This window comes from Phalangium opilio, unplaced genomic scaffold (assembly GCF_054372755.1).
Source record: "Phalangium opilio isolate 3A_F unplaced genomic scaffold, DU_Popi_V2 ptg000043l_1, whole genome shotgun sequence".
Lineage (NCBI taxonomy): Eukaryota > Metazoa > Arthropoda > Arachnida > Opiliones > Phalangiidae > Phalangium > Phalangium opilio.
Window position 1 is genome coordinate 1,627,940 of NW_028324167.1, and position 72,089 is coordinate 1,700,028.

At 39.7% G+C, this 72,089-nt stretch overlaps 1 protein-coding gene and 3 long non-coding RNA genes across 11 annotated transcripts; 3 read left to right on the plus strand and 1 right to left on the minus strand.

The window, feature by feature from the left end:
* Positions 1-19,839: 19,839 nt before the first annotated feature.
* On the minus strand, positions 19,840-21,528 carry LOC149677305 (uncharacterized). The gene is made up of 3 exons (XR_016366409.1): positions 21,413-21,528; positions 20,757-20,902; positions 19,840-20,144 (listed from the first exon to the last, which is right to left on the minus strand). It is a non-coding gene; the product is annotated as an uncharacterized LOC149677305 (long non-coding RNA).
* Positions 21,529-22,936: 1,408 nt separating this feature from the next.
* Positions 22,937-35,260, plus strand: LOC149677306 (uncharacterized). 6 transcript variants are annotated; one of them, XR_016366365.1, is made up of 5 exons: positions 22,937-23,254; positions 27,391-30,006; positions 30,076-34,722; positions 34,801-34,882; positions 34,936-35,260. It is a non-coding gene; the product is annotated as an uncharacterized LOC149677306 (long non-coding RNA). The 6 variants fall into 6 exon arrangements; XR_016366366.1 differs by having other exon boundaries at positions 34,960-35,260; XR_016366361.1 differs by having other exon boundaries at positions 30,076-34,882.
* Positions 35,261-37,802: 2,542 nt separating this feature from the next.
* Positions 37,803-43,195, plus strand: LOC149677307 (uncharacterized). 2 transcript variants are annotated; one of them, XR_016366411.1, is made up of 4 exons: positions 37,803-38,444; positions 38,557-38,730; positions 42,859-42,980; positions 43,094-43,195. It is a non-coding gene; the product is annotated as an uncharacterized LOC149677307 (long non-coding RNA). The 2 variants fall into 2 exon arrangements; XR_016366410.1 differs by having other exon boundaries at positions 42,859-43,167.
* Positions 43,196-46,245: 3,050 nt separating this feature from the next.
* Positions 46,246-50,617, plus strand: LOC149677308 (uncharacterized). Of its 2 annotated transcripts, XR_016366412.1 has the most exons (5): positions 46,246-48,388; positions 48,463-48,632; positions 48,698-48,750; positions 49,103-49,934; positions 50,008-50,617. XR_016366412.1 is itself a non-coding variant. In XM_089837442.1 (4 exons), the coding sequence occupies exons 1-3, from the start codon at positions 48,196-48,198 to the stop codon at positions 48,704-48,706; spliced, it is 372 nt and encodes a 123-aa protein (XP_089693568.1). In that variant the 5' UTR covers positions 46,246-48,195; the 3' UTR covers positions 48,707-48,750; positions 49,103-50,617. The 2 variants fall into 2 exon arrangements, 1 of the variants encoding a protein (XP_089693568.1); XM_089837442.1 differs by having other exon boundaries at positions 49,103-50,617.
* Positions 50,618-72,089: the final 21,472 nt, after the last annotated feature.

Sequence of the window (72,089 nt, forward strand, 5' to 3'; positions counted from 1 at the left end):
GTAGTGTAAGTATGGAAACGTCATACCCTTCTATCTCTTAGCTCAGTGTCATCCCCCTACTGGGCGTGTACAGTATCACGTCTTACAATAGAGCACCTATAGAGAGATACACCGTCTACACCCCTTTCTAAAGGCGCAAGTCTATTGCTTATCTGAGGCGTCATCGAGAATGAGATTGTGTAAAGTGTGTAACCGATTATACGTATATACCCCCCACCCCGCCCTTTACCTCTTGCAGTATCATTTTAAGGCGTATTGATAAAAGCCGTGGATGGTTGCAAAACTAATTAGCTAAAGGATAATGGATTACTTTTGGTATTATCCAATGGAAAAACGTACAAAACGAAATCACAATATTTTCAAACCATTGCACAATTTTTACCTCTCCGTGTGACGTAGTCCAGGAGAGGTTCTGTAACGGCCGTGTCTGTCTGTCTGTTGTTACACCCACGTGACCGCGTTCGCAGTTTGCGTATCGGAGCAAACGTGTTCGCCATTTCCGAACTGCTTTCACAGTCACGGAAATAGCTCCTCTATTTGAGTTCTCACACCGCCATCTTCTGGTCTTTGTCCATCCCACACGGACACCAGTCTGTTCTTACTGGCTTCTAATCACCACCATGTTCTGGTCTTCGTCCATTCGACTTGGACACCAGTCTGTATATACTGGCTTCCAATCACCACCATCTTCTGTTCTTTGTCAATCCCACATTGACACCAGTCTGCACTTACACTGGCTTCTAACACCACCATCCACTCTACTTCCGTCTATTCCACATAGACACCAATCTGTATCATTGGCTTCTACTCCATTATCATCGTTTGGTTTTAGGATATACGCGGCGATCAGCTAGGGTTACGAGAAACGTCTAGCCTCCCTAAGGTGGGATCGCCACCAAAGGTTTTCGCAATTGCGCTTTTTCCTTACTATTATAATGGAAACGAATCGTATATATACCCCAAAATTTGAAGAAAGCGGGCAAGAGGGGTACCCTTCACTTTAAACGTCAATATTAGCAAAGTTTGAGATGATAATAGGTATAACTTTATTTTAAACGATTTAACTATTATTAATGTTAATTATTGAAGATTAAAATAATTATAAATAACTGTATTTATTTAAATATTAAAGATAAACCTTTCGTGCAAAGAGAGAGATTATCATTGCCTCCTATATCTACCAAGGCCCGTGCATGTGATATAATTCATTCATTGCCTCCTATATCTATCAAGGCCCGTGCATTGCGATATATTTTTCAAAACAACAACAAAAATGGGAAGCTCCTCTCAGAAACATAATAATTTCTTTTCTCTGTATATGAAATGAAAATATGGATAATATTGCGCTCCTTTTTTAATGCTATGAATCCTTGCCTGTCTATTAATATTTTACGTAGGAGTAATACGTTTTTAGCGAAGTCTAGAGAGGTTAAACATAAGCGAGATTGTTTCGGAAAAAAATACTGCTTCCACTAATGGGTTTATACTCCTTGTTACTGTTGTATAGAGTAATCATGATAAAAGCTTAAACAATTACGAGAGGACAGACCTTTTTTATCCTCTCGTTTTATTCTTAATAAGAATATAAAACATTTATTTTGTATCAAAAAATATTTTTTGGTGCTAAGATTGCTTTAAAAATATCCAAACGGCTAGGCATTGGTAAAAAAGACAAATGATATTTTTCAAATCTAATGAGATAACGCCCACCTAGTTGAAAATTGCCCTTTTTTATCCGCGGGAGCCATTCTTTATGAGAATTTCGATGCTAGTAGGTTGTCAATTAAACTACCGGTATATTATTGTTTTTGGAAATTGGATATTAAGTCAAATTAAGTGGTTGTAAAGAGCCAGCAGGTTTTTGCCGCTTCTTTTTGTGAGTATTTGATTTTTGTATGTAAAATGGAGGAAGATAATGTTGAGAGTAAGGTGAAATGCGGAAGCGCAAAGCGCGGGAAAGGATGAGGGCAAAAAGGTCGACGTTTTCATTGGATACTTAAGGTTATATAATCTTCTCGACACGGAGAGGTAATATTTTGGTTTTCCCAACTTGTTATTTTCTGTTGTATCCTTGGTATATAGAATGCCTGCTATGTGTTTTAACGAAAAGCAGCTTCTTCTGGCGCGCATTAAAAAACCTTCAATTGAGAACATACGTTCCACATCAGCAGAGGTTGTCGGCACCGCCAAGAATCTTCTTGCCAGAATTGCTAGAGTTGGAAACTCCTCCTCTTGGCCTCTCCAATAATCCAAGGCAATGACAGCCGGTACCCGGTCATATTGGCGAATACCACGTTGGCGAATTTTTTTATTTCCTCTTTGGCGAATTTTTTTGAACGAAAAATCCATATTGGCGAATTAGTTTTTTACCGTAATCTACGTTGGCGAATTTTATGAAGACATTTTTTTTAACATTGATTATATATAAGGCACAATGAAGATTACTTCGTCACTTTCGTTATGGATAGTTGTCAGAACTACACAAAATATTTAAGTTGGTCCAAAGGGAAAAGAACGTATAAACTAGCTCATCATGGATATACATATACTAAACGGAGCACGTATCAATATCCATTCGAGGAGTTACAAAACCTCACAGTCAGCCCTGAATTCATAATAATGGATTTCGAGAAAACAGCTGCAGCGTACCCTCGCAGCAAGGTTCGGGGGTGCTTTTTTCATTTAAACCAAAGCGCATGGAGAAAAGCCCAAGAACTTGGGTTTTAATCCCGTTACCAAACTGACAAACAATTTGCTAAATGTATAAAATTATTAACATGTTTAGCTTTGTGCCTGTGGAGCAAGTGGTGGATTACTTATATAGGAACTAGGTGCCGTGGGCCGTTGTTTCCTATATAATTTTGGAATATACACGAACGTGTTAAAGGCAATATTCCGCGGTCCTCTAATCACATCGAAGGGTGACATTCGCCTCACAATTGGGAATGCGCAGACCTCCTTTGTGGCGTTTTCCTCTAGCTGTCCGGCGTGAGCAACAGAGAACCGAAAACTCAGTTTCCAAAATAAATCAAGCAGGTGGATATCCAATCAAGCAGGTGGATATCCAAAACTTCAACAAAAATAATATTAAAGACTGAACGCTAAAATCACAGTCATTTGTACGGCATACCGGGAAAAAATCCAATTTGAATGGTTTAAAAAATGGATTTGGCCTATGTTTTTTTAATAAATTTCAACTATTTAAAAAACATCGCCAAAATGGTTTTTAATAAATTTCGTTATTCGCCAAAATGATTTTCGTTATTTTTCTTATGTAAAAGTTGGCGAATTTAAATATTCGCCAACGTCGTTTTCGCCAATTTGACCCCAAATCTGACAGCCTGTAGACATCTCGGTTGTAAAAGGTATTTTTCCAATTCTCTCATAGGGCTCCGTTCATTACCTGGCACGGTGGCATCAAGGTCCAACCTATTAAACGGCGAGTATGCCTTTGGTTCTGTGTCAAACCTTTGGGGGATCCTGCGCAGCTTCGAGTAACACACTCTCTCTAATGACAACATGTGTGCGTGTCTTTGCCACGCACTTGAAGTTGGACTACAAATTTATCCATACTGGTTGTGTAGAAGAACCTTAAGATTTGAAATATTAGTATAAACATGACTTACATCCATGTCGTAAATTTACTTTATTAATGTTAATTATGAATATGGAATTGTATTATTGACGTGTTTATAATCAATGTGAATCAAATTGAATATTATTTTTAGAAAAATTTAATTCTTCAAAGTTAGAAAAGCAACAAATCAAAATTTTACCATAATAGGAACTGATCTCTGCCTAATGATGTTCGATATTCATAATAAACATGTTCATACATAATGATAATTACTCTCAAAAAGTATGTTTTTCTGGGTTGGATCGAGGAGAGAGGCCATTATGTAAAATGGTTCCTCCAACGTTGAAGAAAACCGTTTTTGGAGGTTTTCCAGGACTCCGATCTTTAAATCTTCGAATTTTTTCGTTTCCACCCTGAAAACGTCTTGGAAAACGGTCAAATGAGCCCCTATGACGCTCGAGGATAGTGGACCACTCTTCTGAAAGAAGTCTGTTGAGACCTTTAAAGGTCTCAGAATCTCGAGGAGTTCCTTCGCGTTCTCGACGTCCTCTTCCGTTGACAACGGAAAATCTATTTCGGCTGGACATTTGGGGTCTTTTTTAGCTTTATTTTATAAAAGATTTAAAAACTTTTTTTTAGCTTTATTTTATAAAAGATTTAAAAACTTTAAAAAGGAAAATGTTTCTAAAAAATTTTTTTTTCATAAGATTGAAAAATGATATGTAAATGATTCTCTAAAAATTTCAAAAAATGTAGGATTTTATAGAAACATTTTTCAAATAAAAATTAAAACTTGAAAAAAGTGAGTTTCCCTAATAAAATATTTCAGTAAATAAAATTTAATAGTGATAAAAATAAAGTTCCTGTGAAAAATATTTTTAATGTAAAATCCAAAAGCGTAAAAATATTTTTTAATATCAAGTTAAAAAAAATTGTACTGAAAAATATTTTTTAAATAAATTTTAAAAATTTAAAATAGTAACAATTCTTGGTATTCTAGAGTGATGAGAGCGAATGTATCAGGAATCGGTACGAGTCTTTTTACACTCAGCTGTAGTACAGTATAGTTGTGATAATCCGCGAACAATGTTTTCAAAGATAAAAATAAGACTTGAAATAAAAAACGCATTGGTAAAGGTTTTTGTAAGGTTTATTAAACGTTATGTTCTACGGAAAAATTCTAGGAGAGCGGTCGCTCTCTTAGATAAGACTTGATTTATAAATGAGACATTATACATAAATTGATGGGTATTTAAATTTTGAAACGTCTTTGATTCAAAACCATAACAAAATAGTTTCCAAGTGGCTTGGACAACACCAAAATAAAAATAGAAAAACCAGATTTTCTATGGATATTTCGGTGCTTTCCAAGCCTTTCAAAGTAACAATATTATTAAGAAATCTTATATTTTCCATTTAGAAAATTGTTTGATAAGTTTTCGCTTCAATTGAGCTACAATTTATAGGTTCACTATGTCAAAGACAACGTTGTTTATTTAAAATTGACATATAAGATTTATTCAAAATATTTTTTAGAACGCATACTAGTTATGTTCATGAATGTTCAATTTGCAAACTTCACCACGACCAAAATCTCTAAAAACAATTGAAAGAAATTAAGAGCAACAATGTTCAAAATTATTTTACTTAGGTATTGAATTTCGTTAAGAAAACGGTTTTATAAACGTTTCATTTCGACAAAAATTTAATAACATTATGAAAATGTTTTCTAAAGTGCAGAATTTAGTTAACAAAAAGTTTCATAGTAAATCAACCTAAAGTAATTATGTTAATGTTTTATTTCGGTTCTAACTCGCGTTAAGGTTCAATTTCGAAACTTCATTATGAAAAATCGATCTTTATAGTAATTGAATTAAATAAACACTACCAACGTTAAACATGGCTTTATTTTGCTAAAATAATCTACAAATCGGATTTAAAAGACCAACTTAGGTTGTGTCAAGTGTAGAGTAAAATTTAGTAAAAGGCACGCTACCGAAATATAGATTACATAAAGTGGCATTCTGAATTAGGTAGAAAAGAGTTACAAAAAGTACAATAAAATTATCAAGACTGTTAGAGATGTGAGAAAAATTAATCGGCGAGCTTTGCAAGTCCTTCGGTTGAAGCGCAGATGAGGCATAATGGCCAACGCGACGGGTGGTCCGTAGATCAAACCACCGAAGTGTGCCAAGTTGTTGACGAAAGGTAGAAGTCCACTTATGACCAGCAACAGCATGAGTAGAATGACGAGCAACAGAGGGATCCGCGTTGTAGCTCTAGAATGCACTCGACGAGGGATTTGGTTAGGATTGTAAATAGACCACCACCGCTACCGACTTGAGGGAGATAAGGAAAGAAGAAACTGGCGACCTTTTAAAGAGAAAAATGATCAGTTTCGAAAATTCGTACATGGTTCTATAAATTCAAAGACTTACCATGTTCCATCCAATCGTTCCGGAGATGAAGGCAAGAGCCATTCGGATTTTCACGGTGGCTTCTATGGGTCCTCCAACGAACCAATGAACTACAAAGACCATTGCAAAGTGTAGGATTCCAGCGTGGTAGAATACGGACGAGATGTATCGCCACCTTTGGTTAATCGTTTCTGGCCAAAAGCTACGTTCTTTATCAGCTTCGAGTCCAAGACTTCCGCAAAAATGTGTAAGGCAAAGAACCTGAAAGAGAAGAGTTTGCTTAGTTTTGCAATTAGGGGAATAGTAAGAGTAAAGGGGTTTTACCTCGCTGCAATGGTCTTTGTCTTCGTGAAAATGCTGTCCTCTAAGCGCATGGCAGTCTTCTTTCGTTGTCATCTTGTAACTGCCCAAGTATCCGATGCAACATGGTCTTAAAATTGTTACGCCCAATTTTTCGAGTGTTGGTTCCGTTATTTGCGAACACTTTTGGTGCCGCCACCAACCTTTGCCTTTGAAGTAAAAAAAAGAAAAGGTTAAAAGTTCATATCTTCTACAATTGTTATCATAATGAGAACTCTTACCCTTTGTCAAACGGCTGCATTCTTGGGCGGTTGCCGTTACAGCCAAGCGTGGTGTCTTGTGCCTGCAACAGCCCAAAGGCAAGGGGGTCTTGGCAAGTGGCACTTGGCTGCAGTGCTCTTTCTCTTTGGCAAAACTGTGTCTTTTGAGAGCTTGACACTCTTCTTCGGTTGTTAATTGGCATGTGTCAGAATATCCATCGAACATGGTCTCAAAACCTTCTTCCCCACTTTTTCGGGTGTGGATGGCAATTTGGAGCATTTTGTGTCGTAGAAATTAGGCTCACCTTTGAAAGAAAAAGAAAATTAATAATTACGATAGAATTTATTCCATGGTGAAAGAAGGAATATTTTACCGCATCACTTCTGGAATTTGGGAGATGGAGTTTCCGGCTATTGCCACGCTTTGTAATAGATGATGCGGTGTATGAAAAGTAAGTTTGTCCAGGATGGCGCAGAATTTTAAATAGGTGAACCAGATCTAGGTAGAGACGACGATCTTTTAGGGAGTATAACCATCTTGTTTCGAAAATTAAATTATATTTTCAATTAACCTTTAAATTAATAACGAAATACCTTAAATTAACACTATATAGATAATACTAGCCCTTTAAACTTAAACCTTTCCCTTTAAAATAAACTGAAAAGAAATTCTTCCGTACAATAGAAAAGGAACTAGCCCATCAATGTTGACACAGAACTTTCTAGAACTATCCTATACCCCTATATATCCACATTGCAAAATGAAATACCTAGCAACGAAAGCATTTTCCAAGAACCCAGAGAAATGTCACGCTTATTTAGACCCCAAGCAACAAGACCTTGAGTCACTATCCTGGTACCTGGCCCTAGAAACTTCTTAAACATTTTTTTTAACCCTTAAACTGACCAATCCGTATTTGGTCATGTTAACATGAATCCGCCCGGCTACGTCATAAATAATGTCCACTATTCGCCAAACCAAAGTCAATCAACAAACGTCATTGTCCCAGAGATCCTCGCGAAAACAAGAAGTTATATATATGAAGTCCCACCTGTCCCACCCTCAGTCGATTCCTGAACTGCTTAACGAAACTCTTGTCGGCTCATCTTTAAGAAATCTTTAGAAGTCCGGAGTATTATTTTTTTTTCGGAGATTTTTTTTATTCATTTTGATACCTTTATTTTTCGTCAATTTGAATAGATATTTTTTTTAATTCCTAAAAAGAAGAGAAGGAACGCGAGTGCGCGAAATATTAAAAGAAGAAAAAAAACACATAATTAACCCTTAAATCGCGTAAATCCAGAAAGAAAAAAAAGATCCTGAACCCCTAAGAAGAATATGGAAGAAAAACTACTTGGCGTAAGAGATTAAAAACTTGATATTATTTTGATTAACTGGCTTGAAACTATGCTTAAAGAACTTAGATTATGGTTGACGGATTGATACAATTTTAAAAAAAATCTTAATTTTCTATTTTTGACTATTTTGAGCAATATATTTTAGTGCATAACTATAAAATTTTACCCATTAAATTTACATTTAAAACTTAAAGGCTGTAGGAGGTACTCCAATTGAGGAGCCATTTCAAAGAGGTTATAAATTGCAAACCTCCCTTAGATGCAAGTTTAAAATTTGCTTAAATTCTTATTTTGACCCTTAAAAGTTTGTGAAAATTTGTGAACAAGATTGAATATTATGTTGAATATTAAAAATTGGATTAGAATCTATTTTGACTCTCAATTGACACATACCATCAAACGCGGTCACTTTTGATTCAGAAATTTTATGAGCCTCTCGTTCTCGTTAAAAGGCCTTAACTCTCCACAACTGACTGCATTCTAACATCTTGTCTAGCGTTAGCGAGGTTGAATCATAAGTGAAAAGAGGTAGGTGTTTGTCTTGCTTCTTCACCCCTCTAGTAAGATGTCGAACGGCTCTCGAAGTTGGGGACGCAAGCTAGATGGGGTGTATCTTTTCCCCCCCTTGCTTTGGCTTCCCGCTCGCGTTTTTAACTTCACACACGCTAGCTTGGGTCCTCATCGATGCGGAGTATCACACCTCCTCGGTGGTGAGAGCTGGTTAACCACTACGTTGTGTGGGCTAAGCGGATACGCGCCCTTCCCAAGCCAAGGTGTTGAGGCATCGTGCCGAGGGCTGCATGGTACTGGGGAAGTAAAACTACGGTATCGCTAACGATCCCCTCGGGGCACCGGGCGACACCCCGTTGTATCTAGCCTTCCACCCGGGTGGGGGACTACCGGGTGGTGACCTTTTACTTGCCCCCTTACTCGTGGGATTCCCATGGATAAATCTAATAAAAACAACTCTAACACTACCAAACCTACGGTGCAGGGGTCTGCTCAAGGCAGAACCCACACTGATACCACTTTACAAGGGCTTGTATCCAACGATACTCGTGCCGATTTATCGGTGCGTGTGTCTGGCAAGCCCTCGAAACGTACCGTGCGTCGTCGTCTCAAACGACGGATTGCTCGGCAAAAGGTCAAATCGGGGTCTGAAACGGTCTCCACCCCCGCTGGGGGTGCGATGGCTCGTGACAACCCAACGAAGAGGCCCAGAGCGGAGGATTCGACTCCCTCACCAAGTACCTCGCAGGCGGCGTCGAAAAAGGCTAAGTCCTATAGTGACGCCGCCAGCTCAGAAAAGATGGCCATTGTCAAAAAAGGCTATCCGACGGCGGTCATCACGGAGGAAGACGTGGGCCCAATTCAGAAGGCGATTCTAAGGGCGCTGGATGGGATACCTTCGGGGAGCCCTCTACCGCGCCTTGCGAACTTTAGCCTGACGACCGGGGCCCTAGTATACTCCTGTGAGGATTCGTTCACTGGGCAATGGTTGAAGGAGAACTTAGCCTACTCGGTGGTGGGGGATGCGGTGCTCTCAGTAATGAGAGCTAGCGAACTCCCTAAGCCGTTTAAGGTAATGTTCCGCACCAAGGACCAGATCACCAAGGAGCCGGCGGTGCTGTTTCGGCGCCTAAAGGCCCTTAATGCTGGTTTTGCCACTGAACGCTGGAAATGTATCCGGACGTACGTGGACAGGGCCGTACGGTACTGGGTACTGCTAATTGATGGCTCCTCATTGGAAGCCATTAAGAATGCTGGTTTCGTGGGCTATACTGGAGTGGACAAGGGTTCCTTCAAACTCCTTCAGAACACGGAAACCACTAAAACCACTGTAGCCGAGTCTGCGGCGGGGGGTGGGACTAGCGAGATGGGGGATCTCGCGGAGGAGCTCTCTGGTGTCGCTCTAGGCACAGAGGGGGAGGGGGGGTGGCTCATTCGGAAGTCTGTTCTTCCATGGATGAGTCCACCCTACTGGAAGAATCCAATGGGACCCTTCGGGGTTCAGCCGATGAGCGTTCTAGTGGTCCTGGTGAGGGGGAGGATCTTGGGACTGGGAGTTCGCCTGTCGGGGAGGGAGGTGCCATTAGCCCTCTCGGGACCGATGAGGTGTAGCTAGGTCCCTTCTGAACCCCTCTCTTAGGGACCATGGGGACGCTACGTGCAATTCAAATCAATTTGCACCATAGTAAGGAGGCCTCTGCGGTACTCTGCAGGAGGTTTGCTATAGAGGGTCTTGATCTGGCCCTCATACAAGAACCGTGGATTTGCCATGGCAAAATCCTCGGTCTTGACGCGGCGGGGTCACTATTTTATGACCAAACTGCTGCTAGACCTAGGGCGTGTATTTTGGTTCGGAGGGATCTTTGTTGTATCTCTCTACCGCTGTACACGTCCCAGGACACGGCGGCCGTGAATCTAGTCCTGGCCACTGGGCATGCCAAGTTGACTATCACGGCTGCCTCCGCATACTTTGCCCACGACGCGGACTCTCTCCCGACAAATGAGGTGATCAATTTGGTCAATCAATGTGAAAAGAAAGGGGACAAACTAATCATTGGCTGCGATGCCAATGCTCATCACATCACGTGGGGCAGCTCTGACTGCAACAAGAGAGGTGATGATTTACTAGAATATTTAGTTGGTTGTAAACTCTATATTCTTAATCAAAACAATGAACCTACTTTTGTTACTTCTAATAGAAGGGAGGTCATTGACCTCACGCTAGCCACGGAAAACCTCGTGTCTTCCGTGTCTAACTGGCATGTGTCAAATGAACCGTCTCTGTCGGATCATAGGCACATCTGCTTTACTGTCGCGATTACTTCTGTCCCGGCGGGGACGGAGATACGCAACCCAAAACGGACTAATTGGGCCGGCTATAGGGAAGACCTAATCCTACGCTACGGAGGGGGTCACACTCTTAAACTTACTTCACCTAAGGATCTTGATCGGGCTGCTGGTGATTTACAGTGCTCCATCATGGAGTCGTTCCACCGGAACTGCCCACTTAAGACCGTCAACCGCTCGAGGCTTGTCCCTTGGTGGAACGCGGATCTCAGCCGGCTTCGTAAATACACGCGCAGGCTCTTTAGCCAAGCGCACGGGTGACTGGGCTGGATACAGGCAGTCCCTTAACACCTACAACAGGGCCATTAGAGCTGCTAAGAAGGACTCCTGGCGGACCTTCTGTGAGCAAGTCTCCAATGTCCCTGCCACGGCTAGGGTCATGAAGATTCTAGCGCACGACAGCACACATCGACTTAATGCTATTAAGCTACGGGAGGGTGTGTACACTAAATCTGGGGCTGAGACTCTCAAGCACATGCTGGAGGTCCATTTTCCTGATTCTACTTTTATCAATCCAACAAACCCTGACTCTCTCTACCCTGTCCTGCACAGGGCTAAGAGGGAAGACTGGCTTGTAGCCAGACAGGTTGTCACGATTCCCAAGCTTCGGTGGGCTGTCAACTGTTTTGAGCCCTACAAGTCTCCGGGACCCGATGGGGTTTTCCCTCTGCTTTTGCAGGAGGGCTTAGACCACATCGCCTCTCCGCTATGCAAGATCTACAGACTTTGCATTGCTCTCGGTCACATACCTCGTGACTGGAAACGCTCTAGGGTCATCTTTATTCCCAAGCCCGGGAAGGCTTCCTATCTCGAGGCGAAAGCATTTAGACCCATATGCCTGACCTCCTTCTTCCTCAAAATTCTGGAGAAGTTGGTGGACAGGTACATCAGAGACGAGGTACTTTCGGTAACTCCTCTCTCTTCTTCACAATTTGCCTACCAAAAAGGCAAATCCACTGAGACGGCTCTTCACGGCCTTACGAATTGCCTGGATAGGGCATTCGAGTTTCAGGAAATTTCACTGGCTGTCTTCCTCGATATCGAGGGGGCCTTTGACAAGGTCTCTAGCTCGGTTATTACTGAAGCTGTTGAGAGATTTGGCATCAGCGCCACTCTTGGCCGCTGGATCAAGTCCATGCTTACCGACCGCGAGGTGTCGGCGTCCCTCCTTGGGGACTTTCTAGGGGTGACTACCAGCAGGGGCTGCCCTCAGGGTGGAGTGCTCTCCCCCCTGTTGTGGTGCCTGGTGGTGGACGAACTCCTGGGGAGGCTCGGGGGTGCTGGGGGCTGTTGCTGCTTCGGGTATGCGGACGATGTAGCGATAGTCTTTACGGGGAAGTTCCCGGATACTGTCACCGCGCTTATGAGATCTTCTCTCTCTAGCGTGGAGCAATGGTGTCAGGCGGTTAACCTCACCGTTAATCCTGATAAAACTGTCCTTGTTCCTTTTACGAGGAAGAATACTAAGGATCTGTTCAATGATATCTCTTTCTTTGGCCAGGTCCTGACAAAGTCCTCCGAGGTGAAATACCTGGGGGTGACTTTTGATTGTAGACTCACATGGAAGCCGCATCTTGATCGGTGTATTAAGAAGGCCAAGATGCTCTTCTGGTGGACCAGGAGCTCTGTCGGCCAGACTTGGGGCCTCAACCCCAAGGCTGTACACTGGCTCTATACTGGGATTATCAGACCCATACTATCTTACGGGGCACTTGTCTGGTGGACAAGGGTCCGGCTTAAGACGGTGCAGGCTGCCCTGCGCAAGCTTCAAAGGCTTGCCTGCATTGGTGTTACGGGGGCCATGAGATCGACCCCAACTGCTTCCCTGGAGGTGCTCCTTGACATGCTTCCTCTTCATCTCTTCATTGAGGAGGAGGCTGTCATGGGAGCCTACAGGCTCAACATTAGTGGCTGTTGGGTTCCAAGACTTTGGGATTACAGCCATACGAAGCTCTTTCGGGAGTACGATGCACTTGAGCCGTCGCTTACGATGTGCTCTGACAAAACCGTTACCAGTTTTGATTTCACTAAGCCATTCAGCATCCACTTCCCCAGTCGGGCAGAGTGGACTAACCTGCTGCCTCTTGGCACTGGGGGTGAAACCATTTGGTTCACCGATGGCTCCAAGACTGATTCCGGCGCTGGCGCCGGCTATTACTGTCAAACCACAAGGGTCGGCTTTTCTGTTTGCCTGGGCACCTTCGCTAGTGTGTTCCAGGCTGAAATTGCCGCGATCTGTTATTGCGCAGATTACTGTATTAACAAAGGGTATACCGGACGGACTGTGAGAATTTATTCTGACAGTCAGGCTGCCCTGAACGCTCTGAACCAGTGTCAGATTACTTCTCAACTGGTGCGTAGCTGCCTCGACCTGCTAGCGCGACTGGCATCCTGCAACAGGGTTCTGCTGTACTGGGTGCCAGGGCATAGCGGATATTATGGCAATGAGCAAGCCGATAGATTTGCGAAAAGGGGTGCGGAGGCCAAGCTCTTGGGACCGGAGCCGGCCGTCCCCATCCCCTACAGGCACGTCAAACGGTGTCTGCATGACAGGTTGACTGTCATACAAAACCAGCTCTGGGACAGCATGGAGGGCCAGAGACAGACAAAGCTGTTTGTCGATGGTCCCTGCAGGTCTCGTGCTAGGGACCTAATTTCGCTCGGCAGATGGGATATTAGGCTGGCCACCGGTCTTTTGACCGGGCATTGTCGGCTTAATAGGCACCTCCATCTGATGGGTTTTGCCGACGACCCTCTCTGTAGGTCGTGTCAGGAGAAGGAAGAAACATCCGCTCACGTACTTTGCGAGTGCGACTACTTCGCCTCGCTTAGATTAGAATATTTTGATTCACACACCCTGGAACCCTCGAGGGTCTCCTCTCTCACGGTGGAGCGAATTCTTCAAGGCCTGATCACGAGGATGCACAATATGCCTTTGGCATCGGTGCTAGGGCGCGTACCCTCCTCAACAACAATAATAATAATACTTCTAAAACTCTACTTGATATTTTATGGGCTATCGGATCCACGTAGGAAGAAAATAACACTCCAGGCTGGAATGGATATATGCAAAAGTCGTTTTCAACAAATGAAACACCTTACCAGATATCGAAGGTCATTCCTGTACCATTCATTACGATGGATCCTAGCAATCCAACGACCATTTACACTGCTCTAATGTTTGCTGCTAAAGAAGCGCGAAGTCGTGGTCAAACGTGTTGTCTCGTCACATTCGATCAGCCATTACACATGAAATCAGTAGAGATCGTTATGGCAGCGGAAAAAGAGAGTCCACTCTCCGTGATTATTCCACGACTGGGAGGATTTCATTTGCTGATGTCTTTCATGGGAGCTGTAGGAAACATCATGGCCGGTAGTGGCTTACTAGAACTATGGTCCATAATTTATTCCAAGTCCTCCGTGGAACGTATGATTACAGGACACGCTTATGCTCGGGCCCTTCGAGCACACTACCTCACATAACTTGCACTCACATCGATCCTTTTAGAGGATATTGAAAATAGTGAAGATGAGCTTAAAAACGTTTGTGAACTATACAGAAAGGTTCTTGAAAATGATGAGTTAGTTGTGAATGTTGAAAATTCAACCTCACTTTGCCACATTCAAGATCAGCTAGCGAACTTGATTACGGCGCTTAAAAAAAAGCGAAACGTCTATGCTCTGGCTTCAGTATCACGAACAAGTTGCATTGATGAATCGCTTTTGGAGTGGTGTTTGGACAGATATGACCATAGAGCCGGTTTTAATGCGATCCATGAAAGTCACGGGTGGCCTTACTCAAGGAAGAGGTTTAACAGAAAGTACATTAGCAACATGGGTACAGGCCATGCCAGCTTGTATTCAAATTAATGATGCGGTTGAAGATTTAAGTGTGGTTTCAAGTAACACCTCTGAGCAACACGTCGAGCTTCGTGACAGTAGACAGTCACGTGACAAAGCTGACACCAAAAGGCTTGTGAATTGGCTAAAAGTTCACGATCCTTTCAAACAGTCTAAAAATCTTGTGTCTTTATTCAGTGGAATGGTGGCTGATGAAACTATAAACTGCCATCATGCTAAGCAGGTTGGAATGAGAGTAATGACTTCCATGGTTGGAGTTAACTTTGCGGAGCTAAAGTTGAAACGCACCAACAAAGTAAAAACTACAGCTTCTATGATGAATGGAGTTAAAATAAGGGACGAGATTGTGGATGTAAATTCTCAACTGCTTTTTAATAGAATTACGTGTGTGATTGACTCAAGTGATAAAATCAAAGATTATTTGACTTATGAGCTCGCTCCTCGAGAACCGTCTCTGTTTGACGATGTTTCTATGAGGAAAGGAAACAAGGCTTCTCTGGAAAAGCTTTTGTTGGATGTTGCGAATAAAGATTCTCCTGCAAGAAATGAAGGGATTCTTTACAAAGTTGATGGTGGCCACCTACTGCATAAGGTGGTTTAACCAAAGCCAGCCACATACAAGGATGTCCTTGACATATACAAATCTTACTTGCTTTCTCACTACGGCTCCCAAGTTGTAGTAGTTATTGATGGTTTTAGTAGCAGTAATTCTACCAAAGAAGTAGAACAGATGAGAAGAACTTCCAAAAATATTTCAGCAAACTTAGAAGTAAAAGAAACAACTTTTGTTTCCACTACGCAAGCCGCTTTTTTAAGCAATTCGCACAATAAAGGTCAATTGTTGCGTGGAAAACTATCTAAATCAGGAATTAAAAGCTATCAAGCAGAAGCGGACGCTGATAGACTAATTATCACAACTGCAATTACAGAAGCACAAACACTTAGTATTCCAATCACCGTTGCTGCAGAAGATCCTGATGTGCTTGTACTTCTAATATCACTCGTTACTACAGATTTGAATATGTTTTTCTTGAAGTCGGGATCTAAAAACACTTCCTCTACATTGGTTAAACTGTCTTGCCTTCAGAACCGATTGGGAGAACTTAAAGATCATATTCTTTTTGCTCACGCCGTAACTGTTTGTGATACCACATCAGCACTTTATGGAAAGGGCAAGAAAGCTGCGATGAAACTTCTGGAAGTAAATGCAGAGTTAAGAAATCTTATGTCTGTATTTAATCATGCTAGTCAGTCACACGAAGAAGTAGCAAAAGCCTTAGAAAGATTTTTGGTTACATTTTACGGCGGTAAAAAGTCAGACACGCTCGACCAGTGCCGATATTACATGTATAATCGGTTTGTGGCACGTCTATCAGTCAAATCAGCGTTCGAGTTTGCAAAATAACCCCCAACATGTGCGGCAGCAAGACAGCATTCCTACAGGGTGTACTTACAAGTACAGCAATGGTTAGGAATTGATTTGAATCCCGAAGAATGGGGGTGGCAACGAAACTCAAATGGTGGTTTAAGACCAATTGTATCAACACTTCCACCAGCTCCAGATAATCTCTTAAAACTGGTAACGTGTGCGTGCAAAGTATCTTGCAAAAGGAAATGCGAATGCAAAAAGGCGGGAATTGTGTGCTCAGCCATGTGCGCACACTGTCGGGGAAACAGTTGTGATAACGGTGATTCAATCACTTTAAATGAAGAGGATGAAGAGATGGTTTAAAAGTTTTTAGGAGGAATTGTTTCATTTTATATCTATATCTATATAAATCAAAGTCCTGACTGACTGACTGACTGACAGACTGACTGACTGATAATCAACGCCCAGCCCAAACCGCTAGCCCTAGAAGGCTGAAAATTTGCAGGAACGTTACTCATGAGTAGTAGGCGCGTACTAAGAAAGATTTTTCCAATCCGCCGCCATCTTAAAAAATGGCGCCCAGAAATGTAAAAACTCTTCTCTATGCAACAAAGTCCGCGCGTTTCAACCGATTTCAAAAATATTTAGTACACGGGTTTCCTATAACCTATAGACGGACTGAATGGTCTTTTGGGTTCGATTTGTTGTCATCTTTTTAAATGGCGGCCAAAAACTTAAAACCATTCTTTATGGAATAATGTCCGCGTGAAAAGTAATAAAAAATGTTCCGACGGGCTGATGGGCAACGCCGAGTGCCTAGGGTGCTACAAAAATATTAGGCATCACGTAAAATCTACCCATTCTTTGTATCATTTTGATGGAAATTCTTATTACACGCGAGCGACGCCGCGGGTAACAGCTAGTACTGTATATGTAAGCAAATTTATAGTACTTAAAATTTTCTGTAAATCATTTTCACAAAATTTTACTTAAATGTCTATTAAACCTTATTTTGATATGCTTTATATAGCTGTTATGTATTTTAAATTCTAAACCGATGATAAGAATAGTTGTAAGACTTTTTGTGAATTGCCAGCCATATTTCAAGATGGTGCCCTATATTTGTTTTTCGTTCATAATATTTTAGACGTCGAAATCATTAATAAATTTGCCTCTGGAAATTTATTTTCAGGAACTTTCGTTTTAAAAATAATTTTTTTTTAATTTTTGGGTTTTTTTCTTTTTGGCGGCCATTTTAGAAAATGGCGACGACGCAAGCATCCTAGAGGTGGGGACTTTTAATATATTTTTTGTTACGTCAAATACTACTTGTGTGTCAAATTTCAGCTTGTACCTAAAATTGTTGGGATTAATCTCTAAAGTGCCTGTACTATAAGACCATTCAACACGGGGGGACTAGAATGGAGATACGGCCGGGAGGCGCGTGGTGCTTTTAGGGCAGCGCCTCTCTAGCGCCGCCACCCCGCGACCAAATGACCAATATTGAAACTTGTTCTATTTTGTCAATTTTATGTTGATGAGCGCACCTAAGACCATAGAGCTATCTCAGAAGCATTAGTGTGACGTCACTCATTGAACCAAAGCGGTAAAAAAACATGGCCGCCGCTCACTGAAGAAACTAATCCCTGGACGTTTCACCTAGGCACTGACGTCACAACTGAGACAGGAGGCGTGGTTCATTCAGGGCAGCTCCTTTCAAGCGTCACGCCCCGACCAATATTGAAATTTTTTCGACTCAAACCACACAGCCATAAGGCTTACGAGTCGAATTAAGTTTCGGGACTGTCCGTCTCTCCCGCTAGGGGCGACGACAGGCCATGCCAATAGAAGAACTGGGTCCGTTTTAGCTTATAATTTGTTCAGTTCATCCGTGTTCAATGGCCATAGATATAAACAACCGAAACATATCAACTTACTTCGTGTTGTAGATCATTGTTCTTCGAAGTAAGGCCTGTTAAAAAAATAGAGGCAGTTACGCTAAATAATTTATAACCTTGAGTAATTAAGAATCTCCGTTTTTGACTTACTTTGGATTGATTTGTCCTTATCTCCGTTTTGCTTACGCAGCTTTGTGACTACATTTTCAAGCCTGACAAAGTACATAAATACTATTAAGGCGCCAAAAAAAACCCATGCTAATTTAACATCAGTTTTTTAGAAGCATTTCTACGCATGACACTTTATCATTGCGTGTTACTAATTTTAACCATAAGTTCGTAAGATACGTTACAAACTGGAGTTTGTCATGAAGTGACGCGGGTCATAGATTCTCGTAAAGCGACGCCTGCTGAGGCGCTGCTATCATAGGCTTAGTAATGCTGACTAAAGCTAGATTCCCACTCGACGGAAAACCCGGCAGAAAGGGGTTCGACCAAAAAATCTTTACGCCCGACGAAATTGCCGTTTGGCCGGGTGTAAGTGGTGTTCTATTTTTTTCGGTGTCGCAGCCAATAAAATTATTCCACAGACTACGCCATAAATTTCAAGAGCGCACGCGTACGCGAGATAGATTTATAGCCGCCATTTTTTTGTGGTAGACTAAGGCTTATCGGAAACATGCATCTAAGAAAGAAAAATGAAACTAATGGAAATAAAAAGAGATTAGAGGTTAATAACGAAGACTTTATTGAGGAAGTTAGAAAATATCGCTTCTGGTACGTTCTACGCGACAAGGGGGAGAAAGATACCAATTCAGAGTGCAAAATAGAAACCACTCAAATCTGTCACGTGACCCAAAACTATCTTCCGCCAAACTCAAAATTCAGTCGTAGTGTGAACGCCTGAACGGTCTAACGCCGGAAGTTAAATTTATACCGTCGACAGCGTGATTTCTGCCGGCTTTTTTCGGTTGAGTGGGAATCTAGCTTAAATTGGAAGATGGACTGCAAAACCGCGTGTTGTCTGCAATTCTCGAACCTAGCTCTCGGTAAAGCATGGTTTTCACTTGGCGTATATCACGACTTTTCGCCCGACGTCAAGCGACAACCGAAAAAAGAAAACATAGTTACGCTGGACAGAAATTACGTTGAGTTAGCTCTCTATTTTTTCGGCCGCGTTCACCGTTAACGCTCTGCGCGAGCCAATCAGCAATAAGCTTGAGTCGGGACGTCATTTTCGACCACGCAAGAGGACGTCCGCAGTCCGCCATGTTTTTATTTATTTCGTTCCTAATCGAGTCAGTTACTATCGCTGAGAATGCCGAAAGTTTTATTGAAGAGGTTCGGAACCTTCCATATCTTTAAGATGTGGGAAACAAATATTACAAAGACCCAAAAAGAAAGGCAATAGATGGGCCGCAATTAGTGCGATATTCAGTTTTTGTCTGGTAAGCCTTGGTTCCGTTATGCGCGGGAACTGTGTACGCTAAGTGAAAACGCTATAACGCTGCCGCTGCCGCTGGGCGGCAACGTAAAAAACTTATCTGACATTTGACGTCCAGCTGCAAAGCAGTTTTTTTATCGGTCAAGTGAAAACCATGCTTTAGTCTCTAGCATTACGAAGTATAGGAAGTGTCATACTTAATCTTATAAACTTATGTTTTAAACCATTATTTCACTTTTCAGGTGTTTAAAAGCTAATTACTTTCTAACTATAAAAAAGCTGCTTCTTTTTAGGCCCAATTTTTGTGCTTAAATAGCCGGGGACACTATTTAGGCCCAAAATTTTGGGCTTAAATAGTGTACATGATTTGGTGAGCTATTTAAGGCCAAATTTTGGGCCTAAATAGCCTATTACTTTATCAGTACTATTTTCAGGGATAAGGGAGTTGAGATGGATTGGAAATCATGATGGGCGACCTGCGGCACCGTATCTCTCCCAGTGTACCTCGCTCGCACACGCCCCTACCCTTCGGTTCGGTAGGCGATTGCTAAGTGCTGCCGCGTAGCGCCATTTTATTTGTACGAGAACTAGCTTTTATTTTTAAGATAGAGCCGGGAGCGTCCTTTACAATTTTGCCCGGTACGACCCTACCTAACCGCTGAGGATGCTGGGAGGACTACGGTGCCGTATGAATTCCGATTCAAATTAAGCGCACTTACCCAGCAATTTTAGTTTCGTAGCCTAAAATGCGTTCTTTATTATCTGAATCCAATTTCTTGCATTGGGCCTTTAATTCCTCCAATCTTTATTTAATTAAAGAAATACTTGAATTAACGTTTAACGCTTAGATGAAACTAGAAGCTAATATCATTTGAATTCCCGTGAAGTACCAAGATTATTAAACACAGAAGGACTGGAAAAATTATAAGCTAAAACACCTGTTCTTCTAAAGGCATCGGCTGTCAGCAGCTCCCTTAGCGGGAGAGTCCCGTAACCTAATTCGACTCATAAGTCTTTTGTTATGGCCATGGTTTTAATCGACGAAAAAGTTTAAATATCGGTCGCGGCGCGGCGCGGCGCTAGAGAGACGCTGCCCTAAAAGAATCACGCGCCACCCGTATTTAATAGTCTTTGGGCAGACTCAGGGTTCGGACAAAATCTTTATATGGAAAATCCCCCACTTTTCACGCAGCTTATCCCTGACAGCCCATATTTATTTAGCATTACTCGAAGCAATCGTAGTATGACATACCAAACGAAATCCGTGACCCATCCCTGACTTTTTTAAAAAAAAAGCGTTAAATCCCTGACTTTCCCCCATTTTTTCGTATCCCTGACTTATCCAGGTTCTGTTCGAACCCTGAGACTGACTTAAAATCTTTCTATAATCTACAATTATGTCCATAAAAACTTACTGAGTTTCAAGCTCTTCAATATGGCAATCTTTAATTACTATTTCTCGGGCTTGCGCCGTCACTTCTTCACGTAACATCGAACTTTGGTCCTCAAGCGAGGCGCGCTTTCCAATACTATCTTGTAAGTCATGGATTAAACGTGCCATCTAGAATTAAGAAAAACAAAGTATATAGTTGAACTGGATAGTGAACTCCGTGCTGACGTCCCCTTAGAATAGAAATCTATAGTAGAGAGTTGAGGGTATAGATAATTTTCAATGGAAAAACACGAGCGGCTCCGAGACCGAGGCGCGTCTTTCATCTATCCAGTCGCTCCCGGATTGATCGCAACCGCTCCGACACGAGAATGTCTGATGACGTCACAAAACCGCTCTGAAAATACTTTCGTCTTTCATTGGGAGCAACTAGATCAGTTCCTCCGAGGTAAAGCGATGACGGAGCGATCTCCGAGCGCTCTCGGTCGATCCCATTGGAAAACGTTATAACACGCACCACGAGACGAGCAGACAACTCGGAAAATATAGAACATAAGTGATCTCGAGAGCGAAAGAAGAATTTTTTCCACTCAGTAGTTCAAGCCAATAAATGGACAGTAAAGTCATTCGGTAGTCTACACTTATCTCACTCACACGAATGGAGATAGTTGGGAAACTCACCTCAGCGCTGCTTTGCACTTGCTGCGAAGAGTACCTCGCGAGTAATTTCATTTGATCTTTAAGCGCAAGTTCTAAACTAAAATACGCTTTCGTGAGCGTTTCCTTTTCAAGCTGAAATCAATTAGAATCCACTTAGAAAGGACTTCAGACTGAAGTATTTTTTCTTTCACGTTCAACTCCTTGCACATTCGAGCTAATGTAAAGAAAATTTAACTCACATAGTTTTCGTGGAGTTGCCTTTCGTAATGTTCTCTTATACTTACGCTTACATCCTGAAATAATAAAAATAAAATATGAAAATTTAACCTCATACAGCCACGCAATAGTCCATCGCCCCTGCGTCCTTTTCTTAATACTCTCGTCGCCAGTAAAGAATCTCTCTTCGCTAGCATCATCTAGTTTTTAGAAAGTAAAGGAAATGTTAAGGTGACATAACTGATTAGCCCTTAAAAGGAGGACTATTCTCTTAGGAAAATATTAAAAAATAAATGACAATCTTACTACAATATGATAATTAGTGGATTTAATTAGTCTTAAAAACGATCAAGGACTACTGCCTCGTCATCCGCCATTGGTTTAGTGGCGTCTGCTAAATCAAACCTCCTACCCCTACGGGATTGGTTGAATTCTCACAGGCTGAGGGAGAGAGACGTAGAGGGGGGGAAGAAGAAGTGGTTCGATTTAGCAGACGCCACTAAAGTAGACGCCACGGATGGCGAGGCAGTAGTCCTTGATCGTTTTTAAGACTAATTAAATCCACTAATTATCATATTGTAGTAAGATTGTCATTTATTTTTTTAAAAAATATTTAATTCCACTTATATTTAGAAAAAAAGCAGTTCTTTTAAAGTATAATCAGTTATGCAAGCTGCCCTTTTCCTTTAATTAATACTGAATGAAATATACTCAATAGCGCGAGGCCAAATGGCGCTACATCGAGTGACAGATGATCACTAATTTACTAAACCCCTTTTTAATTGTCGCGCTCTACAGTTCGTGACTGATCTTTTCAAACGCGTAATTTCACCTCTAGATCTTAAGTTCTTTGAAATTTCATAAGTTCTCTCCGTCATACGTTCATTCCATAAGTTTGGGCACTGGGTACAGACTGGAGCTTCTCACGAAGTGACTTAGGTAGGTCATAGATTCAGGGTAAAGCGACGTACGCCTGGTGAGGCCCTGTCAAAGGAGGCTTAGTACTGCAGACTAAATAGGACATAGATGCGGAAGTCCTCCAAAATTAACCACCACCACCGAGTGTAGCCAATTGACTCGCTTCCGTCGTTCTCCCTCGAACTAGTTATCTCGAGTACTGTAAGTCTCTCAGTAGCGTTGCGAACTTGTATAGGAAGTTGTCACATTATTTTTATATTTTGTAACATTGTTATATTATAATCATCTTTTGGTTAAGTGTTCATATTATGGCCTCGAGCTTCTTGTTTGAATATTTCTTTTAAATTCTTTTAAAGCTGAGTAAAAACCCCAATCGTACGAGTCATGGGACATTCCTGGTAAACCCCTGAACTTGTTTGGCCACGTTGGCATTGCCAAAGCCTTATACCAAAAAGTGGCCTACGTGCTTCTCGTGGCGTATGCCTGTTTGAAGTAGAATGCAAAAAGACTGTTTCGCGTCAGTCGTAGAAAAAGGTTGAAAGGGATAAGGTGTCCGAGAGTCCGAGTGTCGCGTACAACACCTCCGCGCATCGGACGGTTCTTAAGTCGTGGGCGAAAAGATCTCCGCGCCTCGGTCCTTTGAAAAGTCGCGGCCGCACCACCGTATACCGAACAGTTGAATCGACAAAAGCAAGAGAATGAAAATTGGACGAGAATAGGAAACAACACGTATGACGTTTAAATTAATTAATAAGGGGTTATTTACCAGCTGACATGTTTTAATGATTTGAATTTAAAGAGTTGAAATAATTTTTTATTATGTTTGAACAATTAAAACTAATGTTACTTGTTGATACTTGTTTTCTGTTTAATTTAATGTCGACAATTTCAGTCCCCTAGATTAATATATGCATGATTTAGTGAAATTAAGAACTCGCTAAAAAGAAATTGTCGCAAAGTGCACTCATACTTATGGAAGGAACATATCACTTATAAACTTAAGCTTTACTTACTTCATTAGAGAAATCATCTTCAATTGTTGAATTTGATAAATAAGGACTGATCCTAGAGAGCGAGGCATCATTGGAATTTTCGGAGTTGTTTTCAATTACCATGTGGAGAATTGCCCTGAAACGAAAAGAAAATAATTCAAGTTGAAATTGTATTTAAGAGTTTCAATGAATATAAATAATTATCGTACAGATAATTAAGTGACGTGGGTTGAGAGTTTTCCATGGCGGAAATCAAGGGTGATGACGCAGACCTCAGGACAGCAGGTGAATTGTTAGATAGACCCAAAGCTAATAGGCTTTCCAATTTATTTTCCTAAATATAAATTTGAAAACTGTAACAAAATTCAGAATCATAGGTAACAAAATGCCAGGGAGCCCAGCCAAAAATTTAAATTCCTTATAGGAAAAAAAATTGGATTTTTGCCCCCAGAATTATGGGATTTTATAAAAAAAAAAGTGTTTTTTTGGAAAATATAGGACCAAAAATGCTCTTATAATATTCCTGAATTTTACTAAAATCGTTTAAAATTCCCAGAGTATTTGGTCAAAAATGTATTTCCAGGTTTCCAAGAACCCTGGTTTAAGCATTGCTTAAAATAAAAAAAAAACTTTCACTTACTTCGTTAAATTTTCTTAGAAGTTCTTGAACCTCAGGCGTGAAGATATCCCTGGCGTTAATTACTATATAAGATGCTTGAAGAGCAATTACCATGCTAGAATTAATGAACAATTAAATTTTAGAATTTTGCAATACCTTACGCCATAATTACCCCAGTTCGCACTTCTTCTTATAGCAATTAAAAATCAATTTCGGCTCGAAAACCGCGGTAATAAAACTATTTATCCTTGGGCTACGACCTTGCGGGATTCTATATTCTGGCAAAGAACTAAAAAAAAATCAAAAGATTTCTTTCAGAAGTTCATGGCATTAACAGCATCGACGTAAGTTTATAAGTGATATGTTCCTTCCATAAGCATGACTTCACTATACCTATACAGTTCGTAATGCTACTGAGAAACTTACACAGCTCGAGATAACTAGTTTGAGGGAGAACGACGGAAGCAAGTGAATGGATTAGGCCTACACTCGGTGGTGGTGGTTAATTTTGCAGAACTTCCGCATCTATGTCCTATTTAGTCTGCTTTACTAAGCCCCCTTTGACAGCAGCGCCCCACTCACCAGGCGTCGTTTTACGAGAATCTATTCATGACAAGCTCCAGTTTGTAACATGCAGTGACAAACTTCTGGAACGGAACATATCTTATGAACTTAGGCTTCTAGTAACTATAAGACCAGTCCGCATAATGAAACGTTCGCGAAATATCTCCGAATGAAGAAATTATAGGATAATATAGAACAGGTTGAAAAACACAGGATTTTATAGGAATAATAAAACTCGGTATTTACCCGAGACTAAATTTAAACATTGTACTTGAATATTTAAGACATCAGTCGCTGAACTGTTAATTTCCTTCTCGAGAAAAAACTGGTTGATTACTTCAAGAAGCTCCACTTTCTTAACAGAGGCCAGGATTTCATTAATGACGCCATTAATCTATTAATTAGCATCGCATTTAATAGAAAAGTGCAGGTAACAAAACACTATGCCTTAAAAGAACGGCCTTTTTCTAAACATATAAAAGGAAGCAAATATTAAAATGAAATAAGTAAATGATCTCTTATTACAACATGATAATTCAATTACATTCAATTAGTCTTAAAAACGATCAAGGACTACTGCCTCGCCATCCGTGGCGTCTGCTAAATCGAACCTCTCTTACCCCAAACGGAATTGGTTGAATTCTCACAGGCCGAGAGAGGTAAGGGTAAGGTTAGTTCGATTTAGCAGACCCTACTAAACCTGCAATGGCGGATGGTGGCGCAGTAGTCCTGGATTTTTTTATAACTAATTAAATGCTAATGTAATTTATTAATTTAATTTTTATGTTTAATTCCTTTTATATCTTTAGAAAAAGGATTCCGTTCTTTAAAGGCGTAATCAGTTATGTTAGCTGAAGTTATCCTTTATTTTTCTTCAATTTGAAAATATTATTAATTTATTCTCCATGTTATAAATACCTTAATTACTTCTTTAATAATTTGAATAGCGAGGAGTGGCAACTTGTCATCAACGCCTTCCTTTAACGCTTTTAGCAGCCACGTTTTTAAAACTTTGAAGTTGGAGTTACGTCGAGTAGCGTTTAAGAACAGTTCTAAAAACTTTGGGGTGCATTTTCGTAAAATACACAGAAGGAACTCGCATGTCTGCAAAATAATTAGAAATAAAAAAGTACTTCTTAAACTAGTTCCTTCTAAAGTACCAATTATTAACAACACAAGTTCATAAGATTATGTTCATCGATAAGTTAGTAACTGGTTAAACATTATAGCTCGTCATTAGAGGACTGCAAAGGCTTTGGGAAAACTCCAACTCCATAGAAAGCCAAGGGACTCCCTCATTTTTGGTCGGAGTTGGAGTTGGGTAAAATAAATAATTTGGCTTTGGGTGGCTTTGGGAATATTATCTCTGAAATGGAACGGAGTCGGAAGGGAGTGGAAATATTTCGAAAACTTATACGGGAGTCGGTCGGGACTGGATTATTGTTGGATTCAGGTGGCTTTGGCTGGCGTTGGCATTTATAGTATCCAAATGGAGTTGGTGGCATTGGGAGCCGGCCTTATTTTATTCAACCGGAGTTGGGTGGCATTAGTATTATTAGTCAATTTTTCCTCTTTGAATTTCCCACGCGGCTGTTTTGGCGCAAGCGGGATGCATGAAGTTCACACCCAACACAGACGGGACATGACGGTCGCGGCTGGTACAGCCGTCCCTCCGCAAAAAAAAATCAAATTCATCGCTGTGCTAGAGGAAACGAAACTAAAACTATTTGTTCTTTCAAGTTAGAGAGTCATAAATTTTTCCGTCGCCTTAGATTAAACGTAAAAAGGAAAACTACAATTATAAACAATGTTCGAGTTTATAATAAAAATAATTGAAAAAATGCAGTGGGATAACGTTGGAAAACCTTCAAAATAAATAAGTTCATAATATACCACACGGCCGGCTGGGAAACGTTGGGGTAAATATAAATGAAAATTGGTTACGTTAAATGCTTTTGTGTTTTGAGTAAGAAAGTTTGTTGAAGCTCTCATTGGCTTTGGCAGAGATGGGAAAACTTGTCGGATAATCCGGATATCTCATTAGTTTGGTCATGGATTAGAAAAGTTGTCGCATATCTCATTGGCTTTGGCAGGGATTATTAGAGAACGTGTCGGATTTCTCATTGGCTTGGCAGTAATTGGAAAAATTGTCAAATTTTACATTGGCTTCGGCAGGGATTGGAAATATTATTGAATTTATCAATTGGCTTTGGTAGGGATTGGAAAGATTTTTAAATCTGTCAATCGGCTTTGGCAGGGATTCGAATTCGTGTGAAACTTCACAATTGGCTTTGGCAGGGATTCAAAAATGAAATGAACTTTAGTGTGGCGTTAGGGAGGAGTTGAAAATATAACAATGGCGTTAGGGTGGCATTGGCGTTTGTGAAAATTTTACCATTGGAGTTGGCTGGCTTTGGGAATGACTTTTTTCAGTTTGCAGCCCTCTACTCGTCATGAAGCGAGTGAAGTAGGTCATAGATTCAGGGTAAAGCGACGCCTGGTGGTGAGGCGCTGCTGTCAAAGGCTGAGTAATGCAGACTAAATAATAATAAGATGGATTGCAAAATTAACCACCGTCGTTCTCGAACTAACTCGAGCTGCAAGTCTCCAGCATTACGAACTTGTATAGGAAGTGCACTCGAACTCGAGATTGCCAGTTTAGGGACCTCAGTCTGTCTTCTCGCCTAAAGGCTTTCAGCAAATACGAGATCTTTGAAGCCCGGGCTTGAACATCCTCCAGGAGGGTTATGTCCCGAACACGATAGGGGTTCCATAAGCAAGAGGCTGATTCCAGTAATGGTCGAATAAAGGTCGTGTAGATTGAGGTCAAAGTAGTTAGGGACTGGCCAGAAAGGTTATGTTTAATTACGGCCAAGAGGCAATTCGCACGGGTCACCGTGCGAGAGACATGGGAGTGTTGGTCAAGGTTAGCTGTTATAATTGTACCCAAGTCGCTGTGTTCGGTAACACGTCTGATGTTTTTGCCCACAAGAAAATACGGAGATGGCGAGGTAGGCTGAATTTTCTTGGCTTGGATACTCTGAACAACCGATTTTGAATCATTGAATGAAAGTGCGTTTGCCTACGACCAAGCCTCAAGAGTCTTCAAATCATCCAGAAGAGTTTTGACATCGGAATAAGAATTGATGACGCGGAATAGTTTAAGATCATCAGCAAACAAACGACATTCTGATTGTAGCCGTTCTGGTACGTCGTTAATGTATACCAAGAATAAAAGAGGACCCAAAACGCTTCCCTGTGGTACGCCACTATAGACTGGTAACGGGTCACTTAACGTCTGATCGACACGAACCATCTGCATACGATTTTGCGAAAACGCCGATATCCATTGTAGTACGTTATTGTTAACTCCATACATCTTGAGTTTGGACTGAAGACAGGGATGCGAGACCGTGTCAAAGGCCTTGGGCACATCAAGGTACAGGACATCCACGCGCTTCTTATTTTCATAGGCATCCATCCATAGGTGAAGTGAAGAAAGCATATTGGTAACTGTAGATTTATTGTGTAGAAACCCGTGTTGGTAAGGGGAAAGAAATGGCTTCAGGTGAGTTGTTAGAGCAAATTTGATACACTTTTCCAGTACTTTGCATATAGTGGACGTGAGGCTTATTGGACGATAGTTTTTTGCATTGGATTTTTGACCAGAATTTTTGTAAATAGGAGTAATGTGTCCCATTATCCAATCTCTGAAGAGACTGCCTTGTAGCAGCGAATTGTGAAAAAGGACATGTAGTGGGCGAAAAATAGTCGAAGAGCATTTTTTAAGGAGTCGATTGGGAAGGCATCCGGGCCGGAAGAGGATTTAACGTCCAACTGGTCGAGAACTCGACTTATGTCCTTGAAGGAAGGCACGAAGTCATCCATAATGTTGACGGTTAACTGAGGTAGATGAGAGTCGTCCGTAATACGCCGGTTGAAATTATGAACGAACGTTTCATTGAGGTAGTTTTCCATACGCAAGTCAGAATCTGTTAAATTATTTCCATCCACCAAAATGCTGAGACGAGATTTTGGTGAGATTAGTTAGCGCGAGGGCTAATTCAGCAAAGTGGTTTATAAACTCGCGGTACCAGCCTCACATTCCTAGAAAGGGCCTGACCTCTTTCAGATTAGTGGGACGGGGGTATTTTGAGTATTCTCTAATAGCCAGTGTCTTGGATGGTTCCGTTTCAATTCCGTTTTCACTAGCTAATAAACCTAGGTATTTCACTTTTGTCATTAAGAAATGGCATTTCTCTCGTTTGCACGTGAGACCATCTTCACGCATGCGTTCGAGAATCTTCTCAAAGGCGACCACGTGGTTTTCTATTGACAGGGTTTTGGAAAGCAAATCGTCGAAGTATATTTCGGCGTGGGTTGTAAGAAAGTCCCTAAAAACTGATTCCATGAGTCTTTGGAAGGTCGCCGGGGTGTTTACCTAACCAAAGGGCATGCCGTTGAACTCAAACAGACCTTTGTGTGTCACAAAGGCTGTGTACTGCTTACTTTCTTCACTCAACTCCACCTGCCAAAACCCATCTTTTAGGTCAGACTGAAAAGTATTTATTGCCTAATAATTAGTCTAGCTGTGCCCTAATTAGCGGAATCGGATACACATCCGGTACTGTCACACTATTAAGTTTTCTAAAGTCCCCACAGAAACGGTAGTTCGGTTTACTGTTTGGGTCTAGGCTTTTCTTTTTGATTAGTAATATGGGGGATGAAAAGGGGGAGTTACTTTTCCTAATTAACCCATCTTGGAGCATTTGGTCCAATTGTTTTTCCGCAACTTCTCGCTTGGGAGGAGAAAGTGTATATGGGCGCGATTTATAGGAGGTTGGGTCAGATAGTTTGATTACGTGTTCGACTACTTTTGTTCGGCCAGCTTTCCCTGAAAACAAATCGGGAAAGCTTACTACTATCTTTTCGATTTGTGCTAGCCCTTGCAGCTCCTCGGGGGTCCTATCTATTGGAACTTCAGGAGGCTTGACCTCCACCGTTACAGGAATATTTTCCACTAGATCGGTACTCGGATTAACTCGTTTGAGTTCCGACGACCCATGATCTGAGGCGCCGCAAAAATTCGAGCCGAAACCGGTCGCGTAAGAAACTAAAGGGTATTCTTGGCCCTCATCTCTAAACGTGTACGTCAACGTGTGTGGCTTTGCGTGAAGCCCCGTATGAAGGATAAAATCCCAACCTATTATAATGTCGGCTTCCGGGTTAGTGGATAAACAAAATTTCTATTTCCAGGAGCTGTCGCTAATTTTTTCCACGAAAGTGGATCGCCCTTCTAATTCTACGTTAGTGTTATTTATTGCCCCTAGCGGCGGTCCTGTGTAAGATTCTAATTCCTCATTTTGGTACCTTAGGGAGTCATAGAGGAATTTGGACATCAAAGTGACGTCAGCGCCATTATCTATGAGAGCGGTACTTTCCCACCCACGAATAGTAATTGGTGACGTTGAAACGCAGCAGCTAAGCCTCACGTCTTGCCTAACATGATGGGTATCGCTTTCACCCTCACTAACCTCTTTGCCTATCCTTGATTGGTCATCCCAATGGTCAGATTCTGGGTTTCGGGGATTAAGCGACTTAACAGATGTATGGGGGTCTAAAATTGTATCCCTCGCCTGATAAACTGGGCCAACCACTATCACAGCAGCGGAAGCACGTGGTCCAGACTGAGATTGGTCGGTACGTTGCTCCGCTTTGTTTTAATCGCGGTTTCTTTTGTGGCAATATTTTTCCCTGTGGTTTCTTTTGCCACAATACGAGCGCTGGCGAGGAGGTCGTTTTTCTTCTACCGTCTCCCTATTGGTTTCCCTAACAATGGATTGGCAATTTGAATTGGCATTGTCCTCTTGGCCCAACTTATTATCCCTATTTTTATCCCCAATTTGGCTTTAAAGTTAATATTAGAGGATTTGGTAAATTTTGAATCGTACGCGTCGCATTGAGCCTGCATATGCTGTGCGTCTTGGGCGGCCTCTTGTACTTCGGTGAGGGAGTGTTCGCCCGAGATTTTCCTGGATCGAACCAGGTGGGGGTTTAATCCATTCAAAACTTTCCTAGCTATTTCATGTGTTGACATGTTAGTGTCGAGTTGTTTACACATTTGTTCTATTTCTAGGATTAACTCCAAAACTTTCTCGTTGGGTCTCTGTTTTCGATTATAGATAGTAATTTCTATCTGCCATGTTTACTTTCATGGGAATCCCCGAAGATAGGGGTGTGTCCGAATGGTGGGATTACTAACTCTTCGGGGTCACCTTGCTCTACCGTTTCGGTAACACGTGGCGGAAAATTCCTATTTAAAGTGGTAGTAACAGGTTGTCAGGTAGGCCCGTGATAGGATTGCAAATTTCCGTTTTTTCGGAACTATATCTGGATGAACTACCATTTTGAGTATTAGAAATTCCCGAAGCCATGAGTTGTTATAACAACTGGTTTTATTGTTTTGGCATCTCCAATAGAGAATTCATGGTTGCCGTTAGGCCTTTAAATTGTTTTCTAACCCTACTAGGGGACATTGGCTGACTTTCGTCACCTTCACTACCACTTTGATTTTCGCGATCCATTTTTAAAGGAATTATTCGAAAATCTTCTGAAGCCTAGTTCACACCTGGCGAATTGAGCAGCGAACGGAGGAGCGAACTAAAGGCGCGAATAAGTAATCGAATAGATCCAAGCGAATGAGGGAGCGAAGAGCTGTCACACTAGGCGAATTGAGGGGCGAAATCTCCAAAATGATACCTGTAGGGGGTGCTATATTGGCGGGAAAATCAGAAAGATTGGCTGGTTTATCCTTTTTCATCATTTCCAATGGATAGAATGATAGAAAGAAGGTGCTTGCATTGCATTGGGGTAGGATTTTTGTAGCTAGAGGATGAACTTAATACACCAGCCAATAAAAAATCAAAAAACTGTATGGGATTTGATTAAGCTTCGTAAACTATTGCAGAAATTACGAATGAATGATAGAGCCAATTATATGCCTAGGAAGTGGTTGAGAACGACTCCGACAACATTAAAGAGTTTATTGCAAATGGTATGTCCATTTATTCAGAAGAACGACACAATTTTGCCAGAAAGCATTCCACCCGGTGAACGTCTTGGTCATGCTTAAGGCCAAGTATATTTGGATGAAAGAAAGAAAAAAATCTTCTTTGGTCGCTCGCTAGAAAATAGATTTTTGGGCGATAACAGATAAGAGCTGAGCAGCGAATAAAAAGGCCTCCTACCCACCCACATTTTATACGGGCAAAGCTGACCTATTCGCTCGTAAAAATAGTTTGGAAACTATTCCGGGCGAACGGGGTGAGCGAATGTCCAAAACTATGTCAGACTAGGCTAACGGATGAGCGAACTGTTCGTGACGGGCTATTCGCTCCTCCGTTCGCTCCTCAATTCGCCAGGTGTGAACCAGGCTTGAGAGGGTCAGTTAATTAATTAACAAAATTTAAAGATAAAAGTTAATGTTGCCTTTTTACGCAACAATTTAATTCAAGGGGAATTATAGTTAATAGAGTTCGTAAGGTTATTACCGTAAACAACGTAAACACGAGTTTTCAGTAAAGTAAATTAAAACAAAACAAAATTTTGATACTCTTTCTGGTACGTTGATTATGCGATGGGTCTTCCTTAGTGTGGATACTTCGTTGCTGGTAATGGCCATTTTCAGTGTTCGAGTATCGTAATGTTCTCCTTTGTTCTAGTTTCAAGCGAGCTGTACAAGAAAACGCAAGTCGTTAAAGTGTTTGGACGGGAAATTGGACTCCATCGGTCCGTGTACTGTAGGAGTCCATTCTTTTTCTTGAAGCGAGCGGGTCCCTATTCGAGTTTCGGTACTGCAAAATGGCGTCTTTTTTTGTGGTTCAGCGTGCGGGTCCGGTCAGCTCCCATTAATCGCTATTCGTCCGTAGATTCTACCTTTGTCCCTTGTTGTACCGTAGTTTTTCGGTGCAGCTTTTCAGGATCGTACTTAAAGTCGTTAATTATGGCTGCACGGCCCCTCCACCATTTTGTAGAGGGCGATAAGACGTTAATTTAACGATGGAGGAAAATCGCGCCTTAGCTACAAAAGTGAAGTAAAACCACAGATTTTAGATTTTAAAATAAATACATTTATTTCCATAAAGGGTTTACAAGTTCATCCTCTAAAGGGACAGTCTTGACTCTCCTGAGTCGTGGTTCTAACTACCTTGGTGAGTAGCTCTCTCGTCCCGGGCTCTCGTTCCCCTCGGTCCCATCCAGGGGGGTTGACACTCGAGAGCCTATGGCGGAGACGGAGAGAGGCCAACTTCTCTTTCACGTAACATTTACACCTGGTGGAGGATGCTACCATATACTGGCGTCACACTCTACGCTGGTTTGAGTTTCAGGAATTATATCACAGACCTTCACAATTATTAGCATTATAGTGCTATTAACAAATCATGAAACCCTCTATACCTCATATGGGAATGTTGAATTAACTGCGCTAACGTAAACACCACTCTTATAACTGCCGTAGGGAAAACACAGTAAACTTTTTGTCATCTTTACAGGGTGAAAAGCACTATCTTTATTTCAAAGCCTTAATAAATTGAATAGATATGACATTTTTTACTTAAAATTGGAAGCGCGAACGGTAAATCCAGTATAAAACAAGACGGCCCAAGGGCTCGTAATAGTATCCACATCGTACGAGTGAATAGCCCCTCTATACCCTACCCTAATGAGTGGATAACCCCTCTATAACTTACCCTAATGAGTGAATAGCCTATCTTTTACAATTCTTAAATGATTTACCGTGCATAAAATCAGAGTTAATAGCCCCTCGATGCCCTACTCTAAACAGTGATGAAATTATAACCGTATAAACTTACTTATGCTGTAATACTAATATTCCGGCGACTCGAAGAACAGATAGTTTTAGTGATAATCCCCTTGATGAGTTTACAACATAGACTCATGCCAATGCACACTTATCGCATCTTATAAATTTCTAACAAGGACTTATGCCCAGAAACATTTGAAAGAGAAAGTTAAGTTATAGTGATTATCCCCTCGAATTACCTTTAGCAATGCTAAAATGATCAAACGCATAACGCTCATTTAACACTAAGTTAGCTCTATCTAAAAGCATATTTGAATTAACCGCCAAAACGTTCCAGTCAAACATAACATAGATGGCTATAGCTACCGAACGAGAACGAAACACATGAGGAGAGGGGTAGGAAACGGGGAAAATCGTTATCTATTTAATTAGCACATAAATAACAAGTTGGGAAAACCAAAATATTACCTCTCCGTGTCGAGAAGATTATATAAACTTAAGTATCCAATGAAAACGTCGACCTTTTTGCTCTCATCCTTTCCCGCGCTTTGCGCTTCCGCATTTCATCCTTACCCTCAACATTATCTTCCTCCATTTTACATACAAAAATCAAATACTCACAAAAAGAAGCGGCAAAAACTTGCTGGCTCTTAACAACCACTTAATTTGACCATAAGTTTATAAGATATGTTCCATAAGTGTGTCACTCGTTAATGAGAGCTTGTCATGAAGTGACGTAGGTGAAACGTCATAGATTCTCGTAAAGCGACGCCTAGTGAGGCGCTGCCAAAGGCTTAGTACAGACTAAAGAGGAGGATGGACTGCAAAACCGAGTGTAGTCAATTCTCACGTCGTTCTTGAACTAGCTCTCATTAAGCCTCTAACATTACGAAGTATGGGTAGTGACATACTTATGGAACATATCTTATAAACTTATGATTTGACTTAATATCCAACTTCCAAACAAAAATATTTACTGGCAGATAAATTGACAACCCACAAGCAAAGAAAAATTCTCAAGAATGGCTTCCGCAAATTTAAAAGCTCTATTTTCAACTAGGTGGGCGTATCTGATTAGATTTAAAATATATATTTTTGAAATTTTTGGTCTGACTGTTATCTACACCTAGATGGTTTTCAGTCAAACAAACAAGGAGCATAAACACAATAGTGGAAGCTTCAGTCTTATTTAAAACATGTAAAACAATTATCATCTCTGCAAATAGCTTACACATTTCTTTTTTACCAATGCCTAACCGTTTGGATTTTTCTAAAGCAATCTTAGCACCAAAAATATTTTTTGATACAAAATAAATGTTTTATATTCTTATTAAGAATAAAACAAGAGGATAAAAAAGGTCTGTCCTCTCGTAATTTTTTAAGCTTTTATAATGATTACTCTATACAACAGTAACAAGGAGTATAAACCCATTAGTGGAAGCAGTATTTTTTTTCCGAAACAATCTCGCTTATGTTTATCCTCTCTAGACTTCGCTAAAAACGTATTACTCCTACGTAAAATATTAATAGACAGGCAAGTATTCATACCATTAAAGAAGGAGCTCAATATTATCCATATTTTCATTTCATATACAGAGAAAAGAAATTATTATGTTTCTGAGAGGAGCTTCCCATTTTTGTTGTTGTTTTTAAAAATATATCGCAATGCACGGGCCTTGATAGATATAGGAGGCAATGAATGAAATATACACAATGCACGAGCCTTGGTAGATATAGGAGGCAATGATAATCTCTCTCTTTGCACGAGAGGTTTATTTTTAATATTTAAATAAATATAATTATTTTGAATTATTTTAATCTTCAATAATTAACATTGATAATAGTTTAATCGTTTAAAATAAAGTTATACCAATATCTTCTCAAACTTTGCTAATATTGACGTTTAAATTGATGCGTACCCCTCCTACCCGATTCTTTTAAAATTTTGGTATATAAATGGAAATCGTTTCCCTTATAATAGTAAGGAAAAAGCGCAATTGCTACAATGTATTCCACATTCTTCTTCAAAAATTATGAAAATTGGTACACATTATGACTGGGACCACATGAGCATCATAGAAAAATTTTACAACTCTGTGTTCGATAGTTTGGTCGCCATATTGGAAAATGGCCGCCATCAATGCTAGGTACAGTATATTTCACCATGTTGTTGGAAAATTATGAAAATTGACAGATATTATAATCAGAGCTGTGTAAACCTCATAGTAAAATATTGAAACCATTCATGAGATAGTTTGGCCGCCATGTTGGAAAATGGCCGCCGGGAATGTCATTTAGATACAGTATACTTTTCAAAAATTATGATAATTGGTAAATTTATTGTTGAAGACCGTCTACACATTAAACTTGAATACTGAAGACGTGCTGATAGTTTGGGCGCCATCTTGGAAAATGACTGCGTGAAATGCCTAATATATCACCGATATATAAATTTTTTTTATATTTTTTTAGTCTTTACTGAGTAGATTATTTTCATGAACGCATTAAACACCATAAAAATAACTATTTCCAAGTCTAAGTTATCGACCCCATCTTTAAAAATAGTCACTGAAGCTATATCTGATGCAGGAATCAGAGTGGTGTGAATGGGTCTTTGACCGAAATAGCGATAGCGAACCCATCCCCACTGTTCGGGATTAAATCGTTTCCTAGCTATTGTTGACTTAATCTTTTCATTAAAAACTCTCAACGTATTTGTAAGATGTTGATTTTCTGTCATTACTTTAAACACCACCTTATCATAACCACATCCAGTTACAGCATGTAAATGAAAGAAGTGTTCTCTGAACCTTTTTTTCTCAAATGCCTCCATTTGAGATTCTCTACTTGGTGCCGTTATGGTTTCAGATTTAAGAATGAAGACGTTCCATTTTCGGGTGTGATAGTCTAGCAAAAGAACCAAGCTATTCCGCTACTACAATAGCTAGGAAACCATTTAAACCGCGAAGAATGGGGATGGGTTCGCGATCCCGAATCCTAAGTCCCATTCACGCCACTCAAGACCAACGTTTAATACTCATTATCTGTAACTGCGGAACCTCTTGTGTAAAGAACTGTGGCAGAGCAAAAGGGCTTCTTGTGGCGGAGGGGGCTCGAGTTCGGTGTGCCGGTTGGTTCAGACCGTTCCTTGTCCCGTTCCCTGAAGGTTTTGCCCGGCCACTTTGCCCCGTTCCCTGAAGGTTTTAATCGGCCGCTTTGCCCCCGCCCAGGTGTTGCCTTAATTGGCTCACCCCGCTATTGGCCACCCTCTGAGGGTCGCGGATGCATTGTTTCAGTCGTGTGGCACTGATGTTCTTGGAGGGAAATCCTCCGTCTCTTTGAGCCTCCTACTGCCTTAATCCTTCCCTGTCACCGACCACCATCTTGCTGGGGTCGCCGCTGACGGTGTCCAGCTTTTGTCACCTGCTCAAGGGGCGTTTGTCGGGGCCGCTGACCGATCCCGTGTGCCTTGATGGCGTTTCCGCGGGTTCAATTTGGAATATGACGAGCCCCCAGCTAGGTGCTCCGCCTAATCAAGGCCTCTGACCTGCAATTATTGTGAAAAAAATCTTCAGGCTGACGAAATGAATATGAACGAACTGTTAGAGATTTGTCTTAAATCTAATCTTGAACAACACGAGAATGTATAAACCCCCATATTAAAATATATACCCTAATCAACATGTTCAGAATTACAGCTTTGAATAACTTTTCTTTCTATCAGAATTTAGGGTAATAATTTTCGAGTGGCCATTTTCAAAGATGGCGTCGATAATATTTACTTGGAGATGGCTATTTTTTGGTGTATATTACGTTAATGAAAATCATCTACTCAATATAGGAATTTCGAAAAGATATATTTAGTATTTCAAGCAGTCATTTTCCAAGATGGCGCCCAAACTATCAGTAGCACGTCTTCAATATTCAATAATTGTGTTTAGACGGTCTTCAACATAATTATTACCAATTTTCATAATTTATGAATAATATACTGTATCTAAATGACATTCCCGGCGGCCATTTTCCAACATGGCGGCCAAACTATCTCATGAATAATTTCAATATTTTACTATGAGGTTTACACAGCTCTGATTATAATATCTGTCAATTTTCATAATTTTCCAACAACATGGTGAAATATACTGTACCTAGCATTGATGGCGGCCATTTTCCAATATGGCGACCAAACTATCGAACACAGAGCTGTAAAATTTTTCTATGATGCTCATGTGGCTCCAGTGATAATGTGTACCAATTTTCATAATTTTTGAAGAAGAATGTGGAATACATTGTAGCTGGCACTCCCGGCGGCCATTTTCCAAGATGGCGGCGAAAGCTCTTGCTCTACAGCAGGGGACTTTTAGTATATTTTTTGTTGGCTCAAAAATAACACATGTACCAATTTTCATCTTTATGTTCAAATGTTCTAGGTCAAACCCTAAAAGTCCTGGGCTATAGGGAGGCTAGACGTTTCTCGTAACCCTAGCTGATCGCCGCGTATATCCTACAACCAAACGATGATAATGGAGTAGTGATTGGTCTCTATGTGGAATAGACGGAAGACCAAGGGATGGTGGTGTTCGAGGCCAGTGTAAGTGCAGACTGGTGTCAATGTGGGATTGGCAAAGAACAGAATATGGTGCTGTTGGATGCCAGAAAAGTACCAGACTGGTGTTTATGTGGGATGGACGAAGACCAAACATGGTGGTGTGAGAACTCAAGTATAGAGTAGCTAACGGAGGGAAATACAATTTTCCAAATTTCTGTGAACTGTCAATGCGGTCCGGAAATTGGGAACACGTTTGCTCCGATACGCAAACTGCGAACGGGGTCACGTGGGTGTAACAACGGACAGACAGATAGACAGACACACAGATACGGCCGTTACAGAGCCCCTCCTGAACTACGTCACACGGAGAGGTAAAAAGAAAAGCTTTTCAATTTCGATATGTGATTTTATTTTTATTCTCGGATTAAGTGACCACAAAATTTGACAAATGACAACAAATTTTAAATATTTTATCCAAAACAGGTGACAACGTGATTGGAATAACATTTTGCAAAATTTTAAACTCCTTCACTTTTCGAATGGCTCTTTCAAAGTGAATTCTCTTTCCAGCAACGTCTTTACTTTTATTTACTTCGTTCTCTGCAAACTGGTCTCGATGTCCTAAATAATCTGGGATTACGAGATTGATTTTCCGAGGTTCTAAATCTTTTTTATGTCGAAGCCCCTATCAGCCATCACAAGATCGCCTTCATTAAGATGGTCGATTACCCCACAATGCTTCACCATTTTTTTGTCTGATCTTCTACCCGCGTAGACACTGGAAAAATATGTTAGGTGGCCATTTGGCCCAGGCGAAATCCCAAACAAGGCTTTTGCGGTGTTACTATGTTTATATGAACTGAACCTTTCGCGTTGACCGTAGGGAGAAGATGGCTTTTCAATATAAAATTCGCTGCAATCCAAAATAACTCACAAGTTAGGGAAATGTTCCTTTATAATTTGAGGCGTCTCTAAGTTAACTTCTTCCCCTGAAGGCCAAATGGGCAAATAATTAAGTTTCTGTGGTATTAACAAAATCCACGTATTCAGGATTTTTGATATATATCCTTGAGAAACGTTATATAAGTCTGCCAAGACTTTCTCCGGCAAATTCTTTCTTAAGCGAACAAGAATAATGAAGAATTCTTCAAGGGGATTTAATTTTCTCGGCTGTCCAGATTTGCTTAAGGCTGGTTCATAAACATTTTCAGGATTATGTGGATGTTTTCCAACATATTTCAGTCCAGAAGCTTCAGGCAAAAAAAATTGGTAAAAACTCCATAGATGTGTACAAGATGGGAACCCTGTATAGTACTTAATATCAGCGTCAATAAGCAACTTAAGAATTGGGAACTTTTCTCGTCGTATTTTTTTGAGTACCTTTAAATTTTTTGTTTTCAGTTCCTCTTTGTTTGGGCTGCATATTGAGAGCAATGATAATGGTGTAGCTGAGATTTCAGTACTTCCTGACAAGGTTACCCCACTATTTGTCTGTGAATCTTCAAATTGACTTGTATTTGAAGATATGGGGCTATCAAACGTAACTGTCATTTGTTTCACTTGAGTTTGGCTGCTAGTAGAAATTGATTCATTCTCTTGCCTATAAAAGACACAAACGTTCCGGTTTTTACCCAAATGCCTTAAGGCTCGTTTACATGTGCGCGAGAATTAAGCTTAAAGCGGAGAGTAGAAGTTGAAAGTCGAATCTTTTTCTCCCGCAAAAGAAAATCGCGTCTGCCAAAAGCGTTTGTTCCCGCTGCTCCACCCGCTCCTTCGTTTACATACGAGCTGGGCGGTAGCATGAGCCTAGATTGCAGAGTTGCCTTTCAGCCGGAAGTAAACAACTAAAATGGCGTCGACTGTCGTTAGTTTGCTTCTGGTTAAAAAGAAACTATTGCTTTTGAAAAACATTCGATATTTATAACAAAAATAGAATGGAACGTCGTTGGTGGGTACATCCTATATGGAGATATAGAAACAAAGAAGGCTATTTTCGCCTTTTGGATTAACCTTATTTGATATAATTTATATATATTTTCTCTACTTGGGCTTGAGAATAATGTTGTTTTAATTGTCTAGCTTAAATGATGAGGAAATGTGATTACACGTATTTCAAAAATTTTATCTTGTTGTTTTCTTTCTTTTAAAGACATTCTCAATGGTGGTGCCTAGGCCTATTTCGCGAGATAAACAAACGCAAAAATATCAAACGATATTCGGTCCTTGGCTCTTATTGGCTTGGAAAATCACATGACTCTTTGCGACAAGCAAACATGAGCTGAAAAATCTACCACGGCAGATCGGAGCTTATTCGGAACACCCGCTTCATCTATGAGCAACAAGCGCGACTTAAAAAGTTCTCGCTTGTTTGTAAACGGTACGCCTAGGGAACGCAAACCCCAATACACCTCATCTCTCAGCTTTACACTTCGACTTTTTCTATTTCTCGCGCACATGTAAACGAGCCTTTACGTAACGACTCAGACGAAATTGCTTTTATACCTGGATCAGTTAAATCACCACTAAAACTTGACGAGCGATAGGACGGAGGGTTCGTATGTAGCATAGCGTTTGTAAATTTGGTGAACGACGTCGGTAGGGGCCTAGAGTGACTCATTAATAAATGGCACAACGGCTTCAAAAGGGAAAATGGCCGGGAAAGGCCCTTTAGTTTCAGACCAAGTGTTCGCGGCTTGGTCGTATGAATATCGCGACTGAGACGCTCATTCTCGAAGGTCTCGGACCGGGGCCAAAATTGACCAATATCTTACATTGTTCTTTTCATTAAATATGCAATAATATCTCAACATTTAACTATACTAGGCGAGGCCGCGAGTGTACCATCCATGGTACCGCGTGTAAAAGAAGCCGTCAGCGTGGGGCCAAGGCCCAAACACGAAACCGACTATAACGTAAAACCGAAACAAATACGGTTAATTACAGTTCAAAAAGGCTAAATACCTTTCGGGGAGTCTTTAAAATGACTGGTACGTGAGAGAGAATTTCTCGGCACCAAATGTGTCCCGAGAGAGAGCAATTAATCAGCGGTTCTAGGTACCTTTAAGTGGCGCCGCGAAGACGCGAATGTCCCAACTTTCCAAGTATAGATACAATACAAAGAGATAACAGAGCAATTTAAAAATATAGTTCAAATGGTCTGAACCGACAAAATGAACTGAAAATGCTCGAATAGCGTCAATTTGGCTCTGAATATGAACGAGACCAAGCCCGCCATGGCATCGTAGAGGGTAGAGCGATCGGGACGGCGCCCAGTGAATCCCTGACCAAAGAAAATTAACAATAAGCGTTTGCCAGTCCGCGAAAATGGAATTGGGGGGATTGAACGCCTTAAGGCGTTGCCACAAAACGGAGGCCGCTAACTGGTTCGTCAACAAGACCCTTCCAGTTATGGAACATAAGTGTCGGAAACGGTGCCATCTGTCAAACACACCCGCTAGACGGGTTGAAAGCTCAGGCCAATTACGTTGCCAGAAAGTGGGAGTATTTCCCAGGTAAACCCGGAGAAATTTCTGAGGGGAGGTGGTTTTTCACGCGTTCGAGTGCTAATTTTGAATAGCGCGCGCCAAATAAATTATTGAAAATCTCGCACGCGCGCCGAGAGAAAAGCGTTTGCCTCATTTTCTACGTCATGAGCCCCCCCCCCTCTAGTGCCCACCCGCGCGAATTTTTATGATATAAATGTGTTTAAAATCAAAATGCCTTACTGAAGGCTACAGTGGAATATTCAGGAAGCGTAAGCCACCAATATCTAAAAATTACTTTGCTCTGGGTTTTATCTTTGCCCTTATGAGCAGATAAAGGGTGATCATGCAATAATCGATTGGCTTCTAACCTTAACCGAGGTGGTAAATATATTTTCTTAGGTTGATTTCTATCTGGTCCTCTATAAAGAAGATTATTTTTCAGTTCAAACAATTTATGCCTAATCGGGTTTGGTTCTAGGAAGGAATTTAGTATAGCGGAAGCAAAAGGGTCTTCCCTTTGGGATTTTCTCACATCTTCCAATGTAAACACTGAATATAACGATCTAGGACCTGGGGGACGTATCTGACCTTCAACAGAGTCACTAGAGGAGGTTGAGGAACTATTACTGGTAGAATTTCAACTTGTGTTACTACTAGTTGGATCCTGTAGACTAGTAGATGAGGAAGGGGAAGAGCTAAAATTAATGCTTAAGACGTTTATCGGTGCTCTCGATAAAGCGTCAGCTACCACATTCTCTACTTCCTTTGTTGTATTTAATGTTAAAGTCAAACGTTTGAAGGTACATGGCCCATTTAACTAGGCGAGAATTTGGTTCCCTAATATTGAACAGCCATTGCAAAGCTTGATGGTCAGTGAGAACTGTGAACTTACGACCTTCTAAAATGGGTCTAAATTTTTTAACTGCCCAACAAATAGCTAAACATTCTTTCTCGCTAGTGGAGTATCTAGTTTCAGCATCCTTAAGTCCAGTACTAGCATAAGCTATAGGGACTTCAATATCATCCTGAATGTGGGATAGAAGGGCACCTAACCCTGCGTCACTAGCATCTGTAGTCAGGAAGCACGGGGAATCCCTTCTAAAGGAAGCCAAAGGCGGAGCCTTACATATTTTTTCCTTAATTTTATCGAATGCCATCTGCTGTTCAGTACCTCAATTAAATTTCTGACCTTTTCTTTTAAGCTTATTAATTGGAGCTACTTTCTGGGAATAGTGATTAATAAACCGGTTATGCCAACCTGCCATCCCTAAAAATCTTTGCACTTCCTTAATATTTTTAGGAGGAGGGAACTTCTTAATGGCTTCTATCTTAGAAGGGTCAATATGCACTCCTTGTTCATTAACTATGTGACCGAAAATAACTGCTTCTTTTTGAGCAAACCGACATTTCTTTAACTGAAGGGTGAGACCCGCTTCCTTTAATTCTAGAGGGCCGGTAGGCCCTTCTAGATAAGATCCCACACCCTCCCATAATGTAAAATGAAAATTCACAGATTTTTGCCGATTTTCCCATAGGAATAACATGGGGTTTTTGGTGCTCCAGCACATCGAATCATTTAAAAACTAAAGCGAAGTCAAGTTTCGGAATACTTTTAAATTAACAAGTAACTATTCAAGGTGTGCCTTTTTCGAGTTTCATCCAAATTAATTAAGTCTAAGTATGTTAATTTAATTAAAAATGCATTACCTCAAAAGATTACTCTACAGCAGACGACGCTAATTGCTCTGCAGTAGACGACGCTAAATTGCAATTTCACCGCCTTGAAACTTTAACTTGATATTTTTCAATAACTATAACACTAAAATTTTAAAAAAACTTCACTGGTGGGTCTAACTTTTGTTCAATTTTGTGTCTCGGTTGAAATTCTTTACTTAAGATACCTTCTTTTATTTATATTTTAGATGTTAGTTTCGACCAAGGCTTAAGTTGCCTTACTTAGGCAGATTAGTGAGTCCATGGATTAACTAACGCTATCCCTTAGTTAATCCATGGTGAGTCTATGTAATGGGTGATTGTAAAACCTTTGAAGGACATATTTAAGGGTAACCAGTGTCCAGACATTAATTCAAATATTTTATTTATCCACTTCTTTAGTTTAGCAGACGCCTATCAATGGTGAATTAAGTTACCAATCGCCTACCAAATTATTTAAACTTTCCCATATAATTATGACTGACACTTGGTTTGAGCCAATACGCTCACGAACATCTTACTGCATCCTCGAATGAATGACGTTATAGAGGCAAAAAATTATTTTATAATAGATTAATACGAATAAAGACTGAAGGAACAGATATTATATAAAAAGGACTTGGTTTGCCCAAGCCTTAAAAACAAGAGGATAAGAGTTTTTCCAGTTGACTGAAGCGCGGATATTTTTTTTTCATATAATTTTAAAGACAATCCGTATTTTACTACTCTTTAGAATTTAATTCAATCTGATTTTACTGGTAATGGGACATCCTCTCCAGGTTGTGGGTCAGACCAAGTTAAAGGTCAGATAAAGTAGCAGATCTCCCAATCCTGGTAGCCAAACGCCAAGGACCGAACTTATGCGGTAGGACGTGGCTTTTTTCGCCACTGAATATTCTCCCATCGATGAAGTCATCAAAAGTGAGCAATCTTACAGAGATTGAAGACCACATAAGCAACTCCCGACTACAGAATATTCTAGACAAGCATGCAAAACTGTTAACCCCCGGGTTGGGCAAACTCAAGGGCGTTAAAGTCCATGCAGTAGCGTCGCTAGGGTTTGAAATTTGGGGGGGGGGGCTAAATCTGGGCAAACTAGTTATTATAAGAACTTACTAAAAAAATTGCATAAGAATGGGTTTATTGGATAATGTGTAAACCTTTAAAACCATAAATTTTGTGTCAACGTGAAATTATTCGTATATTAAAGATAAACAGCCTTTTATTGATAAAAACGGAACCAATTATGAAGGATTTTCACTCGTCTTAAGCTTATTTTTAGTTCTGGTTAGCTTTTAGTCCACACTATTGGGACTCCCTTCGAAAGAACATGAAATATTTTACTTGTATCCATCTGTTCTTTTCTTCAAAATTGTACTGTTTGATATTGAAATTCATCTCTGCAGAGATGAAACTTGACGAATCTATCATTTTAATTTTTTATATATTGCTACAGAATTTTAGGTTGCTATAAGCAATTTTTGGTAGGGTTTACGGATTTGGGGGGGGGGCTAACTTTGGAATTTGGGGGGCTATAGCCCCCCTCCCCCAAATATGGCCTAGCGACGCCACTAAGTCCATCTGCATTTAAAGGAAAATGCTGTGCCCAAATACTGCAAAGCACGAACGGTCCCTTACGCTTTAAAAGAAGCCGTGGAGGAGGAACTCCAGCGGATGGTGGAAGCGGACATACTAGAGTCAATATCATTCTCAGCCTTTGCCTCCCCCATCGTTCCTGTCAAAAAGCCTCAGAAGGATAACAATGGGAAACCCCAAGAGGACAAGTAGCATTCAATACGCATTTGCGGGGATTTCAAACTGTCACTTAACCCTAACTTAGATACTAAAATATACCCCCTTCCCTGGGTAGAAGAAATATTCTCAAAACTAGCTGGATGCCGGTACTTTACGAGGCTTGATCTAAAGGACGTATATAACCAACTGGAACTGGACGACGCGTCTCTCTAGAATTTACCGTAATTACCACGTCGAAGGGTTTATTCAAGTATAAACGTCTACCCCAGGGGATATCTTCATCCTCAGCTATTTTCCAACGTCATATGGAAGATCTTCTTAGAGATCACGTGGTGGTTTCGGCATTCCAAGACTATATCTTGCTAGGGGTGCGCACGGAAAAAGATCATCTCAAATGCTTGCATGAAGTATTAACAACCCTATGAACAATTGATACTGGAGAAGTGCAAATTCATGCAGCACCAAGTGAATTTTTTGGGCCACCATTTCGACGCCGAGGGTTTACACCCCCAAGAGCCAAAAATGTAGGCCATCATGGAAGCGCCAGAACCCAAGAAGGTCGAACAGCTACGCCCCTTCTTGGGTTTACTGAATTACTACACTCGATTTCTCCCTAACAATGCCACTACACCAGCTCCTACATAAAAATGTTCGTTGGGTTTAGTCAACATCTCAGATAATTAAGAATTAAATTAATAAAAATAAAGAAAAATTGCAATATCGGTACTTCAGTCAATTTTTAACGTCACTCTCATCGTTTGTTTTTTGTGTCTTGGTCCGAAACAAGACCTATTTTAATCAACTAGGCTGTGAAAATAAGCGCCTTGCGCTAGCGGGAGTAGTGGCTGAAATGGAGAGCCGCGATACATAATATATAGACTATTAGATCTGGAAGACTGATATTAAGCATGTTTAAAACTAGTTTTTTTGTATTTTTTACTGTTTTTTCTACTTGTTTAAAACAGTTTAAAACAACAAATCGTGTTTTACACAATAAAAAACACAACTTTAAAAACAAACAAAATTCTTGCCAACCCGGCTATAAATTACAACGTTAATCATGTGACCATTAATGCCCTTCTATCGCTGTTGCGAGCTAATGGAATGAATTTACCCAAGGATTCCCGTACTCTATTAAAACTCCAAGTTCAGCTAATGTTTTAAATATACAAAATGGTGAATACTTTCATGCCGGATTTAGTGACGGTTTAGAGGCTTTTTTAAGTGTAAGACCAGATTGTGACAGTGAAATCTCTTTTGCCATTTCCAATTTTTAAAAGTAATGCTAAACACTTCTGGCCCATATTGGCTTGTGTGTTTAGTTTTTCCTTCGGTATGATAGGTAAGCCTTTCGTGGTTGGTGTTTTTTTGTGGGGAAGTGAAGCCCGGTAATTTGAGAGAGTTTTTGTTGCCATTGATTACTGACTTGCAAAATTTTAAAAGAAATGGGTATGAATTTGAAAGCAGAAAATATATCTGTAATCTTACAGGACCCTTTATTCTCGACACCCCGGCTCGAGCTTTTGTAAAGAATACTTAAGGTCACACCGGTTTTAACTCCTGTGACAAATGTACAGTAAAAGGAAGTAGACATCTCAGTCGAACGGTTTTCATTGATGAAAACTTTCTTGCGCCGATGAATTTCATCATTTAGTTGGAGGCATGTCACCCCTCTTGGATTTGAATATAGGCATGGTTCGACAGTTTCCATTGGACTATATGCACTTAATTTGTCTTGGAGTGATGAAAAGAATAACAAAGTGTTGGTTAACCATAAAACTTTATGCTAGAATAAGTAATTACTTAACTGAACGTCTCTCTGAAAAACTCCTGCAGTGTAGAAAGTATGTCCCGAGTGAATTTGCACGCAAGCCACGAGCTATAAAATATATTAAATTGTGGAAATCCACAGAACTTAGACAGTTTCTACTGTACACTGGACCCATAATTTTAATTAACATTCTGAAAGATGACGTTTTAAAACATTTCCGGTTGCTACACTGTGTCATTTATATTCAATGACACCCTACTCTGCATAAGTAATATGCCGATTATGCTGGAGAACTTCTTAAGATGTTCATCAACTTGTCGAAAAACTTTTATGGATTGGAATTCATTGTTATGAATGCCCATGCTCTCTCTCAAGATGTGAAGATGTTTGGCCCGCTAGATGCGTATAGTGCCTTCCCTTTTGAAAATCACTTACATTTTATAAAAAAAAATATCTGAGAAGCCCAAATAAACCTCTTCAACAACTAATTAAAAGATTAGAGGAATCAAAATGTTTTACAAAATGCCGAGTTCCAAAAGACATAGGTTTAAAGAAACCGATTTTAGTAAATTTTCCTTTTTTGCCCCAAAGTGTTGAAACATTTAAAAAACTACTAGCTCCCAAATTTCTTGTTTCAGTTTCTAACGGAGATAATTGTTTTCAGTTGGAGTCTGGAGAGACTGTGCTAGTGAAAGCAATTTTTAAAAATATGGAAGGACAAATATCTTTTTGCGCATCTGTTTGTAAATTTGTTAAAGATTTGTTTGACAATCCACTTCAATCTTCCAAATTAGGAATATTTGTAGGGCCTTCATCAAGGGAAAGTAACACTTTCAGCTATTCAAGTTTAATAAGGAAATGTTTAGTTATCCCTAATGATAATTTATTTATCGTGGTTCCTTTATTACACGATGCCTAAAGATATATTTTCCACAGAAATTTTGTATATTTTTTTGCTGCAGTCCTTCAAGGCATTTTAATGCATTCATTATAGATTTGAAACCTCTTCATTTTGATTTTTGCGACCTAACTTCACCTATATACTGTATTTAATAATGTTTTATTTAATTTTAACTGGTAAAAGACTATAGTACTGCATGGTTGTGAAGACACGAGTGGTTCCTGTGTTTTTATTTATTGAAATAAGTGTTATTTCTCACAACTCTGTAGAATCATAGGATTATAAGACATGTCCCATAAGTTCACCACTGTTACATGAGCTTGTCTTTGGAGTGACGTAAAGCAGCGTCTTTTGACCCGCTGTCTAATTAAATTTTAATACAGACAGAATTCGGCATTGGACTGCAATTGGGAGGGGTCAAACTTGTAGAACATGCCTTTTAAACTTATGGTTGATTTTTACCTTTCCTAAAAATGTTATTATCTGTTGCGTATTAGATGTATGCCATAGTGAGCTTTGTAGATGAGGCAGGGGCTATGGATATTGTGCCAGAATCTTGGTGTATTGACAATAGCAAATGCTATTGGCCAACTAAATCTAAAAGCAGTGAAATATCTAAATTGCAAATGCTTTGCCAACCTCCAGCATCGAATTGGGAAGCATTGAACGTCAAAATTCTTGCCAAAGCCCGTTAGTATATAATATTGGGACGGGATTTAAACTTGAGTGCGATAGTAGAATAATAGTTCATTTATCTCCCGAAGCTAACTATGATAAAGCGAGACAAATATGCAAAAAGCCTCAGTATACGTCACACTTGACACAAGAAAAAGTAAGAGAAACCGCGCTTATGTTAGTGACTATGAGAGTGACATTGGAGATGGAGATGAGAGTAACAGCTGTGACTCTGATCATATTTCTGAGAAAAATTCTGGTGAGCCCACTTCATTTGTAAAGTTTTTACTTACTCTCAAAAATAACTTTTCCATAAAAATATAGCAATGGTAAAAGAAAAAAAGAAGCTCAAGAAAAAAGAAAGGTTTCCTCAAAGGGTAAGATAAGGCCATATAAAAGTTCATTATTTTGAAAATTTTATAAAGTTATCTTAACTAATTTGAAAAATCAAGGATGATGGGGGTATAATGCGTAATCTGAGAGAAATCTGCGCGCTAGCTGTGGTAGAGCTCATATTCGATGGGACGCGAGAAAATGGCGGGACAAGGATGACGGTATCTGATGTAGCCTGCCCGATAGTTAATCCCGAATACCCCCATTTTTAGCGTTCCACCAGACGTGATCGCTGCACCGCAGCTAGCGCGTCAATTTCTCTCAGATTACCAATTTGTTAAGTAAACAACTGATCAGAGAGTCTAATCACTCAGATTTCCTGTACACCGATTACAGATGACCTATAATTGTTTTATCACTGTGAAAGGCTGGGCTTTCAAATATTATGCGTAATAATTTTAGTATAGTCAAAGGTACAGCCGTATACACCGATTACTTGGAGTGAATTGCCCCATGGATTGATCCAAATAAGTATATACTGTATTGAAATTAGAGAAACAAATTACATGAAATTTAAATTTTTCTCTATGGTGTTGCCGCCCGAGCCGCCTGGCGGTGATTCTGCAAATTTTGGACTTATGGGAGAAGTTTCCAGACCCTCCGCTAGGGACACTGAATAGATATAAGGCTAATTGTAGTACTAAATGTGCTTTTTTACTAAATAATTTCATTAAAACATGTATTCGTTTGGAAGTATACAAACGAAGGGAAAATAAATAAATGGGGTGTAAAGCCTAATTTAATTTTCTCCGAAACTTCACTAATTCGATTTTTGGTAAAACAATTAAAGTCCAGTAAGCCAGCCTTTTTAAAAATTTTATCTGGGAGCTTTTATCAGTCCTTCAGCCGAGCTAGCTTTTGCTGACCCGTTAGCCGACCACTAACAAGCCTGGTTTGCAAGCCAACCATTAATAATCCATATAGCCGACCCTGAACAATCCTGGTATGCAAGCCAGCTATTAATAATCGATATACCCGACCATTTACAAATCATGTTTACAAGCCCAACATTTAAAGACCATATAGCCGACCCGTGACAAACCAAGTCTGCAAGCCAACCAATAACAGTCCATAAAGCCGACCATTAACAAATCTGATCCGTAACTAAGCCACCCATTATAAATCAGTTAAGACGACCGTAAACCAACAGCAAGTCAACCATAATCTGGTAAGCATGACAACTATTAATTTTCCGTTCATGTTTCCGATGTTTATACACATCATCAATCCGACCATTAAAGAGTCTGGTCGAGATAGCAACCATAAACAGAGTAGTAAGAAGACGGCGAAATATACTTCTACCGACGGAAAAGCCGCATGAAGACACGAAAAATAGTCGGCAAAGTGAAAGAAGCCGACTTGTAGATAATGTTATCCACAAAACCGATTAATTGCAGAACATAATCCCGACCTCATTTTGGAAATCCCGAAAATTTTCCGTGCACGTTTGAAAAGGCTGGGAAACCGCCGGACCGACCCATTTTCGGGTAGGACATTTCGACTGTCAAAAGGAAAGTTGACAGAAAGGATTTTCTGGACTTAATAAAATGAACCAGCTTTCAGAGATACGAAGAATAAGGCAGGTTACTGCTGCTGTTCAGCAACACTTTGCTGAGGTACAACCAAGTCGAGAAAGAGAAAATGTATGCCAAGAAACTGCGAGTCCTTATGAGTTTATACAACGTGATACGGAAGTTTCAGAGAAGTTTTCAATTGAAGAACGCGGTTCGGGAAGTGATGAAAAATATGATAATGATAATTTATTTTTGATTGACTCTGATTATGAATTTAGAGACCACTCAGGTTCTAGCTCTGAGGAACTTGTCATACATGACATGAAAGACGAACTAAAGCAGTATTACTCAGGAAGCGATACACAAGCTTTTTAAAATATTGAAACCATATCACGAAACTTTACCATTGGATTCAAGAACACTTCTCAATTCGCAAAGTCAGACTTCTCTTTTCGTGATAGTTTGGAAAATGGACAGTACTATCATAGCGGTGATGAATGTGGTATTAAAGGGAAACTTAAGTGTGGAGTTAGTAAAAAAGATACATGTACCCTAACTTTATTGTTTAATATTGATGGAACTCCGGTTCATAAAAGCAAAAATGGGCAGTTTTGGCCTATTTTAGACCTTTGTTTCGAAACTAATCACGAAAATCCTTTCATGGTTTGAATATTTTATGGCATAGGTAAACCAGATTCTCTAGATTTGTATATCAATAGATTTGTTGGAGAAACACGTCAACTATTTGAAAGTGGACTTTTTTTAATATCACTCAATACAAAATAAAATTAGGGCCTTTTGTTTGTGATGCTCTGGGAAAATCGTATTTAAAATGTTGTAAGAATCACAATGGCTATTTTGGTTGTGATTATTGTGAAACGAAAGGGAATTATAAGGACAAAACTATATTTGACCAGCTAGATGCACCTTTAAGGACTAATGAACGATTTCGTAGCAAATCTCAAACATAACATCATTTATCAGACCGAACTTCTGCTCTGGTTTCGGCAGATCATCCTGTTTATAGTTTTTAGGGGTGTCTTGCCGGATTTTCTGGTAGACCATTTTCAGTTACTTCACAGCGCTATTTATTTACTGTGTCACCATAGCCCATCGACTGATATAATTAACTACGCGGAATCCATCCTATAACATATTGTCGGTAGTGCTGGCGACATTTACGGAAAAGTCATTAACGTCTACAATATTCACAATTTGATACGTCTTCCTGGGCATGTGCGCTTATTTGTCGGTTTAGATAACTTTTCCGCTTTCGCGTTTGAATCTTATCTCGGTAAATTAAAAAACTGGATAGAAGTCCCAATAAGCCTTAGCAGCAAGTACTAAACAGACTTTCGGAATTGAATAGTTCCGAAAAAATGCAAACTCTGAAAAGAAACGAAAAACAATTCGCAGGGGCGTCGAGAGAGGGGGGATATTCGGTCCATTTTCCCGGAGCCCGTATCTCTAAGGGGACCCGGCTGGGCCTCGACCTTTGTTAATTCTAGTCGATAATGATTGTGAAAATTTAAATGATTTTAAAAATGTTATCTTCAACTAGAGCTTAAACAGTAAAAGTTATAAATTGAATGAATAGTGGTAGTTTCATAAATTGGGCCCTCTCTTAAAATGCTCTCAGTCCCTAATTCTCCCCTTTTCCCACTAAGCATGAATCACTGAAAGTAAAATATAAAACGGAGGTTTAAGTTTTGCTTCTCACGGGAATCACCCTAGGCCACGGAAAAACTTCAACATTTTACAGTTGTTTTTTGGCTGTGGACGATCGGGCAGACATAAATAGACCATAAGCAAATTAGTCATATACCAACAGCTAGACATGCGAGTCGGTAATTTACCAAATGCCGCGTAAATTACAGATTTATATATCACCGTAAATTTAGAATGGTAATTTACCGGTAAATTACAAAAAAGTCTGTTAAAACATAAAATACCATAAGTTACGGTAATTTTTGTCATTTCAAAATTTTAATCGGTAAATTACCGGTAATTTTTAAAAATTACGGTTATTTCCCATCTCTACCAACAGCATTCTGACTTCAAAGTTAAAAATAACTATGGGTTTAGGCAAAGTCGTCTGATAATAACGGTTTAGGCCTACCCTTGCAGACGACGTTGGACGGAAGCTAAAAATTTTAAACCTATGGTTTATGCTCAGTCCACTGCCGTCGCGTAACTACCTTAACCCCAAACATCTAGTTCTTTCCGGTTGCCACCCTTCCCCCTTTACGGGAAGAAATAAAAGAGAAATTTCTATTGTCTCAAAACGCATTCGCATTCACACACGGGTACAATGTAGTCGTGATAATTTTTGCTGAACCTCGTGGTTCAGACTTCTGTTATAATTTATTTTTAATTTTGTTAATAAAGTCAAAAAGTTTTTGATTTATCAATATGTCTGTTAAGTTAAGAGTAAAAGTTAGTCTCCAACTAAGGACGATCAGATAGCGGCACAACCAAGAAAGATCCTGGATAATATGTTTTTAACACTTAGCGTTGTGACTACGGTCCTCCTTTATAAGGATTGACTGAACGCCTTGTACGCGGAATCAACTCTTCCGTTACAATAGTTATCCGGACAAAAAATAACATGTATTAATATGACAAGCTTCGCCTGGGACCTGCTACACCGTAAAATGTTCTGACATGCCATTTACAGTCAAGGTTTAAATAAAATTTTGTGCACTTCATTTAAATTATGCATATCTTTACTACGTTACAATATTGATAATACCTACAACAGGGCCATTAGAGCTGCTAAGAAGGACTCTTGGCGGACCTTCTGTGAGCAAGTCTCCAATGTCCCTGCTACGACCAGGGTCATTAAGATTCTAGCACACGACAGCACACATCGACTTAATACTATTAAGCTGCAGGAGGATGTGTACACTAAGTCTGGAGCGGAAACTCTCAAGCACATGCTGGAGGTCCACTTTCCTGACTCTACTTTAATCAATCCAACAAACCCTGACTCTCCCTACCCCGTCCTGCACAGGGCTAAGAGGGAAGACTGGCTTGTAGCCAGACAGGTTGTCACGATTCCCAAGCTTCGGTGGGCTGTCAACTGTTTTGAGCCCTACAAGTCTCCGGGACCCGATGGGGTCTTCCCTCTGCTCTTGCAGGAGGGCTTAGACCACATCGCCTCTCCGCTATGCAAGATCTATAGACTTTGCATTGCTCTCGGTCACATACCTCGTGACTGGAAGCGCTCCAGGGTCATCTTTATTCCCAAGCCCGGGAAGGCTTCCTATCTCGAGGCGAAATTATTTAGGCCCATATGCCTGACCTCCTTCTTCCTCAAAATTCGGGAGAAGCTTGTGGACAGGTACATTAAAGACGAGGTACTTTCGGTAACTCCTCTCTCTTCTTCACAATTCGCTTACCAAAAAGGCAAATACACTGAGACGGCCCTTCACGGCCTTACGAATTGCCTGGACAGGGCATTCCAGTTTCAGGAAATTTCACTGGCCGTCTTCCTCGATATTTAGGGGGCTTTTGATAAGGTCTCTAGCTCGGTTATTACTGAAGCTGTTAAGAGATTTGGCATCAGCCACACTCTTGGCCGCTGGATCAAGTCCATGCTTACCGACCGCGAGGTGGCGGCGTCCCTCCCTAGGGGTGACTGACTACCAGCAGGGGCTGTAGCTGCTTCGGGTATGCGGACGATGTAGCGATAATCTTTACCGGGAAGTTCCCGGATACTGTTACCGCACTTATGAGATCTGCTCTCTCTAGCGTGGAGCAATGGTGTCAGGCGGTTAACCTCACTGTTAATCCTGATAAAACTGTCCTTGTTCCATTTACGATGAAGAATACCAAGGATCTGTTCAATGATATCTCTTTCTTTGGCCAAGTCCTGACAAAGTCCTCCGAGGTGAAATACCTGGGGGTGACCTTTGATTGCAGACTCACATGGAAGCCGCATCTTGATCGGTGCATCAGCAAAGCCAAGATGCTTTTCTGGAGGACCAGGAGCTCTGTCGGCCAGACTTGGGGCCTTAACCCCAAGGCTGTACACTGGCTCTATACTGGGATCATCAGACCCATATTATCCTACGGGGTGCTTGTCTGGTGGACAAGGGTCCGGCTTAAAACGGTGCAGGCTGACCTGCGCAAGCACCAAAGGCTAGCCTGCATTGGTGTTACGGGGGCCATGAGATGGACCCCAACTGCTTCCCTGGAGGTTCTCCTTGACATGCTCCCTCTTCATCTCTTCAATGAGGAGGAGGCTGTCACATTAATGGCTGTTGGATTCCAAGACTTTGGGATTACAACCATACGAAGCTCTTTCGGGAGTATGCTGCACTTGAGCTGTCGTTAACGATGTGCTCTGATAAAACCGTTACCAGTTTTGACTTCACTAAGCCGTTCAGCACCCACTTTCCCAGTCGGGCCGAGTGGACTAACCTACTGTCTCTTGGCACTGGGGGTGAAACTATTTTCAAGACTGATTCCGGTGCTGGTGCCGGTTACTACTACCAAACCACTAGGGTCGGCTACTCAGTTAGTCTGGGCACCTATGCTAGTGTGTTCCAGGCGGAAATTGCCGTGATCTGTTACTGCGCGGATTACTGCCTTAACAAAGGGTTTACCGGTCGGACTGTGAAGATTTACTCTGACAGTCAGCCGCCTTGAAAGCGCTAAACCAGTATGAGATTACTTCTCAACTAGTGCGCAGTTGCCTCGATCGACTGGCGTCCCGCAACAGGGTCTTGTTTTTTTGGGTGCCAGGTCATAGCGGATATCATGGCAATGAGCAAGCCGATAGATTTTCCAAAAGGGGGGCGGAGGCCAAGTTCTTGGGGCCTGCGCCGGTCCTCCCTATCCCCTACGGGTACGTCAAACGGAGTTTGCATGACAGACTGACTGTCATGCAAAACCAGCTTTGGTTTAACATGGAGGGCCAGAGACAAACAAAGCTGTTTGTCAATGGCCCCTGTAGGTCTCGCGCTAGAGACGTTATTGCGCTCAACAGATGGGATATTAGGCTGGCAATCGGTCTTCTGACCGGGCACTGTCGGCTCAATAGGCATCTCCATGTGATGGGCCTTGCTGACGACCCTCTCTGCAGGTCGTGCCGGGAGAAAGAAGAAACATCCGCTCACGTACTGTGCGAGTGCAACTGCTTTGCCTCGCTCAGACTAGAATACTTTGATTCACACACTGTAGAACCTTTGCGGGTCTCCTCTATCACGGTGGAGCAAATTCTCCGCTTCGCCGCGGCTACGGGTCTCTTCAAGACCTGATTCAAACAACTTCATTTGAATCAGGTCTTGGAGAGGCCTGATTATGAGGGTGCACAATATGCCTCTGGCATCGGTGCTAGGGCGGGAGCCCCCTCTTTCAATAATAATAATAATAAGTATTACATCGAGAATAAAAATTACGAAAGTCTCTCTATACACTACAAGTTCAACAAGAGACTGCCAAGAAGTATTCTCGACCAAATTGACTATTTGTATGATACTAAAAAAAACAAGTGTTCAGTGATTATCATTTATGATAGAAGCTACGCCTCGTATTTGCAGGTTTTGCGATTTGTGGAGACGGGACAAGCTACACCTAACAAACGGATCTACACAGTGAAAAGCGCTGAGTTTATTTTGCCTGAATCACCACAGATTGAAGATTTTTCCAAATTGTCATTGGACTTTCTGTTAAGGGCCTTCATCGTCTACTCTTATGGCATTTCTTTTGCAACAGTTGCCGCCACTTGCGAAACATTTTCCGTTCTATTTCAAAAATGAAATAGGCATGCCATCTTAACAAGACTGTGTTCTCATTACAATAAATCTTAACAATTAATCAAAAACAAAAATATCAATTCACGATTTTAATGTATATAACTGTAAATCTAAAATGAATAAATTATCTTTGAAAGTTTAAATTTCAACTAAAAATTAAAACCCTATTGAAATAAAACTGTTTTCACTTTTATAACCACTAATCGCATTATAAATGTAAGTTATTCTTTAAACAGATAAAACGTTGATGATACTTACATGTACTCTAAGTTGAATAAACATATTAAGTTTCATCTTCAATGTTCGTGCTGGCCTTATGTTGGCTTAAGGGACTGTTTGTTTTTTTAGTGCGTCGACTAACGTTTTGCATATTTCGTTCCTCGTTTTTTTAGACTTTGGAACGCCAACTGTTAAAAGACCTGAAAAAACCGTTAATATCCTTTCAGGTATTTCTGTAGTATGACAGAGTACTCAAGCCTGGCCCACAAAACCCGCATAAAAAATAACATGGGAGATAGGGGGTTCATTGATTTCATTTAATTCAATGTATTCCTATTCTAGGGATGCACCGATATGGGTACAGCCGATATATCGGACGATATTATCGGCTCATAAAAAAATATTATTTCTCCATGAATATCGTTTCCAAGAGTAGAATCAACATTATTAGGACCATTTACGTTTTTACTTTGTTTTATTAGAGACATGTGTCACATTTCTTTCGTTTAATGTGGTACCGCTACATATTTTAGCCTTAACCGCCTTCCTTAAAAATGGTGTGGTCTAAGCTAAATCCTGGCTTGGTTTTTAGTAAAAATTCAGCTCCGTTCTTTGTTCAACGAGAAGTAGCGTTAAAAGCAAACTTATGGACCACAAGTGAAAAGTTCAAAAGTGTACATTAGTGACACCAAACGCATTAGAGAGCGTCAGTGACGACTTCGATTGTTTCTGGGAGGTATGGGAAACTAGAGAAACTACTTACTCATAGTCGTGAACAACGGTATAAAACTGAGATTGTGGAAAACCTTGCATTTTTAAAGGGAAATGTTAAATAGTGGGATTAAATTTGTGTCATGTGTTTCAATTAGTATTCATTGAGTACCTTAAAAATTTTCCCGAAAATATCGGTTTTCATGAAGCTGATATTAGCCGATACCGATATCAAAAAGATAGGCCGATATATGGGTCCATCCCTATCCTATTTCATTAAGAGCTTGTAACTATGGTTGCAAAAACAAGGTTTCTAATGGCTTTGACTAAGTATCGAAGGAACCATTATCCCCTACTGCATTTCATTAATACATTAAAATCCTGGAATAAATACGGCATAAGTAATACTCTTCAGAATAAATGTAACATTAACAAAATGATAAGTACACCTAATGCATGCTTTTAGGTGTTCCAGTATACAACTTAAACATGTAAGCAAACTTTTAAAGTGCTTTGATAGGACATAAAACATTTAGCAAAACACTTGGGAAGACATTAAAGCCTTTAGCGACTAACAGCATAATTCCTTGTTCTCATGTTCTATGAAACACGCTTGGGAAAGAAACTCGAATCAAAATTACTATTGAAGACAAAATCCTGGATTTCAGATTCTCGTTGCTACATGTAAGAACTTAAAAATATTCACGGACCAATTGGTAAATAAGCGCTAATTCGAAAGCTTTCATAGAGAATAGTACGGCCACGGAGCTGTATTGTAGAAGGAGTAGAGACTCGTAGCTTCCCCTCTTCTAAAAAAAGCTAGACCTTATTTGTCCAAAAAAAGGGGGTATGAATTTTTACCTTCCCTTCAAACCTAGGCGAGCCCATGTAATCAAGAAAGATGGCCGCGAGCTACGGACGTTGAGGAGCGTTAAGCCTCCGACTACTCTATTACTTTAGGGATATTCTGCGACCCCACTTGCTGACCCCCATTCTGTTTATACGCCATACGACTCTCCATTACGGTTTATACGCCATACGACTCTCCATTACGGTTTATACGCCATACTGGGAAAATCTTTTTAGGGTTTATAGAGAAACTGGACAACCATATTTTCATCCCCCTCCCCCCATTTGTACTGCAGGAAAAATATATTTCAGAGGCGAAAATCTTTTTGGGTTTATAGGGAAAGATATTTTTTTCACCGCTAGATGTCGGTATGGTCAACTCTATTTGATGGAAAAAAGATTTCCTTCGGTATTCGGGTCGTAGAAAGAGACTTAAATAAAGAGAGAGTTTCTTTAAATATTAAGAGAGAGAGAGTTAAAGGGCTAAAAAATAATTGACGTTCCTCTTTCATTCGAAATTCTCTCTTTTCTTAACAATAGAGTATTTTTGGGTTATTTTACTTGACAATAATAGGTTTAGGGAAAGTAATTTATGTGTTGTCAGTACCCAAAGATCACCTTTTATTCGACTAAAGTTTTTATTTTGAATTGAAGGTCCCCCTCTAAATGTAGGCACTTCAACGATTTACTGACAACTAATAATTACCGGTCCTCTTTAATTTTCTTCACTGTTTACATGATGATAAATTTGAAAGAGGCGTATTTTTAGGGGATAGCAATTTATCGCTTATAGGCAACTGTTCCTTTTATACGAAATAATAACGTATTTGCTATTTATTGTTGACATGATTCGAAGAAAGGTACTATTAGGCAATTAATTTTGCCAACTTCAACATGTCAAATCTAGAGTAAGGAGTAGCCGTAGAGGGTGCGAGGGAGGGGTTAGTTATAAGAGAGTATAAATACGGAGTTGAACTCTAGTTGTAGGTAATAGTTTTCCAGAATACGTCTTGAGAAACACGCACCTATCGACAAAAATATTAGAACCTTCCGAAATTATGGACGCGGAAGGTTTGATTTGGTAATTGGAGGAATTAGCCTGTTGTAGGCCTTGGCCTATCAAAAAAAATATATAGATTTAATTTTTTCCTATGTCATATACTATACGTCGATCCTTTGAAGAGTTTTCCATTAGAAATACCAACATTTCTAAAAAACGCGAGTTTCGGAGTTCTAGAAGGGTTCGTAGAAATAATTCGATTTATGAGCGCCGTTAAACTTTCGCCGAAATCTTGCGAAACGTTAGAAGAACTAGAGACTTTACATAGTTTTATACCGCAACCATTCAGATCTTTATACGAACACAGTATAGAAGAAAGACGTTTAGAATTAAATGAAAACTTAACACTCGAGGAAGACTTTATGAATTCGCAGTATGACAGGGATATATTGAAATATCTCGAAGAAAATAACAACAAACTAGAAGCAGACGCGATAGAAGAGGAACCAATGAAATCAACGTGATTGATCCGAGCGATGACGAATCGATTTGGGAAGTTGAACTTTTACCCAGTTCTAGCGAAGAGGACGATATTGCCTACAACCAAATAGGAAGAGGGGTGGAACCTTCTTTGATAAACGAATTACTTTGTTGCCAAATAATAAGTCAGAATCAAAAATACATTGAACAATTTAGATTATACGGAAGAGAATTAGTCGTTAAAATAACGGACGATATAATGGAAGGTATTCGGAATACAGTAGATACTGTTTTGGCCATGGCCGTAAGAGACCGGGGGGGTTTTAAACCTTTCAATTTACTTTGTCACGATCGAAGGGGAATTACCCGTATAGAAAATGCGGATGTATTCTGTTTACCATGTGCCTTGGTTGTCGCGAAAGCGCATTGGGAGTATAAGAATGACAATACCAACGATACGTTTATTAAACGTCATTGGGAAAAGATTAAAAGACCGAGGGTCTCTAATCCGTTACAGAAAGACGAAGCGCTCAAGCTTTGCGTCAAAGCGAGAGTTAGACCTAACAAAGATTGCGGTAGTGCCGAAACCCTCGTTAAATTTCGAAATTGTTTAAATCAGTTTTCCATATTAATATATAAATTCGAAAATAACGTACCGATATTAACATTGGGGGAAATTGACGACGAAAGACCGAGGTTGTTTCTCTTAAACGAAAAAAAATCATTATAACGTGATAACGAACATTAGACCCCTTTTTGGACACGACAGATTTAGTTCCTTATTGGCAATATCAAAATCATCAATGTAACGATTTTTGTTATAGATGCATGAGAGGTAAACTTGGCGTAGGCGAACATCTAAATTGCGACAGTTGTTTAAGAGCGTTTAGGGGCGAGGAATGTTTTCAAAGTCATTTACAAGGCCCTAAACCTCTTTGCGGAAAATTATTCCTCTGTTCGTTATGTTTTAAGGTTATAGATTATAGCAAAAGAAAAGAAAAACATATCTGCGGGGAAATGTATTGCAACGTGTATGGAAAATATCAGGGTCCCGACCATCTTTGTTATATTCAAAAAATCAAAGATACTCAGATTTTAGCTTCGTCCGCGAAGAAAAGACAAACTAACCCCAGTAGCACATGGGCTCCACAGTACAGTCTTTTAACAGTCCGTGTGTTCGCTAGGTGTCCTAAGAACTCGGGACTGATAATACACGTAAACACAAGCCGCAGAGCAATAATGTAAACAGTCCATTATTATTACTAATTTTAAAAATCGGTTGACAGTCCTCCGAATGCTCTAAATTTAGCCGGTTTTGCTTACTCTAGATTATATTAAATCAGGCGCGACCAAGTTTTAGTCTTGTTTTGAAACATTCCGCCGGCTTGACAATATTAAGTCTCGGATTTTCAGTGTTAGTCTGGTTATGAGACAGTCCGCTGGCTTCTCAATTTTAACTCTGGCAAGATCAAGTTTTAATCTTGATATGGGACAGACCGCCGGCTTGACTATATTATGTCTCGCATTTTCAGGTTTATTCTAGTTATGAGACAGTCCGCTGGCTTCTCTGTATTAAGAGTTGAATTTTCATTTTTAGTCTGGTTATGAGACACTCCGCTGGCTTCTCCATTTTAACTCTGGAACGATCAAGTTTTAATCTTTTTATGTGACAGTCAGCCGACTTGACTATATTAAATCTCGGATTTTCAGTTTTAGTCTTGTTATAAGACAGTCCGCCGGCTTCTCTAAATTAAGCCTCGCATTTTCAGTTTCAGTCTGTTTATGAGACAGTCCGCCGGTTTTACTATATCAAATCTCGCTTTTTCAGTTTAAATTTGGTTATGAGACAGTCCGCTGGTTTTACTATGTTAAGTCTCGCATTTTCAGTTTTAGTCTGGTTATGAGAAAGTCCGCCGGCTTCTTCATTTTAACTCTGGAACGATCAAGTTTTAATCTTGTTATGTGACAGTCAGCCGACACTACTATATTAAGCCTCCGATTTTCAGTTTTAGTCTTGTTATGAGACAGTCCGCCGGCTTCTCTAAATTAAGCCTCGCATTTTCAGTTTAAATCTGTTTATGAGACAGTCCGCTGGTTTTACTGTATCAAATCTCGCCTTTTCAGTTTAAGTTTGGTTATGAGACAGTCCGCCAGCTTGACTATGTTAAGTCTCGCATTTTCAGTTTTAGTCTGGTTATGAGACAGTCCGCCGGCTTCTCTAAATTAAGCCTCGCATTTTCAGTTTTAGTCTGGTTATGAGACAGTCCGCTGGTTTTCCTATATCAAATCTCGCCTTTTCAGTTTAAGTTTGGTTTTGAGACAGTCCGCTGGTTTTACTATGTTAAGTCTCGCATTTTCAGTTTTAGTCTGGTTATGAGACAGTCCGCTGGCTTCTCCATTTTAACTCTGGAACGATCAAGTTTTAATCTTGTTATGTGACAGTCAGCCGACTCTACTATATTAAGCCTCCGATTTTCAGTTTTAGTCTTGTTATGAGACAGTCCGCCGGCTTCTCTAAATTAAGCCTCGCATTTTCAGTTTTAGTCTGTTTATGAGACATTCCGCTGGTTTTACTGTATCAAATCTCGCCTTTTCAGTTTAAGTTTGGTTATGAGACAGTCCGCCAGCTTGACTATGTTAAGTCTCGCATTTTCAGTTTTAGTCTGGTTATGAGACAGTCCGCCGGCTTCTCTATATTAAGCCTCGCATTTTCAGTTTTAGTTTGTTTATGAGACTCCGCTGGTTTTACTATATAAAGTCTCGCATTTTCAGTTTTAGTCTGGTTATGAGACAGTCCGCCGGCTTCTCTGTATTAAGAGTGGCGCGTTCATGTTATACTCATGTTTTGAGACAGTGCGCCAGCTTTTCTATATTAAGTCTCGCTCATTCAAGTATTAGTCTTCTTATGAGACAGTTTGCCGGCTTCTCTAGTCTCGCACGTTTAACTATGCAAGAGTATAACTTGAACGCGCCACACTTAATACAAAGTAGCAGGCGGACTGTCACATAACCAGACTAAAACTGAAAGTGCGAGACTTAATATAGAGAAGCCGGCGGACTGTCTCATAACCAGACTGAAACTGAAAGTGCGAGACTTAAAATAGAGAAGCCGGCGGACTATCTCATAACCAGACTGAAACTGAAAATGCGAGACTTAATATAGAGAAGCAGGCGGACTGTCTTATGACGATCGTCATGAGACAGTCCGCCGGCTTCTCTACATTTCAGTATCTGATATCCATTATTAGTATTGTTATTAGATGTTTTAGGTGTCATTTGTTTTTATTTTATTCCTTCAGTCCCTGACTTCCTTGGTTTTATCTTGTAATGAGACATTCCCCTGGCTCTCCCATAATAAGTCTATGACTTCCTTATTTCAGAACTCTAATCAGACAGTCCAATAGTTACGATATATTAAGCTTCGCGCGTGCTAAATTTAGACTTGTAATGGAACACCTGCTGGCTGCCCTATTTTTGAGTTTCCAACGTCGTCGAGCTTGTTGAAAATTATCTGAATTGTATCTATATTATGTCAACGTTTGACTTCTTCAATTTGTTCCGTTTTTCATTCAAAACTTCTGTTATTTTATTTAAATGATAAAAGTTTAAGGAAATGTGTGGTTTCCTTTAATGCCAATGGATAGCGGCATGCTCGTCAAGTGATCACGACTCCCACACTCTACGTGAACGGCCCAAAGTGTAGGATTTCGCTTGAAATAAAGGTTTAGAAAACCCAAATAATAACGAAACCTATTCTCCACTAAAGTTCCTCGATTCTGCTGATGTAAATTTGAACTACAAGCAAAACTTTATTTAAAAATCCATTATATCTCAACAACGAACTGTAACATAATACTTTACCCAGATTTAAATATAAATTTATCTTTATAAGCATGATTTTACAATAATATCAAAGAAAATGTTACGGATTATGGCTAATTTCATCTTTCCCTTATATTTAGATAAGCCTTCAAATCGTTCTAAATCATATCACTTTGCTCCTCTGTTATTATCGGAGATTAAATAGCAATGAACACTTTCGTTAAGTGCAGTCATTTGAAGCTATTTACCATTTTACGAAAGTCGCCAAAAGTTCGGGAGTTCGGTCGAATGGAGCCTCCGAATTAATTTTTCGATCGAATGGTTTGGAACCGTCCATTTACCAGCCAATATCGTGTCCATTTTGCCAGCCAATATCGTGTCCATTTTGCCAGCCAATATCGTGTCCATTTTGCCAGCCAATATCGTGTCCATTTCCCCAGCCGATATCGTGTCCATTATGCCAGCCGATATCGTGTCCATTTCCCCAGCCTATATCGTGTCCATTTCCCCAGCCTATATCGTGTCCATTTCCCCAGCCTATATCGTGTCCATTTCCCCAGCCTATATCGTGTCCATTTCCCCAGCCTATATCGTGTCTATTCGCCAGCCGATATCGTGTCCATTCGCCAGCCGATATCGTGTCCATTCGCAACCGATATCGTGTTCATTCGCCAGCCGATATCGTGTCCATTCCCCAGCCGATATCGTGTCCATTCCCCAGCCGATATCGTTTCCATTCGCCAGCCGATATCGTGCTCATTCGCCAGCCGATATCGTGTTCATTCACCAGCCGATATCGTGTTCATTGGCCAGCCGATATCGTGTTCATTCGCCAGCCGATATCGTGTTCATTCGCCAGCCGATATCGTGTTCATTCGCCAGCCGATATCGTGTCCATTCGCCAGCCGTTATGTTGTCCATCCGCACACCGATTTTGTGTCCATTCGCCAGCCGTTATGTTGTCCATCCGCACACCGATTTTGCGTCTATTCACCTTGCGATTTCATAACCGTTTACCAGTTGATTTCGTGTCCATCCGCTTGCCGATTTTCTGACCGTTTGCTTGCAAATTTCGTGTACTCTAGACAACAAATTTTGTGTCCACTAGACTACCAATTTTGAGTCCATTCGCCAGCTGATTTTCTGACCGTTTGATTGCAAATTTCTTGTCCATTCGCTTACCGATTTTGTATCTATAAAGTGCATTTTGCAATCAACCGTAGTAAACGTTGGGATAGCAAGACACTTATCTGGGCGGACATTTCGCACTATAGGGTAGGGTCTAAAGTCACAAATCAGGCGGTCCAAAAAACCGTCCCGCTGGTTAAAATTCGTACTGTCCCCGCACTTGATTTTTGTTGCAGGGGAATATACCGAGTTTCGTCTTCGTGTTTTTCGACATAGAATCTATACAAGTAAAACGGTATGAAGAAGACGGTAAAGAGAAAGGATTCGAATATCAAGCGATATTACTTATTAGCCAAATTGTTTGCGAAAACTGCGTCGAAGAAATAAATTTAAGATTTTGCACGTTATGCGGTCAATTTGGAAACAGAGAAAGAAAATTCGCGGGATCGAATCCTATACACGGTTTTATAGAGTACCTAAGAACCATGGCCGACGTTAAAAACGTCGTTATAATTAGCCATAACGGTAGTAAATACGACCAGCAATTTTTGTTAAGAGAAATATTGGGGTGCGACGAAAATTGGCAGACGGAATTAATCGTGAATGGAACCGAGGTATACCAGATCAAACTTTACAATTTAATTTTCTTGGACTCGTACAAATTCGTCCCAGTAGCTCTGGCTAAATTTCCCGCCACTTTCGGCTTTAGAGAGGACTAGCTGTTACCCGCGGCGTCGCTCGCGTGTAATAAGAGCTTCCATCAAAATGATGTAAAGAATGGGTAGATTTTACTGATGACTAATAATTTTGTAGCACCCTAGGAGCGAAGGCACTCGGCGCTGCCCGTCCGCCCGTCGGGACATTTTTTATTACTTTTCATGCGGACATTATTCTATAAAGAGGGGTTTTTAAGTTTTTGGTCGCCATTTAAGAAGATGGCAACAAATCGAAACCAGTGTAGTAAATATTTGCGAAATCGGTTGAAACGCGCGGACTTTGTTGCATAAGGAAGGTTTTTTACATTTCTGGGCGCCATTTTTTAAGATGGCGGCGGATTGGAAAAATCTTTCTTAGTACGCGCCTACTACTTATGAGTAACGTTCCTGCAAATTTTCAGCCTTCTAGGGCAAGCGGTTTGGGCTGGGCGTTGATTATCAGTCAGTCTGTCTGTCAGTCAGGACTTTGATTTATATAGATATAGATGACGAATCTAAGGGCTATTTCCCCCACTTTCTTTTTAACGTAGTTGATCATAATTTCGACATTAACAATCAAGAACAGACTAAATACGTCATAGAGAAAGGATTACCCCCTAAAGAAACCTACGGATGCGAAAATTATACCTCGAAAAATTACGAATCGTTTCTTAAATGGTATAACGAAGAAACCCAATCTGAAAATGGTTTTAATTTTTTAAAAGATCTTAATAAATATTGCTCGAATGACGTGACTATCTTAAGAAAAGTTTGCATCATATTACGTAAACTTTTAGTTGATAGAATCGGTGTAGATCCTTTTCGATGCGGGGCGGTGACAATGCCAGGGGTAGTCACGTCTATCGCAAAACCTTTTTAAAAAAAGATACCATAGGTATAATACCCAAGAATTTATACCGCCTTAAATAAAATCAATCTCGCGTGGCGATTGAATGGTTAGTACGGTTAAGCCATAAAAGAAACATTCCTATTCAGTCGGCGTATACGGGTTAAGAAGCGAGAGTCCTTAATATGAAAGTAGACGGGATGCACGAGAATGAAGTGTTTGAATTTTTCGGATGTTGGTTCCACGGGTGTAAAGTTTGCTTCCCTTTAAATAGACATAAACCTATATCGGGTGATCCGGGCCAAACTTTAAATACTAGATGGATTCGAACGATGAAAATAATTAACAAGCTGGAATCGTTAAATAATATAAAATTGACAACGATTTGGGAATGCGAGTGGAATATAGAAAAGAAAAATAATCCCAAAATTGACGAGTTTCTCTCGAACGAGAACTTATTAACTAAAATTAAAGAACCATTGAATCCTAAAGATAGTTTTTTCGGAGGTCGAGTAAATACTTAGAAAACATTCCACGAAACAAGGGGTACTGAACAGATTCACTATTTAGATTTCACATCTTTATATCCCTATGTAAAAAAAATGTAAAAAGAACGTATTAGGTCACCCCAAAATATTACTCGAGAATATACGCGACATTTTTGAATTTGAAGGGTTACTAAAATGCGAAGTTTTGCCCCCGTCTAGCCTATACCATCCAGTTCTTCCGGCTAAAATTAACAATAAATTAGTTTTTACATTGTGTTACACTTGTTGCAAAACTAAAAATCAAGAGGAATGTAATCACGAGCCTCACGAAAGTCAATTAAACGGTACGTGGTTTATTGACGAACTTAGGCACGCGGTTAATAGAGGTTACGTGATTTTAAAAAAGATCGAAGCTTGGGTCTATGAAATAACCGAATACGATAAAGTCACGGGAAAGAGGGGATTATTTCAAGAATATATCGATACCTTTTTAAGATATAAAACCGAGGCTAGCGGTTTTCCATCAAATTGTAACACCGAACAAGAGAAGCGAGAATACGTTAAAAATTACAAATTAATGGAAGGTATCGATTTGAATCTAGATAATATTAAGAAAAACGAGGGGTTAAGATCATTGGCAAAATTTATGCTTAATTCTTTATGGGGAAAATTCGCGCAAAGAACTGTTTTAACCAAAACGGAAGTGTTGAAAACTGGTCGTGAGTTATTCAAATTATTATTAAATCCCGAAATCGAAGTTAGAAGTATTATGACTATAAACGAAAAGACGCTTCTAGTTAAATATATACCCACCGAAGGAAACGAAATTGAACACAAACACACGAATGTAGTAGTCGCCTCGTACACTACCGCAATGGCGAGACTACATTTACTCGAGTCTTTAGAACAAGTTGGTCAAGCCTGCTATTATTGCGACACTGACTCATTACTGTATTTATCCCCTAACGGAGACCCTTTATTACCTACGGGAGATTATTTGGGACAACTTAAAAACGAATTAGAATGTTTTGGCAAGAACGCGTATTGTCAATTATTCGTAAGTGGAGGTCCTAAAAATTATAGCATGACAATACTCGATCCTGACTCGGGGAAAAAATATAATATTACTAAAGTGAAAGGATTTAGTCTCGATATAAATTCGGAGAAAATTATAAATATAAAAAACCTTAAAGCCTTTTTAGGCGTAGAAATTGAAGAAAATGAAAATACTGATTTTAAAATACGTATTCCGAAACAAATTAGAAGATTACCAAATCATATTGTTGTATCTCGCGATGAAACTAAAGTATACAGAGTTATTTTAGATAAAGTAAGAATTTTACCTAACAATTTCGAAACTGTACCATACGGTTTTAAACTTTAAAGGAATGTAAGTTTAAAATGTGAAATAAAAGCGCAATTTACAAATTTAAAGTGTTTTATTTTCTTTTTTTAAAAAACAAACAATTTTTTATAATTTTTTTAGAATTAACGCATTAAAAACTTTTAAAAGTAATATTTTGATTTTTAATAAAAATTTGTATTAACAAGAAAATTTTTTTTAAGAAGCATCAAAACATTAAAAATTAGTGTTTTTTAATAATAAAAGGCATTAAAAAAATTAATATTTTTTAATGCAATGCGCCAGGATGCAAAAGAGGCTTTCAAATAAACATTCGTCAAGCTGGCCATGGCGAATGGTTTGACGAATGTTTATTTGTAATATTTGCATCCTGGCGCGAAAGCCGCGAAGCTGGATCATTTCCAATTGGGAGCTAATCGGGAAAATAAGAAAAAAAATAAGGAACTAATATTAAATCCAGAGGGGGCAAAAAAATATATGTGAAACTTACGCGAAGCCTTTACAATTGTTAGACTGATAAAAAAGGAATTTGGGGAAAACACGTTATAGCATAAAAAAAAGGTTTCTAAAGATATTTAAACTAAACAAAATTAATTCTTACTTTTGGTTGTTATCGACCTTATTATGGTCAATAAGGCGGTTTAGTTGGGACGAGAGCGAATCCACATATTCGTCGTCGTTGATGAATGGTCTTAGACCAGTGAGATACGTCTCGAACTGCGTTTTGACACTAGATGAAAAAATAATTTAAACATTTTGGAGCGCGTGATTGATGTGAGGACGCGCGTGTGATTGTAATTCGGATTTATGAAATAAAAAAAAGTTTAATACATACATGTCGGAATGGCAATTTAAACTATCAACTGTTGGACCGGGTCCATTAACCCATGGCGTTAGCGTAAAATCAACATTATTTTGATCATCGGTTGATGATGGTGATGGTGGAGAAGGGAAACCGTTTAATGGAAATAAAGTTTCTAGGTCGTGAAAAGGCGAGGGTGAAAATGGCGTATCAACGCCGTGCAAAAGACTATGAGAGAGAGAATAAAAATTAAACAAAATCGCAATAAAGGTAATAGTATCATATTACTTACCAATCTGGTCCAGCAGAACATCGTACGTTTCGATCCATTTTCTTTTAGATTGTCTTCTTTTAACCGCTAAAATTTTGCTCTTAACTCGTGTTGGGTCAAGTCAAAAATGATGGTCCCGAAATAGGCCTAAATGCTCTTTATATTTAGAGAAGAGGGATAGTAAAAAAAGGGTTTTCCAAAATCATATGGTCTTTTTGACCACCGATGAAGTTTATTTAGGTGTTAGAATAAAGGACCAGTACGTAGTTAACATTGACATGAATGAATGGGATTCCTAGTAACAACCCCTCATCTCTTTACTTTTGGGATTTTAAGTTAGAGATTATGGTTGACGATGTAACCACTCCTACCCCAAAAGAGAAAGTTGTCAATTTTTTTTCTCCAAAGGGTATAGGGTATTTTTAGGTAAGAATTTTTGTTGAAAATAGAAGAAACAGCCCCCTACATTATATGTAGGTCAAGAAAAGTTTGTCAGCTTAATGATAACGTTGGTGGTAAAGGTTAGAGCAGAGGAAGAATTTAGTAAATAGTCAAGAAGCAGATGTCTTTTTTTTCTTTACAAAATACTTTAAAAAAAATTATTTTTGGGGGTGAGGGGGGCGACCTCCTACCGCGGCGCGCGCGCGTAAATTCCGCGTAAAATTAATTTTCCGCGCGCGTTTAAAATTAATTTTCCTCGCGAGCGCGCGAACGCGTTAATTATTTATTTAATAGCATTTCTTATTTTTGATTCATTCGTATTTATATAAAGTTCGAAGTAAGACGTATGATAATACCTTTCGAACATCCAGCATCGATATTGTTAGCCGGTAGTTCCGGTAGCGGTAAAACAGTATTCTGTTATAGAATTATTAAAGAATGAGAATATATGTTTAAACCTAAAATTGATCAAATTGATTATTATTATTCGGAATGGCAACCTTTTTATGACGATATGAAAAGTAATAGTAATATTAATTTTATTCGTGGATTACCGGACGGTTCTAAAAATATTTTAATGCTAATTGACGATTTAATGAGCGAAAATAAAAGTACTTTAATAGCCGATATATTTACTAAATATAGTCATCATAGATCTATATCGGTTTTATTTTTAGTACAAAATTTATTTCATAAAAATATAAGAGAAATATCTTTAAACTCTAAATATATTATTTTATTTAGACAAATTAGAGATAAAATGCAAGTCAATTTTTTATTCAAACAAATCGATCCCTATCATTGGAAATTTATTCAAGAAAGTTACAAAGACGCTACCAAAAATCCTTATTCTTATTTATTATTCGATTTAACTCAAAATTGTCCCGAGGATTGGAGAATTAGAACTAATATTTTCCCGAATGAAAAAATTACTATCTACGTTCCTAAATAAAAGAAAATAAATTTCGATACCTAGCTTCATTTTTAAGATGGCTATGAAACGTAAAAGACCTTCTTCGAAACGACGAAGGAAAGGAAATTTTTGTCAAAGTTTAGCTAAAAAGAATATACACTTAATTAAAACTTTAAGTAAATTAAAAAGAAATCAACGTTTAGGTCTTTTGAAAAACGCCGATAAAGAACTCTAAGCGAAGTCGCGCTTAATACCCTTAACGGAAATCTCGAATTAAGTTCGAACAATTTTAAAAAATTATCTAAATATAAAAATAAATTTAGAAAAATCGCCGATAAAAAAAATAATTGGAAATTAAAAAGATCCTTATTAATTAATAGAAAAGGCGGAGGGATCTTTTCTTTGCTTTTACCCTTGGCCGCGTCTGTTATTGGATCTTTATTTAGTTCTAGAAAATGAAATTCGCTAAAAAATGACTTTAGTACCCTACGAAAAACTCGAATCGTCTCCGGTTTCCAACGACGTCAATACGTTAACTAATTTGGAAAATGATATGCGCGAAATAATTAACAACGTTAATTTAGACGATAAAACTAAATGGGTTTTATATCAACAATTATGGCAAAGATATCAAACGACTAAAAATCCTCAAGAACATAATTCTTTACAACCTGGGATTAATTTATTTTCTATGGAATATAGATCATGCGCGAAAGATATTTTAAATTATTTGTCGACTAACGAAAGAAGAGTAAAGTGGTCTGATAAAGACGGATCCGTTTTTATAGACGATCCTCGAGTATTAAATAGCGATATTAGCGAATTAGTTTATTACGCTATTAAATATTTCGACGAAGGAAACGTTTTATTATCCCCGCCTATTGGATGGAAAGAATTCGAAACATTTGTCGAAAATTACGTTAAAAAAACTAAACCATTATTTCTTCAACAACAACAACCGACACCACCACCACCACCACCACCACCATCAACACCCCAATCATTTCAATTAACAACAACTCCGAGTTCGTTACCGATTAAAAAAAGACTTAGAAATAAAACTACTACCGCAACAACGCCGAATAGGTCAATTTTAAAACCTAAAAGAAAACGCGTTCTTCCTATAACCCCGGGAATAAAAAAGAAAAAAATTAACAAAGGAGTAGGAGTATGGGAGGCTTATCGAACAATCAAGAAAAATCCTTAAACGAAATCTATTTCGACGTTTCGCATCCCGCTTCATTTTCGAGTATCGAATCTTTATATAAGGCCGTAAAAGATAAAGGAATTTCGAGAAAAAATGTACGCGAATTTTTAGAAACTTCGGGAGCTTATACTTTACACATAACTCCTTTAAAAAAATTTCCTAGACGTAAAATACTCGTTTTTAATATCGGCGACAGATTCGAATTGGATTTAGTCGATATGAAAACCTATTCTCAATATAACGATAATTTCAATTATTTTTTAATGGGTATAGATTGTTTCTCTAGAAAAGGTTTCATTGTGCCTTTAAAGCGAAAGACGGCAGACGAAGTATTAAAAGGTTTAAAAATTATGTTCTCTCCGGATAAAAGCAATTCGCCTCGCAAAATCTATTTCGATGCGGGTAAAGAGTTTGTTAATTTCAAAGTCAGAAAGTTTCTTAAAGAAAGAAATATTAAATTTGACACGATGACTTCCGAACCTCACCACGCCCCTTTCGTAGAAAGATTCAATAGAACGATTAAAACACGAATGCTTAAATATTTCACCCATTATAATACTTACAGATACATCGATCAAATTGATAATTTTCTTAACGCCTATAATTCGGCTTATCATTCGAGTATTAAAATGGCTCCGAATAACGTCAACCCTACCAATATTTTAAGAGTTTATAAAAATATTTATAAAAAAGACCAGAAAACGAAGAAAATAATCGTTAAGACTCTAAAATTTCAATTGGGGGACTACGTACGCGTGTCGAAACTGAAATCGGCCTTCGCTAAAGGGTACGAAGGAAACTTTTCGATCGA

Bases quoted from the DNA above. Each gene is read 5' to 3' on its own strand.
- LOC149677308 (XM_089837442.1), top strand. From the start codon at position 48,196: ATGTATGCCATAGTGAGCTTTGTAGATGAGGCAGGGGCTATGGATATT. The intron at 48,389-48,462 runs GTTAGTATATAA...TATCTCCCGAAG, and splicing joins CAAAATTCTTGCCAAAGCCC to CTAACTATGATAAAGCGAGA.